Source organism: Microchirus variegatus (assembly GCF_963457635.1).
Source record: "Microchirus variegatus genome assembly, chromosome: 21".
NCBI lineage: Eukaryota > Metazoa > Chordata > Actinopteri > Pleuronectiformes > Soleidae > Microchirus > Microchirus variegatus.
Genome location: NC_139822.1, coordinates 1,974,102 through 2,046,190, shown reverse-complemented (window position 1 = coordinate 2,046,190; position 72,089 = coordinate 1,974,102). Strand labels below are relative to the sequence as shown.

The 72,089-nt window shown below is 38.5% G+C and overlaps 6 protein-coding genes across 6 annotated transcripts; 5 read left to right on the top strand and 1 right to left on the bottom strand.

Moving 5' to 3' along the window:
• Nucleotides 1-3,440: 3,440 nt before the first annotated feature.
• Nucleotides 3,441-5,824, top strand: LOC310942355 (ornithine decarboxylase 1-like; the record flags this gene model as incomplete). Its single annotated transcript, XM_083907733.1, has 9 exons — nt 3,441-3,579; nt 3,769-3,906; nt 4,020-4,193; nt 4,324-4,496; nt 4,608-4,824; nt 4,909-4,992; nt 5,138-5,297; nt 5,394-5,509; nt 5,606-5,824. The coding sequence occupies exons 2-9, from the start codon at nt 3,805-3,807 to the stop codon at nt 5,822-5,824; spliced, it is 1,245 nt and encodes a 414-aa protein (XP_083763859.1). The 5' UTR covers nt 3,441-3,579; nt 3,769-3,804.
• Nucleotides 5,825-13,004: 7,180 nt separating this feature from the next.
• Nucleotides 13,005-27,202, bottom strand: LOC310942395 (ornithine decarboxylase 1-like; the record flags this gene model as incomplete). Its single annotated transcript, XM_083907775.1, has 11 exons — nt 13,005-13,050; nt 13,153-13,367; nt 13,459-13,574; nt 15,047-15,209; nt 15,363-15,446; nt 16,178-16,394; nt 18,727-18,899; nt 19,012-19,185; nt 19,308-19,404; nt 26,235-26,379; nt 27,139-27,202. The coding sequence occupies 11 exons, from the start codon at nt 27,200-27,202 to the stop codon at nt 13,005-13,007; spliced, it is 1,494 nt and encodes a 497-aa protein (XP_083763901.1).
• A 281-nt stretch (nt 27,203-27,483) lies between these two features.
• On the top strand, nt 27,484-32,880 carry LOC310942394 (ornithine decarboxylase 1-like; the record flags this gene model as incomplete). The annotated part of the gene is made up of 9 exons (XM_083907774.1): nt 27,484-27,585; nt 28,718-28,891; nt 28,976-29,148; nt 30,347-30,563; nt 30,946-31,029; nt 31,198-31,360; nt 31,928-32,055; nt 32,451-32,665; nt 32,775-32,880. 9 exons carry the CDS (start codon nt 27,484-27,486, stop codon nt 32,878-32,880), a joined length of 1,362 nt encoding a protein of 453 aa, XP_083763900.1.
• A 1,940-nt stretch (nt 32,881-34,820) lies between these two features.
• LOC310942393 (uncharacterized protein) lies at nt 34,821-45,377 on the top strand (the record flags this gene model as incomplete). Its single annotated transcript, XM_083907773.1, has 14 exons — nt 34,821-35,040; nt 35,523-35,678; nt 36,683-37,390; nt 38,304-38,423; nt 39,540-39,659; nt 39,790-39,909; nt 40,952-41,071; nt 41,957-42,076; nt 42,372-42,497; nt 42,664-42,783; nt 43,120-43,245; nt 44,191-44,310; nt 44,992-45,084; nt 45,331-45,377. 14 exons carry the CDS (start codon nt 34,821-34,823, stop codon nt 45,375-45,377), a joined length of 2,316 nt encoding a protein of 771 aa, XP_083763899.1.
• Nucleotides 45,378-46,573: 1,196 nt separating this feature from the next.
• On the top strand, nt 46,574-63,126 carry wdr35 (WD repeat domain 35). Its single transcript, XM_083907496.1, has 27 exons — nt 46,574-46,790; nt 46,877-46,994; nt 47,646-47,717; nt 48,234-48,326; nt 49,055-49,183; nt 49,330-49,463; nt 49,639-49,804; nt 49,911-50,056; nt 50,589-50,714; nt 51,770-51,977; nt 52,335-52,424; nt 53,560-53,704; nt 54,587-54,656; nt 54,897-54,950; nt 55,066-55,175; nt 55,699-55,915; nt 56,038-56,118; nt 56,265-56,401; nt 56,847-57,050; nt 57,264-57,410; nt 58,050-58,182; nt 58,580-58,690; nt 59,699-59,863; nt 60,686-60,826; nt 60,920-61,076; nt 61,894-62,134; nt 62,928-63,126. Exons 1-27 carry the CDS (start codon nt 46,767-46,769, stop codon nt 63,076-63,078), a joined length of 3,570 nt encoding a protein of 1,189 aa, XP_083763622.1. The 5' UTR covers nt 46,574-46,766; the 3' UTR covers nt 63,079-63,126.
• A 5,678-nt stretch (nt 63,127-68,804) lies between these two features.
• Nucleotides 68,805-70,088, top strand: LOC310942392 (delayed-rectifier potassium channel regulatory subunit KCNS3-like; the record flags this gene model as incomplete). Its single annotated transcript, XM_083907772.1, has 1 exon — nt 68,805-70,088. One exon carries the CDS (start codon nt 68,805-68,807, stop codon nt 70,086-70,088), a length of 1,284 nt encoding a protein of 427 aa, XP_083763898.1.
• Between the last annotated feature and the right edge of the window lie 2,001 nt (nt 70,089-72,089).

The window sequence follows — 72,089 nt, the reverse complement described above, 5'->3', positions numbered from 1 at the left end:
CGTGCCATTACTCCAGGACTTTTGTTTTGAAATAGATCCTAATGCTCGCAAATAAAAGCCACTATTGATAAAGTTATACTGTTATTTTTGAATAGTTACTCTGTTTTGTCACATAACAATAACTACTACTACTACCAAGTTTTTCCTTGTGCGTTTATATTTTTGTTGAGTGTAACAGTTACTTACGTTGAATAGCCATTTAAACTTCTTTTTATATGATCAGGCCAAACACTTAGGTAAACTTTTAAATAGGGTCATTTGTGTGATTTCAGTGATCAATAAGATTTGAATGCAATGACAACATAAAGACTAATCAATAAAATATAATAATAGAGTATAACATTTCTTAAGAAACACGTTCCACAAGTAAATAAAAAAAAGAACATATTGTAATAATATAAAAACGAAATATTATGTGTGCACATATATAGTGGTCATATTTTCACACCATTACAGCATTTACGTCAAGGGTGCTTATGTAAACAACAGGTGCATTTGCATCGTGTCTGACTTGACATATGTTGTGACATATGTTCCCGTTCTCTTTGAAGTCGTCTTACAATCTCCTTTTAATCTCATCAGGAGACTGAACAGAGCTGCTGTTGAAACCAGGCTACACGGAAAAACCTGCAGACTGTCGCCCGTCTGCCAGCTATGCTGAGCACCTCTGTGATTAACACTCTTTCATCACAGCTGGCCATGACAAAGTCACACAACCTCTGACCATCATCATCACAAATGGGACACTTGTTAGGTGCTGCAGAATCAGAATTACCCTTAGTTTTCTTTTTCTTTGACTTATTTTGGGAGTCATTGACAGGGAAAAATGTACCAAATGTGTTTGGTTTAGTGTAGGCCCCCCCCCCCCTCCTCAGGTCTCTGATCCTGTTTATGTTGGAGATACATCCATCATTTATGTCACATTGAGGCAGCAGGAAAGACACCTTTATGACCTTTACGGTCAACATTGACCATAATCGTCTCGTGTTTACTGCTCTGTCGTGACATAACTTTATTGGCCAGAATTATCTCTATTACTTCAGGGTCTCTGCAGGTTTCAACAAGTCAAATGTAAGACTTTAAGACTTTTTTAAGACCATAATGAATACAATTTAAGACCCATTTCAAATCCATAATGGCAAAAAAGTACAAAAGACATGAAGGAAAATTGGAGCCACAAATTGTTGAACTTGCAATTGGGCTTAGCTGTGGGCTTTTTCGTTAAGTTTTCTCCGCTGCTATGCTAAGCTGTAACACACCGTGGTGCGCACACAGCACGCTAGCTAGTGGTGCTCAATAAATTCTCCCCGGGCAGCACAGGTGGCCTACTTTAGTTCCGTGTTGTAGTTATTGTTGTTATCGCATCCTCAGATTTAAGACCCTTTGTGAGATTTTAGGAGAATTTAAGACATTTCAAATGAACTACTTTTTACTTCTACTCGAGTACATTTTCAGATGACTACTTTTACATCTACTTGAGTAATATTTAATCAAAGTATTGGCTGTCTGCATGATTTCTTTGTCATATGGCGCAAAACAATCCATACGATGCTCACTTTTAACAAACTGACACAAATCTAAGAACTTGTTTTAATTTTAAAATAACCATTAACACCAAAATGAGTTGATTCATTTAGTATATACATTATCTTTTACAAAGTAAATGGTGAATTAGTGATCCAGTGTGGGTTAATCGTTCTTCCCAGCATGTGGATGACATGACAAGACTAAACCGGTTCATTCGTGGATGGGCGGCCGGTTTCAGCTGGCTGCGTTGCCTTGGTTACGAGCTATCTATAAATACTGACGACGCTGCGCCAGCTCTCTTTACTCCATTTTCAAACGCATCAGCGGGTCTTCAACGGCAGTGGCTGACTTCTTTCTTCCGGGCTTTTTTTGTCTAATGGGCAAACTCTTTGTAAATGCTTTTTAAGGTGAGCGAAAATTGTTTTCCTTCGTTGTCATACAAATAGTTGCATTATACTTCGATATTTGCTGTGTAATATTAACAACCGGTACCTTAAAAGCCGGCTCAGTAAGGGCGTCATAAGAAAGGAACAATGGGACGGACGGAAATTGAGGGCTGTTACGTTTTTATTGCTATCTAACTTAGCTTCAAAAGCGCGTGTAAGTGATATCCAACAGTACAACGTGGCTGGGCATGGCAGACGACTTTGTCAGCTAATAGTTAGCTTGTGTGTGTAATAAAAATGAATTGACGTGTCGCCGCGAAGGAATTTGTGAAAACCCGCAGATTTTCAGTGTAGTAACATGAGGTTTTTTTGTTCGTTTAAGGTTTGTTTGAGAGCATTTTTTTTGACAAACCACATCGACACGAAACGGCCCGTTAGCCTCATGGCAGACCGGGCTCGAGCAGGAACCGGCATAATGACGTCAGCGTCATGTCGTGGTCGCTGATTGGTTCCTTTACGTGACGTTGTTTTTAAGTCATAGGCGTATACTTAATGTGATTGGATTAAAGCACGACTGGGCGGGATTTGAGCGCATCGTCATTTCATTGATTTTTTTTGTGACAGGAAAATGGAGCGTTTTAAAACACTGATGCGTACTGATATATGTATGCTTTTTAAATTTGAGTACGATATGTAGTTACGTTTTGTGCAAAATAAAAATATTCTAAATAGTATTTGTCACATTTATACTATAAACCTCTCACTATGGAAAGGACATGAGGAAGTACAATGGCACAGGATCATTACACAGATGTATAGAAATCGGTGAGATGTATAAATTACAATGATGTGTGATGCTGAAAAAGGTTTTCCAGAATACCCTGGTGTTCCATTGTAACAATGGTGGTTTGAAGAACATGCAAATGTGCTCATGACTACACTGTTACAACAGTTTTAGTCAAATGATCTGTGCATTTGTTCAAAGTGTGACGCCAACAAAAGTAGTTGTCTATCAACCCGATTTATGCACATTGGGTTTCACATAACAAAACCTAAATACATGTGAAGAATATCTGAGTCTAAGTTTTTACGCATAATGGAGGTGGAAATATTGGTGTGTTGATAAAAGGCAATTATGGCCAAGTAGAAATCCAGCCTCTAATGTTGGGACAGAAGATAAAAGAAGATAAAAGGCCACAATTCTTGACTCGATGCAAGTAGAAATATTATTTTGACAACATATGAGAATACTATTTTCATCACTCAATTTGTACGCTTCATTTGCATCATCAAGTTGCACCATCTTATACTATTGTGGTGACCCTGGTTGTAGGACCACTGACTGCTTATCTCAAAGAACTAACTCTCAGTATTTCCCAATAAGAGCAGTGGATGGAAACAGACATAAATGTGTGTTCTCTTTTACCATATTTAGGAAAATTTCATCAAAGAAATGTGATGCATTTTAACTGAAAGCTAATACATGACTAACTGTTGTAAACGTCTCTTGTCTGCAGAATCATAACTCTTGGAAATCACACACTGGCTTCTCAGCAGGCCCTGGCCTCGAGTCTTATTTGAAGGGGTTTCAATTCACTGGTGAACCACCTTGGCTTCTCTGCACCTGAGCAACAGCAGTGCTAAATCCCAGTTCTTTCATATTCAAGTAAGTATCATTGCAGATTGTGTGCTTGTCGCAGTATTGTGTTGTAGTGTACAGATGACACAAACAAAAAAGTGTTTTTGCATTAGTTGTGTTGCGCTATGCGAGAACAAAATAGGCTTCAGAAATCAAGGACACAAAAGACACTGTTCTCAAAGCTGAATGTAATCTCAGTGTGCCTCCCTCTAACAGTTTACTGGTGAGTAATCAAAAGGACCTGTTGTGACCATGAACACTGCGACTCCCACCGAGTTTGAATTCCCATTCCTGGAGGAGGGTTTCACCGCCCGGGATATTGTGGAGCAGAAGATTAATGAATCATCTCAGACCGTAAGGTTCCATTGTTAAAGGGTTGTTTGCAAATTATATCACAATGTACATTTTATTCCGTAGTAAAAATGTCTGCAATAAGTGAGATTTTATTCTTTGCTTCACTTTCACAGGATGAAAGGGATGCCTTCTATGTCTGTGACTTGGGAGATGTGTTGAAGAAACACCTGCGCTGGGTGAGGGCCCTGCCTCGTATCACTCCTTACTACGCTGTCAAATGTAACGACAGTCGGGCAGTCATTGGGACACTGGCGTCCCTGGGAACTGGCTTTGACTGTGCGAGCAAGGTGTGTTTTGAAATCATGTCCACAGCATAAATGTAAAACAAAAAGTCTCTTGATGGTTCGCTTTAGTTGACAACTTGTCTTGTAAAAACTAATATTTTCTTTGCCGACTGTTGGTATTGTCCCCCTGTAGACAGAGATTCAGCTGGTTCAGTCTCTGGGAGTGGATCCAAGCCGAATCATCTATGCCAACCCCTGCAAGCAAGTTTCTCAGATCAAATATGCTTCTGCTCATGGGGTCCAGATGATGACCTTTGATAGTGAAGTGGAACTCATGAAAGTGGCCCGCTGTCATGACAATGCCAAGTAAGATTTTAGATCTGTGTCATAAAAACTTGCCATTTTATTTTAAATCCTCTGCCACACTCTGAATTGTTGTCCTTTTTAGTCATAACTCTACTTGGGTCTTGTACACAGGCTGGTGCTACGAATTGCCACTGATGACTCAAAGTCCATCTGTCGCCTGAGTGTGAAGTTTGGGGCCCAACTCAAATCCTGTCGAGGTCTTTTGGAGCGAGCTAAAGAGCTTGGGCTGGATGTGGTTGGCGTCAGCTTCCATGTTGGCAGTGGTTGTACTGATGCGAAGACCTACAAGCAGGCGATTGCTGATGCTCGCTGTGTCTTTCATATGGGGGTGAGTTGTGAATACAAAACCTACGCAGCTAATTTATGAGTTTTAGCAGCAAAGTAAACTAAGATTTAATCTTGTGACATCTAGGATGAGCTTGGCTTCAAAATGGATCTCTTGGACATTGGTGGTGGATTCCCTGGCACAGATGAAGCTGAACTTAAATTTGAAGAGGTAAGATTGAATACTTTGTTTTAACTAATTACATGAGCTGGTTTGTCGAGGTGTAAAAAATGTTTTTTTTCTCTCTCAATAAAGTAAAACTAGGAGGTTTTGGACTTGGGATCACTAACAGCTGAAAACGTCTTATTCTCGCTAGATCACAGCTGTTATCAACCCTGCCCTGGACAAGTATTTCCCTGACACTGGTGTCAAGGTCATTGCTGAGCCAGGACGCTTTTATGTAGCTTCTGCGTACACACTGGTTGTCAACATCATTGCCAAGAAGGTCATCATGGACGAGGAGTCAGTCTCTGATGGTAACAGACTGGATTTAATATAATTTTTATGAGTTGCTTATGATTTTATTCCAAACTCAAATTTCTCACTCTTAAAATTATTTTTGCTTTCTTCAGATGAAGACGACGGGGCCATTGACAGGACTCTGATGTACTACGTCAATGACGGAGTATATGGCTCTTTCAACTGTATACTCTATGACCATGCTCAGTGTTTCCCAATACTGCATAAGGTAATTGGAACAGCAAGACCTTGGATCATGCATATAATCAATCAAAAGTGGAATAAATTGTCACGACAGACGCCTGCTCTCTTTCGCCCTCCTCAGAAGCCAAAGCCAGATGAAGCCATGTACCCATGCAGTATCTGGGGGCCAACCTGTGATGGTCTGGATCGCATTGTTGAGCAGTGTTTCCTGCCCGATCTGCAGGTGGGCGACTGGCTGGTCTTCGAAAACATGGGTGCCTACACCGTAGCTGCCTCCTCCACTTTCAATGGATTCCAAAGACCTGACATTAACTACGTCATGTCCCGTCCTGCCTGGTGAGCGACGTCACAGAAGCCAAAAGTAGTCAAATCGTTTTCTGTGCATGTCATGGTAGAGGATCTAACTTTGATCGGCATTGTTTTTTTCCAGGCAACATGTGCAGCAGATTAATCTCCAGGGAATACCAGCTCCTGTGGAAGAGTCTCGCCTGTTGGAAGTGACGGCTTGCTGTGGCCAAGAGAGCAGCTTGGAGATGCTCACCAAGCCTTGTCAGGCCCGTGTGCTTTAAATGCAGCCATTTCTCTAGATGTAGCGTCACTAATTTTCAATGTGGAGAATGTTCTCTTTGGGGAGATTTTTTCCTTCCTTTAGCCCCCAAAGTACGAACATTTAAGGCCAGTTACTTGACAGGAGGAGTGGGGTGGGGGGGCATGTTGCTGCTCAAAATGTCTGTTTTCTGTATGGAAGCTGGAGATGGAACCTTTAAATGAATTGAAGCTAAATCACACCCCAACAGTCTCTGTGGGTTCTAGGCAGTATGCAGGGCACAGCGTTTAATGTAACAACTAGCTGCAGTTATTGAAGAACCAGTCTTTGCTTAATTGGATGAGCAAAAGTAAACTGTTACTTTGCTAAATAAACAATAAAACCACTTTACCGAAGTTTGCTTTTCACCATGAATGTATAAATGGTCAGAGGTGAAGAGATGCTATTCGATATTGACAATTTGTGGCAGATTACTCAATAGCTCTAGTCACAGTCCAGGCTAGTAACTCAGAGGTGATTGGAGGGGTAATTTAACTCCTTATGCAGCTGCTATATTAATATTTATCTTGATCTCCACTTCTGTACAGAACTCCAAAGTGTTGGTCTTTAAGATTTTCAAACAGCAAACACCGTTTTATTGTTTTTGTTACCACTTAACATGTTAAGTGTCTATTCTCTAAATGCTTCTCTGCCCTTTCTGGCCAGACTTACTTCACAAGTAAAATGTGATATACTCCCAGGATAATATCATGTGCTTGCATCTTGCTGAGGACTCTGGCTGCCGTGGCTACAGCAAATGTAACAACTTGTGAGCAATGCAATCTGTATATTTTAAGTTTTCTGCTTCCAGTCATAGCATCATCATCCATGTCTTGGTCAATGAGCACTTCAAGTGCTACCAAAAACCAAAGTCTTCAAGATTAACACTGAAAACATAGGGACTCAAGAAGCAGACTGCATACCTTTCTCTCCCTCCTCCTTATTTTATTATCTTCTTACTTTTTGTAACTTGCATGAGGCAAGGAATCTATTTGATAATAATTTATGTTTAACAATACATTTGAAGTAGACGCATGAGATGGGATGGTGATTTCATTGAGCTTTCCTGTGGAAACGTTTTAGGAGTTTTGTATTCTTTTTTTTTTTAAATAAAACATTAGGTTCAAAGCCAAGACAATTGTGTGTTTTGTCCAAATGGGGGCCGCATGAAATCAAAAGGCCTTCAAATGCTGCTATGGATCTTTATACAGCGAATCACTTTAGGATCCAAGAACACCATCTAGTGGTTGGCAAGCATTACTGACAGACGGCTGTATAAAATACTGTGTTTACAGGGTTGTGTTCTTGCACCTCTGCTTTTCATTCTTCGCAACGAGTGCAGGTCCACACAACACCACACTGCCATCTAGTGTATAAGATCCCAGGGTCTCTGAAATACCCCTGTAAAGCTCTCCATTTAAAAGGGCTGAAGCGGCCAAAGCATTGTTTTCAGCCACACTCATTAATGGCAGCTATCCTCTCATGAAGCAAGGTTCTTGGTAGAGGCAGAGAGACACACTCTGGAAACATGGTGATCTTGTACAAAATACATACTCTTAGATTATACTGTATATCCTGTGTTCATAGGCAAATCAGGTCAAAGGAAATGAATGAATGAAATCCACAGCTGCGATGAGATGGTGACTCTCTCCTCCCATGTGTACCCCAACGCACTGTGTGTAGCAGCTATGGATATAATGTACAAAGTTCCTTCAGTAACTTCTTCTGGAACAAAGTCTGGTCCTGACTTCAGATTTCACAGTTGACTTGCCCCAGCATGCTGAGGGTTAGAGAATAAGATTTTTTCCTGCTTCCTCAGTAGATTTCCATAGAATTGGGCTTCAATGGAAATCTATAAGACAGTTAATCCATAGTCATATTCTATTCCCTAAAAGGTATACTATTCTTTTAATCTTGAATAAAATGATTACACACGATTCTAAACAATCATCACATGATAATATTAAGATCAAGAGAGAGAGGTACGTACAGAGCTCCTTTGTTGTTGAATTAATCATAGTAGTACCTTAAGAACCCCTCCTCCAATCCCATTTGGGAAGAACAAAAAAACAAACAAAAAAAACCAAACAAAAGAAAAATAAGAAAAAACATCATTTGTTTATGTTTTCCAAGACTCATTAAACATCTGTGTTCTTTATTATTATTAAGATAACTTACCATTTAATTTGCTGCCTTTTCATGACGACATCCACTTTGCAGATTTTAGAGAGGTTTTTCTTTTAAAAAAAAACAATTAATACAAGCTTTGTGATTTTTGGTATAGCTTTGACTGTGATCACCTCACGAATGGCCTCTGCTTCCCATCATTTAGTGGCACCATGTCAAGAAACTGACAAAAAAGCCTTCTCTGTCTAGGTACCTAAACATTTTTTATATTAATATGATTTAATTCATCCAGCATAAGGTCAGATTTATATTAATTGTAAAATTAGTACCTTATATGTATATCCAGTTGCCTGGTCATGGACATATCCGTGGACTCATCCACCTCAAGGCCAATAGCAGTAAGCAGTAAGCAGCTAAAGACAGGCAGTGGTTTTGTGGGTTTGGGTGATGAAAAATACACCTGACCTCACACCCCAATGTGTTCACGTATTGATCATAAGATGTCGCCATTGCACTTGGTGATACAGTTGAAAGCTCTTTATCAGGGGTGTCAAACTCAAATTCACAGTGAGCCAAAATGTAAAAACTTGGGACAAAGTCGTGGGCCAACATTGATATTTCTTCACAAACTCTCCCTCATTGAAGGGTCGGGCTGATTTTGCGATCTCTGCTGCCACAATAAAACTAGCCTTTACAGCAGTTTCACTTTGTGATGTGGCTTTTTTGAACATAGTCTGTAACTTGTTTTCAGTAATGTCCAGGGGCCTCATTTATAAAACTGTGCGTAGGACCGACGTCAAAATTGGCGTACGCAAGAAGCACAGAAAGTGCTTACGCACAAAAATATCCTGATTTATAAAACTGTGCGCACGCACGTTCTACGCCGATTTCCCTTTATAAATCACAATCCACTCTAAATGTGGCGCACCTGTGTGCGGGTCATACCACGCCCATATTTGCCGATAAATATTCAGAGAAACGCCCCTCATAAATATTGATTCATGACTGAAATCATGCAGAAATCGGAGAGAAAGGCCAAATAACGTAATTTCACGAGGTGGAAGTACTTGTTGGGGAGGTGGAGAAGAGGAAGGCTTTATTGTTTGGTGTTCTAGAGTGGCAGCATGTGGCGGATAATTTCAATGCTGTTTCCTCAGAAGGTCGGAGTGTGGCCGAGGTGAAAAAAAAGTGATCAGACATTAAAGTAGACGCCAAAAAGTGTGCCACGGGCGGGGGAACGGGCCAACCGGCGCTCACCCCGCTGGATGAAAAACTGGCGGGGATCATCGGGGAATCCCTCCTGAGTGGAGAGGTGACGGAGGTTTAGGGGGACACCCATGCAGGTGTCGCGCCAATGTAGGTATCCCCGACAGAAAGTGTTGCCGCGGAGGCGGAGAAACAGTGGTGCGCTTGCTTTCACCCAAGTAAATTAAAACAATTGCATTGTTTAATGATGTATTTTATGTATACTTCACATACTACTCTATAACCTCTGGCAAAGATATGGGGGGAAACACATTATTTCAGACTGTTTACCTGTCTGCCATAATTTGTATCCCCCCATATTTTCGGCTAGAATAGAAGAAAGCTGTTCATAATACCAGAGGTTATAGAGTAGTATGTGAAGTATACATAAAATAAATCATTAAACAATGCAATTTTTAGTTTTAATTTACTTGGGTGAAAGCAAGCGCACCACTGTTTCTCCGCCTCCGCCTCCGTGGCCAGGGTGAACACTTTCTGTCGGGGATACCTACATTGGCACAACACCTGTCGCCAGAAACCCGAGTGTTGTGAGCACTTGGAGCGGGACTGGCACGGCGTGGTTTCTGCGGGTGCTCCTCTCTAAGGCTGGGCCCAATGCCGCACACAGATCCAAGAGGACAGCTCGTGGGAGTCGGAAACGGCTCATCAGCCACTCATCACTGTTGGCCAGTGGATCTAGCTCGTCTCGGAAGTTCCGCTCCCTCCGTATCCTTCCGTTTGCCACATCCTCTAACAGTGCCAAAGCATTGTGCGCCATGACGCATTGTGAGTACCTGCCTTTATATGCCCATCGATTAGGTATCTGCTACACGTGTGAGAATTACCCTGATATCAGTGAATACATAATTTGCCCTACTGTTGTCTTACTATTGTCCTAAATCATATGTTTCCCGTGTGCACTCCAGGGAGTTAGTTTGTTTGTTCGTTGTAGAAATGTAATTGTTTCTATCCATTTCTTGCAAATAAACTGTTCATATATGAGAGGTAATATAACTTATAATTTATTTTACACGATCAGTTTCACACATTTCTCCCGTTTCTTTCTTCTGCCATCAGTGGCGCAGTTTCGCTTTACCCCAGGTATGTGCGTACGCATGGGTCAGAGTTGGCGTGGAGGACCGCACATTTTCCCGTCAAGTTCTCTTTTTATAAATCCCATGGTTTGCGTAGAGAGTGGCGTACGCCTTCTTTTGTGCGTACGCAACGTTTATAAATGAGGCCCCTGGTCCTTGTATTTGTCGTGATGTTCTGTATCATAGTGGCGTCTAATGTTGTACTCCTTGGTTATAGCCGTGTTGGCTCCACATACAAGACAAACAGGTCTGTCTTTTACATATGTAAACAGATATTCAGCCAGCATGGTATAAGTTAGCAGCAGGTTTGATACTCGCTGAATATTCGTTTTCGAAAGACATTTTCTCATTCTGATTGCTGTAGTAGTTGTCAATGGTCAGAGGTGGAATGTGACGAAAAAAAAACATTTACTCAAGTTACTGTATTGAATACTTTTTTTGTGTATTTTGTATTTTTTAAGAACAATTTAAGTACGTATTGACTCAAGTATTGTACTTAGTTACCTTATAAAAAAAAATGACGTAATATCCTGTGTCGAGCTCCAAAATAGTTTTGGATTTCTGACCCCTTGTCATATTTCTACTACCCTCACACCCCACGCAAAAGTAACTCAGTAACTTTTACTTAAAGTACATTTCAAATGAACTACTTTTTACTTCTACTTGAGTACATTTTCAGATGACTACTTTTATTTCTGCTTGAGTAATATTTCATCAAAGTATTGGTACTTTTACTAGAGTACAATATTTTAGTACTTTTTCCACCTCTGTCAATGGTAGGCGGCTACTTATGTTGAAACAGTATGATATTAAATGTTTAAAATATTCACCAAAACTCAACAAATATATATTTTCTCATTCTGATTGCTGTAGTAGTTGCCAACGGTAGGCTGCTATCCATCTTTAAGCATAAATCAGGTGGTGCATACATCAGGTGGTGAAATCTCAAACCTGCATTACAAGTGGTGATAAAACTTCACCTGTAGTAAGTATAGCTGCCTACCATTGGCAACTACTACAGCAATCAGAATGAGAATATATCTATTTATTGATTTTTGGTGAATAATTTTAAATATTTAATTTCATACATGACAGATATCAGCAAAAAACACCTCTAGTAACCTGAGTAATTACCCGTAGGAAGTATGTACTCCTATAGTGGGAGCTGAAGAAGATTTTTCAGTTATGGTAATGCATGATAAGGAACGTAAAGGCTAACATAATACAGACACTGTGCAACCTCATAGGCACACCAATATATATATATATATATATTGTTTTTAGTTGACATAGTCTGTTGACTGAGTATGCAAGCAGGATTTGTCTGTCTCTGTCACTCCCACCAGAGACTCTGTAAGCTGCACAGCAAACAACACTGTCTCCGGGGCCTGTCTGCACGGAAACGGGTGTCGGTCAAAATATATATATATATTTTTTTTTTTAAGTCATATTGATGTTCCTTCCACTTGGAAACAGCATTTTGGCAGACTTGAGAATCTCAAATTGCCGTCCTTGCTTTTCATTGTTGTCGTCGTCCTTCTCTTGCGTACTTTATCAATAGAAAGTATAACTCAGCCTGAAAAGATGCTGGACATCACTAAAAACACATCTTGTCCTCAGAGACTTCAAACACGTGGGTGAAGTGTTGAAGATTAACAGTGAAATAAATTGTAAAAATAAAGGGAGAGACAACAAAATCTATATTCACAGACACTATTTTTACTTGCGTGAACAGATGAGTGAGCGTTCCATATCTGAAATGTTATTTTTGACTAGGAAGAATCGAATTACAGATATCTGTAATACATATCCAGTCTAGCGATTAAATGTTAAAAAGGCTACACTTTTTAAGGATTTTTAGATATTTTAAATGTAGTTTTGACGAGTACAATCAAAGTTATAGATATCTTGAAATAACATTTCCACTAGTAAGAATGTTATTGCGGATATCTTTAATTACCATTCTGACTAGTGAGAATAACATTTTGACTAGAAGAAATGTTATTATGGCTATCTAAAATATAATTACAGATAGGAGTGTGGTTCGATTAAATGTTAAAACAGCTTCCCATAGACTGACTCTCTGCCTGCAGCAAATACAGCTCAACTACAACTACTACTCAAATACAGACAACAGAGTAAAGCGCTCTGCTCTTCCAAACACCTAGTGCCAAAACAACTTTGTAGTTATTCAATGTTAGGGTATGATCTGAACACAGCATATTTTAATGAAAAGAGAAAAAAATGAGCGAGTGAAAGCGAGAGACAGTGTATACTTTGGGGCATTTCTTAATAAATAAATCACCAATTAGAAATGGTGATGCATGAAAAAAACATCTCCATCTTATTATTCAAACCAGAATTGTAATCTATCTAACCCGTTCAAACACTTTGTGAGTGATTAGCAAATAATGTGACTTGTGTGCATCTTTAGTCCATCTCCATCTTGGCCACAGCAGGCTGACTTTTCACACAGGTGAGACTCCTCCACAGGAGTTGGCAGGCACGAGAGGCCTGGAGAAGACAGAGCAGATCAAAGTTAGATTCCTCAAAACGAGAAGTTAAATCTAGCCTCAGTTACTCTCGAGATGCTTGAAAAGAAACCAAATCACTAACCAGGCAGGACGAGACATGACGAAGTGAATGTCAGGTCTTTGGAATCCGTTAAATGAGCAGGAGACAGCTATGGTGTAGTGACCCATGTTTTTAAAGACCAGCCAGTCGCCCACCTGCAGATCGGGCAGGAAACACTGCTCAGCAATGCGATCCGCACCATCACAGGTTTGGCCCCAGATACTGCACGGGTACATGGTTTCATCTGGCTTTGGCCTCTGAGGAGGGCGAACGAGAGAAGACGGTTGTCGTGAAAAATAGTTTCACCTTTCCTTTATCAAAATGTGCGATTTGACGATTTTTGATTACCTTGTGCAGTGTTGGCAAAAACGTAAAATTGTGCAAGGGTACGAATTTGAAAGATCCATACACTCCTTCGTTGATGTAGTACATCAGAGTCTTGTTGTTCATCACTTTGTCGTTCTCTGTGAAGAAAGCATCATTTTAGAGCCGCAACTAATGTTTTTTTTTTTTAAGTTTTTAAGTTATTTACAGTCTTTTATATTTTATATATATTTATATTGTCTTATAATATGGGTTCTTTACAATGTAAAGTTTATTTTTTACTAAGTTTGTATAGGGTTTTTTTTAAAGTTATTTACAGTATTTTATTGTTCTTTACATTTATATTTTCACATACTTTATTTATCTCTCCGTTCCCACAACAATATAAAGAGGAAATTAGAATTTTTCTGGCATATTTACGAATGGTAATTAATCGTGATTCATTGTGATTAATCCACAGCTACCCTTTGATTAATCTGATTAAAAATGTTAATCTTTTGACAGCCCTATTAAAAAGGTGACCAGTGTTTGTGAAACCTGGAAATGACGACATTCTCGAACGTCAAATGTTTCCGTTTTAATGATTTCTTTGTTATGTGGAGCAAAGAAACAAAGAAAATATTCACATTTAAAGGTGAAGTAAGTAGTTTATAGTGCCATCTAGAGGAGAGGCTGAAATTTACAACAAAGAACTGCTCCTCTGCTCACACCCTCCCTTCCCTGAGCGATACGGTATCCGCAGCTGGTCAAATGTCGTCCTCGACGTCTTTCTCCGTGTCAGCAGATGAGGTTCGTGAGGCGAGGGAGAGGGCGAGCTACCGCGGCCGTAGCAGACGAATCGGAGAGAGAGGAGGCGGGACTTCAGCTACAAGTAAAGAGACGCTTGATTTGTTCTCTCGCGTTTGTCTATACAGGCTCCCGTAGAAACACGGCGTCGTGGCAATGCAATAGCGGCCCCGCGACCGTGTTATTTTGAAACACTACGAAAATGAAACAAAGGATATTATACAGCGACTAGACAATGCAGGAGCACATAATATGTATACAAAAGTGGATTTTGGGTCATATAAACCCATAAATACTACACAGTGTCCCTTTAAGAAGCGAAAACAATCTGTAATCTTGTTTTAATCATGAAAAAGGCTTCAAACCGATTATGAAAATGCTCAGACTCACTGCTGCAAAAACAAATGTACAGTTTTAGTTGACGACGCTGACAAAAAAAATTTTGTGATGTTGAACAGTTGTTGAGATTGGGAACCAACTTCCAGACAAAGCAAGATTTATAGTCCATCCAATGTTTTCATTTCATGGAAAATTTTTCAGCTGATCTCCAGCCGAGTCTTTCAGCTGGCAAATTTACATGGTATACCTGAGATGTTGACTTTACTGAAATTATTTTCCTCTTAAATAACCTGAACTGGTTGACGATTATTTATTTATATAACACTTTTTGTTCGCGTGAAACTTGATAAAGGCCTCCAAGTAACTAAAGCGATTAGTCTGTATTTGTGTGACCTTTTGTCTCTATTTTTGTCACATTTTTCAAATCGCCAAAATGCCAATTTTGAACAGGAAAAAAAGTTATTAACAAATAATACGATTGTTTTACCATCAGAGTCTGACGCCTCGTCCACGATGACCTTCTTGGCAATGATGTTGACAACCAGTGTGAAAGCAGAAGTTACATAAAAGCGTCCTGGCTCAGCAATGATCTTAACACCAGTGTCGGCAGGGAAATACTTGTCCAGAGCAGGGTTGATAATAGCTGTGATCTGGAGAGAATAAAAAGTGTCAATTTATAAATTAGACTAAAAGTTTGTCTTGCGCTAGAAATCGAATAATGCTTCAGCTAGTAGGTAAGGCAGTAAAGCCTCAATGTATAGATATAAAAATGTGTAGGCAAAATATTTGAAAGGTCATTTTACCTCTTCAAATTTGAGTTTAACATCATCTGTACCAGGGAATCCACCACCAATGTCCAAGAGATCCATTTTGAAGCCAAGTTCAGCCTAGATATCAAAAAATGAAGTCCTTGTTTACTTTGCTTCATAAAGAAAGATATTTTATCTCTTATAATGGAGTTAAAAAAAACAGTTCAAAAAAACATGTATCTGTCAAAACACATCATACTTGAACAACGTTTGGTACATGTATGCAGGATCAGACACGAGCAATTTAAATATACCATGGTTCAGTCCCATTTTACAATTTCAGATAAGTTTATAGCAGCAACATCGTAAAAGAAGTTGGTAAAGTTCTACACAGATCCAGAAAGTCGCCTGGATCCAGTGAAACAAAATTATCCATCATCCATCCATCCATTATCTACCGATTTATCCTCCACCAGAGGGTCGCGGGGGGTGCTGTGCCTATCTCAGCAGACATTGGGTGATAGGCGGGGTCACACCCTGGACAGTTCGCCAGTCCATCACAGGGCCACATATAGAGACAAACAACCATTCACTCACACTCTCACACCTACGGTCAATTTAGAGTCACCAATTGACCTAATCCCCATATCACATGTTTTTGGATTGTGGGAGGAAGCTGGAGAACCTGGAGAAAACCCACGCAAAACACGGGGAGAACATGCAAACTCCTTGCAGAAAGGCCCTTGTTCCGAAGTTGTTCCAAACGGGGCTCAAACCCAGGAATCAGGGTCTTCTTGCTGCAAAGGCAAGAGTGCTAACCGAAACAAAATGATATTAAAAACAATTTTTCACAGCAATATATATCTTACCCCCAAAAGAAAAACAAAGTGAGCATCTGCGATTGCCTTTAAGTATGTCATAGAATCACTGCAGATACTGCCAGCGTGGAAGCTGACACCGATCACATCCAGCTTCAGCTCTTTAGCTCGCTCCAGAAGACCTCGACAGGATTTGAGTTGGGCCCCGAACTTAATACTGAGACTAATCTCTGCCTTTGAGTCATCAGTGGCGATTCGTAGCACCAGCCTGTGCACAAGACAGCAATGATGGTATATTATTATTAGAATTATTAGTTAGTAGTATATTAATATTATATGACTATTAGTAATCAACAAGTTTCTATTAATGATCATCAAGTTTCATGTCAACAGGTAATCAGTTGACACTGACAAATGACATACAATGTACTAACTGCAAATAGACTATAAGTTGTGCTATATAGATTCTAACTCTAACCCCATACAAAGGTTCCTGTTCTATTTTTACAGTGTTTACAGTATTTGGGTAGCCTTCTTGAACCCATATGAAGTGAAAGTCAGGAGTTTCATGATATACCTTAACCAGCTCCAAACAGTAAATGCTGATTAACCTCTTCTTCCCTGAGGAGTCCCTGCTCGAAAATGACATGCCCAAACTAAACAGAGTAACTCTCTGCAGTTACAAGCTCTATGTAATTATCTTGGTATCAACAATTTTGCCAGAGTAAATGCACATGGAATCCATGGAATTCTCTCGCCTAAAAAAATATTCAATTTTAAAGCAAATATCACCTTTAAAATATGCAGCAGGAGCTTAAAAACACATGGAAGTCATGTAACAACATGTGGACATGAGCTGTGCAAAGTCTGATGCTGCTGAAGTGAAGCAGAGTAAAATTAGGCGTTCTGTCGTTTGGCACAGTTTAGCACCATCTGTGCCATTTGAGATTTCTTAGGTACCAAATTCTTAAAACTGGCAGCCTTCACAAAAATGACAGTTCTATACAGAATTTTGAGCCTTTATTCTGGGGAAAAAAATATGAACTGAGTCAAAAAGATTATTTTGCTAGAACTAAGAACAATTAACTGACAAAAAAGAAAAACATGGCTGTCCATTAGAATAGCCATGTTTTTTCTTTTCTTGAGAGTTATAATAATTATATTATTTTATTTTACCAGGTAAAATGTTTGAAAACCAGGCCTGAACATATGTTATGCTCAAAGAAGTAATTCTCCGAACTGAAATTATGATAATTTATTATTAACAGTATGGAAAGGGGGGATATAGTTTGTCGAGAGGATTTTTTGAGTATTTATTCTCCTCATCTCACACACAGTTGTATCTATAAAGTCTTTTGCCACACTATCACCAAGAGTCTATTGGAAGTATGAGGCAGCACACAAATGTGTCTCCTCATCTAAATCAAGAGTAATGGTGCTTTTCCACTAGACAGTTCGAGGTCACTTTGACAATTATTTTTTTTGCTTTTCCATTAGGGATTGTACCTGGTACCTGACGCTTTTTTTGGCACCCTCTGGCAAGGTTCGAAGTGAGCTGAGCTGATACTGAAATGTGACGTCAACAGACCGCCGTGCTATGACGACCCTGAGTGCGCCAAAAGAGATGTCTAATCAACATTATTTGGTGTCTGACCAATGACGGTGGGCAGCCTTGGCCAAAAATGGCAGTGCTAAGTGCCAAGTTGCAGGCATCCACTAACATGGCGACCATTTGAAGAAGTAGTTTTGTGTGCTTGATCCAAAAAACACAGAAACGCAGTTGGATTTTGCGGCGATGAAATATAAGACCACTGACTGTAAGTTGTCCCATTAACCAGCTTCTCTTTGTGAGATGGTGCAGAATTTCGCACCATCTCGCAAAGACATTTGCCTAAATTTACTGCCATTTTTAAATGCCCATATCAATATTCTTTGTCGTTTTCCTGACCGATGGCACGATTGACTCTATAATGCCGCCATGCTTTCTGGAGGTATTGCTTCGTTTCGTCCCACGACGCGCACAATGACGGACTAAATGAACGCAAAATACTGACGAAAAGCGCAGTTCATCTCGGTCTCTGAGTATAAATGGACATTAAGCCTTCTCCAAACTCTACAGAGTTTTCAGAGCAGGTCAGACTAATTTTTGATCTCAAGCTTCCTGTTTTGTTTTGATTTGAGGACTATTTAAGTATTTCGGTCTGAAAAGCAGCTCAAAGATATCTCAAGTACTAGTATTAACAAATGTATATGCATAAAAAATAAAGATGTTCAAATGCAAATTCAGTTTTTTATTATTTTCTTTGTATTGCTTATGTTTTCACACTTTACCGAAATGGTTTAATCATTTTACAGTTAATAGTATTAGAAGCTATATCCTACTTCCTCTAAATGTAATCTAATAATTACTGTGATGCAAAATACAGCACCACTGTCAATATTAGTGTAGGACCATAATAACTAATTGTTACTGTGATTTAGATTACATTAAGAATACTGTGACATGTATTACAACAAGCTACTTGTCAGTTGCTGTCAGCAAGGTACTGTATATTTCACAGTAATCTTTTTAGAGTATTATGGGTGATGAAGTATCTTACTTGGCATTGTCATGACAACGGGCCACTTTGATAAGTTCCTCCTCACTATCAAAGGTCATCATCTGGACACCTTGAGCTGAAGCATACTTGATGTGAGAAACTTGCTTGCAGGGGTTGGCATAGATTATTCTGCTTGGTTCTACTCCCAGAGACTGAACCAGCTGAATCTCTGACTACAGAGAGGGAACAAAATAGTCAGAAACGAAGAAAGGAGGAAAACAGAGTAAAACGGTAAACACAAGTTTCCAATAACATGTCAGCGATGAATATTTCACAAAAACGCACCTTGCTCGCACAGTCAAAGCCAGTTCCCAGAGAGTCCAGTGTCTTAATCACTTCCAGAGTGTTGTTACATTTGACAGCGTAGTAAGGAGTGACACGAGGCAGGGCCCTCACCCATTGTAGGTGTTGCTTCAACACATCTCCCAAGTCACAGACATAGAAGGCATCCCTGTCATCCTGCAATGTAGAAAATTAAAGAGACAAAAACAGTCAACAATAGCAGTCTCTTTCATGACAGAATTAAAACATTTAGCTGCACCAGGTATGACCACTATTCAAAGTGCCATAAGTCTCATTACCGTCATAGATGATTCATTGATCCTCTTGTCAACCATATCCTGGGAAGATAATCCTTCCTCCAGGAGACTGAATTCAATTTCAGTGGGAGTGGTCATCCTGTTGGTAAATTGGAAGAAAGAGATTGAGGCAAACTGTGATTACAATCATTACTTGATTTGACAGAAAACAACAACAACAACAAACTGTTCTCTAACAAATCTTTCTATATTCAAGAACCTGTACCTTTAAAATATGCAGTAGGAGCTTAAAAATGCATGGAGGTCATGTAACAACGTGGATATATGAGCTGTGCAAAGTCTGATGCTGCTGAAGTGAAGCAGAGTAAAATTACAGAGGTTTCAGAAAAGAGATGTCTAGGCATTCTCTCGTTTGGCAGTTTGGCACCATCTGTGCCATTTGAGATTTCTTAGGTACCAAATTATTAAAGCTCCCATAGAGTGGTCCTCTCGCACATATATGTGAGTTATGGAGGTCTACTTACATACATTAACTTGTTTTTATGGTCAAAAACAGATCATACAAAGCTGTAGGAATAGTTATAGATCTTGAAAAAGCCATTTACACAATTGATCATAACATAAACTAAAGAGGTATGGGATCAGGGGTAAACAGTTAATTAAGAGACAGGAAACAGTTTGTGACGTTGTGAGAGTTAACATCATCATATTGCTTGTGGCGTCCACCCAGGGGTCTGGCCCTCAAAAATCAGAAATATTAAAATTCATTGATATGGTTGATTTTCAAGTAGCACAAATAATGTATAAAGTGACAAACAACTTACTCCCTGGCAATATCCAGAAATTGTTTTGTGAAAGAGATAGAGGTGAAAGCAAATATCCAAGAATGACCCAATTCAACAAGAGGTTCAAACATAATATGCTTTTCATCTGGTACAGATATTTTTATTTTTTGTTCTTGTTGCTTTGTCCATTACTTTTAGATCATGATAACTGTGTTACCGCTTCATTGTTGTTGTTGTTGTTAAATCCCCTCCCAATTCCATTGTTTACCAGCCTAACGGACAATACTCACACCATCAGTGCAAATGTTGTTGTTCAATGTTAGCCCTCAAAAGGCTGGTAAAGAATTGGTAAGAAAAAAAGCAAATGTACCGCAAATTATAAAACAACAATAAACCAATAGTGGGATAAAAAAAAAAATACATTTTAAATAGCTCTCAAGTGTACAATCAGAGGTTAACAGGTTCAATTAAAGATACATGAAGTTGACTCTATTAAGACATTTAAACTCCCTGAACATCCATAGCTTTCACATGTTATTTATCTCTACTCAGGACTGTATGGTTATGGAAAAGTGGACTTTGATTGATGGCTCTAATCTTTAAACCTGTCAACGCAGGATGACTTGACTGTTGACTTCTTGACAGAGGTGTCTGACACCAAAAATCCACCCACCCAAAGCAAGTCAATAAATTTAAACTAGCGTGCATGTGCAAGCTACCCTGCTAAATATCAGATTTTATAGACACCAGGGCTGCAACTAAGGAAGTTATTGATTGGTCCATAAAATGTTGAAAAATATGGATCACTTTCTCTTAAACCTGGAAATTATGTTATTGAATTGTTTTGTCAACAAAACAAAATTATTCAGTTTTAATTATTTGTTTGTTAAAGGTTGTAAAAACTAGAAAATATTCACAAACCGATTATCAAAATAGTTGCAGATGAATCGCTTAATCAAGTAATTGACAATGAAACAAATATTCCCATTTTGTGATTTCATAGAGACTTTTCTGACCAATCTGTCTTCGGTGTAATACACCTCTGTAGTTTGTGAACTGAATTGAATTGACAGTATATGCCAAAAGATTTTAAAAATTAGCATTAACCTTAAACGCTTACACTTGTGAGTGCAGGTAGCAGTAGCAGTCATGCCACGATGAAAATAAAATGAAATGAGTCTCCTGTTGCTGGTAAAACAAGAACATTTGACAAAGAATACTAACTATTATCTGCTGAGTCAGGAGTAGGTTATTCAAGCAATTATAAAAAAGATCTCAAACCTTTCAATGTTGAAGTTTCTCTCTATAAAGAACTTTAAAGTCAATGAACACTTATCCTCCTCGGGTTCCCTCTGAATGATCTCTGCTCAGGACTGTAGGAGTTGTTTGAGATGGGTGGTATAGAGCTGTTTATTTTTACCCCCAGTGCTCACATGCCGCAGTCGCACCCTTGGTAAATTGCAACATCCACATATTCAGGCTTTACTTAAATGTAATAAATGTGTTGTTTTTTTGTCTTCTGATGTGTTGTTGAGTCAAAGTTGTGCGTCATTTTATATCAAACTTTTAATAGTGACATAACGTAGCAATAATTGTGCAGAAGTCACAACTGTGACATATTTCCAAATTTCACAAATTCAATCTGATTTTAAAGATTTTGAGGACTTTTTGCTCAGGTGTGTTTATATAGCTGTTGTGTATATATATATATATGTATATATATATATATATGTATATATATATATATACATATAAATATATGTATGTGTATATATATATGTATGTATATATATATATATATACATACATATATTTATATAATATATATATATATAAGATTGTCCTTGCTGTGCTGAAATAAAGACGTACTCCATATTGCACATCTTTATAGCCTGTATGTTAAAAACATAGTAATGGAAAAAAAGCAGCCTAAATGCTCTGTCTTCTAAGTGTTAATGATCATTATCTAACATTGTAAACAACATCGTGTGCAAGTCTGATGCTAGACAATGGGGCCAATTAAATGGCGAATTGATGATCCTCAAACAAGGCTTTGGTAAATGTTAGGACAGTAAACAATGAACGCACTGAACCAACCAGTTAGGTTAGCCCTCACAGAGCTCACAAAAGTAAATGTATACCTCAAATCGTATGATGATTCACTTAATGCATCAGTTTCAGAGGTTTACAGATTCAGTTAAAGATACATTAAGTTGACTCTATTAAGAACTTTAAAGTTCCCGAACATTATTTATTACGATTATTATTATGACTATGAATAGTATTATTATTAGTAGTATTAGTAATAATAATAATAATAATAATAATAACAATAATAAAAATAAATAATGTTCACGTGTTACGTGATGCCTTCCTGCGAAACTAGGTTTATTTGTTGGTTTAATCCCTGTAAAGGTAAGAGATTATTCTTAATTTAATCACATTAACCACATCTGTATTTACCACTACAACCGTGTAAAAGTGAGTGAAATATTGATGAATGAGTAAAAATTTACTTTTTTAAAATTTTGCTTCAACCTTTTCCAGCCAACCAGATGAGACTGATAGAGTGTGATTGTGATGGAGAATGAGTTACAAGTATTACTAAATTAGTGAAGATATTGAGTTATAGACAAATAAGAATAGGTAATATAAATATTATAATGGTATTTTTTTTTTTTTTTCTTAAATCTATTTTTTATTCGTCTAGAATTTAACAGATTTTCATTGGTTAAATCATGATTTTTCACAACACTCTAAAGGTGGGCTCACGCTTTGCATGCTGCGCACGTCACAGGTTCTCCAGCCTTTGCCACCTTGGCAACCCTGATACTTTTCATAATTTTTAAGGAAATGCAATAAAAAGGTAAATCAATTGCAATCAAGTTATGAGTGACAGTAAAAAATTAGGTAACGCTTTCTTTTACAGTCCCCTAATTACCTGGTATTTAGCTGGTAAATTCATGGTACCACTAAAGTGTTGCTAGGTAATTACCAAGGGTAATAAGATAAGTAAATACAGTGAAACCGTTGCCAAAATACTGGGTAATGCACGGTAATGTACTCGGTAAGTAAAGTAAAACTGTACTGTAAAAGAAAGCCAAGCTTGTTTCCATGTAATTACACACATTTTTAGGGTTAGGTTTGTTAGATTACCCCTTGGGTAAATAGCTAGTAATTAGGGGACTGTAGGTACCTGCTTATTACCAGTTTATAACCCAATAATACACTTACATTTACCATAGTTTTGCCATAGTTTAGCTGTACATACCTTCTTATTAACAGCAGTAATAACACGCTATAATTAACTATATAGTTACCAGGTAAATGCCCAGTATTTTGGCAACAGTTTCACTGTATTTACTTTCTTATTACCATTGGTAATTACCTAGTAACACTTTGGTGTTACCATGAATTTACCAGGTAAATACCTGGTAATTAGGGGACTGTAAAAGAAAGCGTTACCAAAAATTACTATTGTTTATTTCTCTGAATCAACCCACCTCCAAATGTTTATCTTTTTGATTAACATAAAACTAATTTCCAGAACAGCCTTCTTCCACCTTCCAACATCTATCTATAAATAGGGCCCAATGAAATCCGTTTTAATTTTTTAGAATTCTTTTTTTTGCATTATAATTTTTTTTAGAAGATTTCTTCCTGCTAAAAGGGAGCTTGAGCATAAATGAAAATAAAAGCACATAAGCACACAAGACATTAGTTTATTGCTGATGGATTGAGTGTCAATACAGTTACAAAACACTACCTTGTCAAATAGTTGCCTGTGTGTTTAATGATGTGGGCTTCTCACCTTCAAGGCCATCTATAACCTCTCTCCCCCATACCTCTCTGACCTCCTTCACATCAACACCGCTTCCCGGACACTAAGATCTGGCTCATCTATCCGCCTCATTGTGCCTCCTGCCCGTCTGACCACCATGGGGGCCAGAGCCTTCAGCCGATCTGCCCCCCGCCTCTGGAACTCCCTCCCCCCCGGCATCAGGAACATTGTTTCATTTGCCATCTTCAAATCCCACCTGAAAACCCACCTTTTTAAACAGGCCTACTCCCTCTGAATCTCTAACTCTCTACCCGTTGCTCTTACCTTTTGTTATTTTTATTTTGTTGTTGTACGGCGACCTTGAGTGTCTTGAAAGGCGCCTTAAATATTATGCATTATTATTATTATTATTACTTGTGACAATTTTAGGCCTACTTGTTCAAAATAAAAAATAAAAATAAGTTACTTGCAAAAGCAGTGGTTGAACTGTCTTTCTTGAAAGCTACTACATTACCAAAAAAAAAAAACCTACAAAAAAGAAGAAAAAAACCTGAAGAAAATCAAATTGGACCAACAGATTTTTTTATATTGTTGCTACTTAAAAAGTTGTGCGGATTATTACTGTAATTACCTAGACAACAAATAAAAGTACTTTATAATAATATGGTAAAGCCAGTTGGAGTAACTTAATTTTTATGAGTTATCAACTTAAAAACATGTCTGACCGTTATTAAGTAAGCAGTAGTTAATATAAGCTTTGACTGAAAAGGAAAAGCTAATTCGCCCAAAGTAATATAGTTTGTTGGTTCAATGTAATTTCAAATTAAGTTGTCACAACTAAGAAAGACTAATGGAGACTGTTGCGTTGATTTTCTTTGTTGAGTCTAAACATTTCTTTTTAGAGTGCATGCACTGAATCATTAGATAGAATTGTTCACAGATTAGTTCAGTACTTGCATACCTGGAGCGCAGACTGACACATCTGACACAGTCACTGAACTGCAATACGGCAGAAGTGGTTGTGATGTTTGCCACTCGCGATCGCAGCTTTCTGCAGTTACTTTAACAATAAAAGAAGTGTACAGTTCATCTGGTGTTTCAATATATGAACAAAGACTGACATGTTTCTGACTAAAACATGCTTCTGACAGTATTGACTGATATCATAAAAACAGTTTTTATATTTTATAATATTTGCATGAAATCCTCAAGGAACTAACAATAGACACTGCAGGAGAAACAATGATGGGTTATAATACTGATGAACAATAAATGGAAACTACACTCTTAGAAATAAGGGTTCCAAAAGGGTTCTTCTACAAGGGCTGAGGTTCTATCTGGAAAGAAAAGAGTTAATTCTTAAGTATTAATTATTCATAATATGCTGAAATGTGTTTTCAATGTGTAAATATGACCTTTCCCATGTACAAGAGTAACTGGTTTATGTTGGAGCAAACACTCCTCCACACCTATTATTTTTTTCCTTGAATAACACTTCACAAATCTCCTGAAGAACAGGAATAAAACCAACATAATTACCATAATTCAGTTGGGGGAACTTTCTACCTCTAAACATCTTCGATCTCAACAGAATCTGCAGTAAAGCTGTGTGTGGGTGAGTCGTCTGGAAATATTGTGGTGTGTAGTCGGTGTTACATATCATTAGGCTAATTGATCTTTAAAGCTGAGACAGACACGACTTTATGATGTTAAATTTCATTTAAAGCAGCACAATGCAGGATTTAAAATCATTTTGATGCTACATCAACTCATAACAAGGTAAATGTCACATCAGAGCCTGAGCAGGTCTACATGTATCTGCACTATGGAACTTTAGGTTTTGGGTTCGTGTGACGACAGGAACCACAGGAACATTGTACTTTCAGCATACATCATCGTTGTCTTTCAACTCGAAGGATGTGGGTTTCATTCCCGGCTCCGTCAGTCTACATGCCGATGTGTCCCTGGGCTAGCAACTGAAGTTATTAGTATTAGACACTTCAACACAGCAAATATGTCACTATAAGTCTGTTGGTTCACAATGCCCTACAATTAAGTTTTACGACGGATGTCTGCAGATTTTATCTGTGCAGTCTTCTCAGATGGATCATCGGTTGACCACAAAGTGGATGTTTTTAGGTTAGACATTTGTCCTTTGAGTTGCCCCCTAGAGGAGACTCGAGGTTGAATGGCTAACCAAGGGCATAGGATGATGATAGAAGGAGGAGCACTTAGCCTTTATTAAGTGTGGTTTTGCTCACGGAAAAGTTAGAGCTTTTTGGAAATTTGGCCGATGCTCTCCCAGGTGATCTGCAGCGCCCAAAACAGAACAGAATAAAGATCTCTTTGTTTGGTGAAAAGTCTTGTGTCACAGAGTCTCATTCTACATCATCATCTCATCACCTGGTGTTCTGAAGAAGAACGACGAACGGGGGGGTCTTCGGATGAGCCCGCTCTCGCTCCCAGCCGGCGTATAAAAAGGTGAGTGTTTTCTCACATTTGGGAGCCAGTGTGGGTTTGTTGATTTGGCTGTTGGTTTGCGGCGGTCCTGCGGGCACACTGTAAAGAATCATTTTGTGTGGGCACAGGCTGCGGTGTGATGATGGTGCAGTGAGTTCCGTCTAAATTTGTTTTGTTTTGTTTTTATGTTGAGGAATAAAGAAGAGAATAAAGACCAAGAAGAGTTAAGAGAATAAAGATAAAGTGATGAAATAAAGAAGTTAAAGAGAATAATGAGTAAGAAAATGAGTAAAAGTGAAGAAGAGAATAGGAAATTAGGCTAGTAATTTGGGAAGAAAGAGCTAATGAGTAACTAACAGTAAGTTGAAGAAACAGTGCAAGATTTTGAAGAAAAGGGCCCCAATCTTCTTAAACCGTAAGGCATGGTATTCACCTATACTTTTGTGAAAATTGAGCGCTAATTCGGTAGGGAAATCTAAACGTTAGGGAAATCTAAGTGATAAAAGTAGAATGACTGCTGTTGATCCAGACTATTTTAGTACTTCTAGAGGAATTAAGTACCTATAACTTAATTAAGTATGTGCACGGGTTTATTTAAAGCTCACATAGAGTGGTCCTGTTGCACATATATGGTAATTATGGAGGTCTACTTGCATACATAAAATTAAACCTCCTAGTTGCTGTAAACGAGTCAATAGAAATCTCTCCTTACTGAAGCCTTCAGGGCTTCATAAATTGTCTAGGTCCGCTTTAATCAAAGAAGTGAAACTGCAGATGAATAGAAATGTTGAAAGTTGAGAGTAATAGCGTGCACGCATGGTAAAGAAGTCTATTAAAGGATAGATACTTGAGAAGGAGCCTGGCCAGGCAAGGAAATTCAGTATGGCTGTGTCGCCATGGTACAGTGCCATCTTGCCAAAAGAACACATCAAGGAAGCATGTAAAAACTGTGGCTTATTATATAATTTAATTTTTGTGTGTGGATAAGGCCTAAATAGTAAAAGTTTTCCAGTTCAAGTGCAGTTGTATGTAATCACACTCATCCGTGCAATAGGACAGAATGATGCATCAATTTTTTTCACAGGGCTACGTTTTTCTACCATCGTCATAGAATGGCAATCATATATTGACATCATAGCTGAATGTAAACTCAATTTGAAATCTCGCTCCCACAGAAAGAACTTCTTGGACCATGAACACTGCCACTCCCACTGAGTTTGACTTCACTCTCCTGGAGGAGGGTTTCTCTGCAAGGGACACTGTTGAGCAGAAGATCAGTGAATCTTTTCTAACGGTAAGAGAAACTTGATATATAACTAGAACTAACACCTTGGTGGTTAGGGAATTGGTAACAAATACAAGCACACACATGCACATACACTCTTAGAAATAAAAGTGCTAAGTAGAACCATATAAGGTTCTTCAGCTTGTCCTCATAGGAGAACCCTCTTTGGCTCCCGGTAGAACCTTTTTATAAAAGTGCTACCTGAAACCCTTTTGGAGGGTTCCACCAAGAAACCTCTTAAAACCCTTTATTAAGGAAAGGGGTTTTAGAGGGTTCTCTGGATCGAAATGGTTCTTACCCTTGAAAAACCATTTCTTCGTTCTGTGAGCAATTCGATTCAGTTGTCATCAGCACACACTGATGCATCTCTTGTGTATGTGTTCCAAGAGGAATTTGTTGCCAATCTGAAAAAAATGCTGCAATGATAGGTCATTATGTTTTAACAAGATAAATATTATATTACACCAGATACAGACTACATTATAACTAGATAGACAACGTTGCACGTTGTGCAAACGTGTTACATAAGGTAGGCTGATGTTAATGTACCTGAGGCAGCTTAGACCCAACCAGCATAAAGACGGCAATGGACCAACACCATAAGCACCATCAGCTCTATAGATCCAAGATTATCAAGTGAACACCTACCTCCCAGATTGCCTGTGTTAAGGATGTGTTTGGGCTCTGCCAGGTCTTGTTGAAGTAGAATCCACTGCACTCTCACAAGTCTCAAAGAAACCTCCCAGATTATATAATCTTCTCATTCTGCCTATGCCTGCATGTACACAACATGGAGCTGGCATAGATCATGTAAAGATGTTGACAGTTATCACTCAGAATTCCTCAGGGGGTAATACATGAACCCTGGGATTGTTACATTGAGGAGCAATACTGAAGTTGACCATGGATTTAGCAGAAAGCTATCATTTGCAAGCCAGCATAGTAAACTTGAGGAGAATTCCTTTTGAGTTGAACTTGTGCCTTGAATCATTTCACTGTTTCTCCCCAATTGATTTCACCACAACCAAAGAAAAATATAGCACTCATAAGATGCTATATTATGAGTGAATGTCTGTGCTCAAGGTTGGAACATAGCCTACTGCTTTTGTGAAACACGTCTCTTTCATCTACTCCATCACAGGATGACAGTGATGCCTTCTACATCTGTGACTTGGGAGATGTGTTGAAGAAACACCAGCGCTGGGTGAAGGCTCTGCCACGTGTCACTCCTTACTACGCTGTCAAATGTAACAACACTCGGGAAGTCGTGATGACACTGGCATCTCTGGGAACTGGCTTTGACTGTGCGAGCAAGGTGAAATTTTGTCCACAGCACAAGATAAAAAACAACAACAACACAATTACACTTTTTCGATGTTTCTCTTTGGTTGACTTCTAGACAGAGATTCAGCTGGTTCAGTCTCTGGGAGTGGATCCAAGCAGAATCATCTATGCCAACCCCTGCAAGCAAGTCTCTCATATCAAGTATGCGTCAGCTCAGGCGGTCCAGATGATGACCTTTGATAGTAAAGAGGAACTTGTGAAAGTGGCTCATTATCATGACAACGCCAAGTAAGTCTATTTATCATCCAAAATATGCTCATTAGGGTTTGAGCACTGAGATGCCTAGAACCCTATTGAAACTGAAGTTCTTATTATTATTTTCCCGTGACGTAAATCATTTTTTTGAGGCTGAACATTCCACAAAACTCAGACCTGGTGAAAATTTATGTCTGAAAGTGGTTCGGGGAATGTGCGTAAAAAAAAAAAAAGGATGTGGGCGGGGCTTATGAACATTACACTTCACACTTCTTTATGCTGCTTTTACTGGGATTGTTATATCCACCTAATATGTGATATATAATACAGGGTGTACCCCGCATGTCACCCAATGTCAGCTGAGATAGGCACAGCACCCCCCGCGACCCTCTGGTGGAGGATAAAGCGGTAGATAATGGATGGATGGATGGATGGATGGATGAAAATAACTAGTACTAGTTGTGGTTGTGGTTGTGGTACTAGTTATTCTTGTTTAAAGCGGACCTAGACTGGAAGTTCCACATTAACGCTGTTTTTTAGTGTGTATCTGCGTCATTACCTTGTTTACGAAGCCCTGAAGGTTCAAAACAAACAGTTCAGTCACTGCTGAGAATGGTGTGTTTTATTGTAATCTCAGGCTCAGCTAGATCTCTGAAAAAACCCTTCTGGTTACGTAAACATCGGTTCTCCTGAACAGCAGATCCTCCTGCTCCGGGCACATCCGATTGCGTACATTGAACCGCAGAAGACTCTGGGTCTGACTCCAGGTCAAAGTCATAAAATTGACTGCGGCGGGGAGTGGTGAAGAAGCTATTTTTAAACATTGTTAAAATAATGTTTTGATAATGAGTAGCAGTGCATCCACCGTTCCAGAGGGGGGAGCTGCGCTTCTGAGAGCTGGTGTGCTAATTATGTCACTTCCGGGTACTGGCCAATCACTAGACGGTTGGGAAGGCTCTACGCTGGCTGGCCAATCACAACACAGTCTGTCTTCTGGGGGTGAGATTTATGTCTGAAATATCGCGGCTCAGCACAGCGTCAGAAAAGAGGGATTTCTATTGGCTCGTTTACAGCAACTAGGAGGTTTTTGAGCATAAAAACAAGTTAATGTATGTAAGTAGACCTCCATAACTAACATATATGTGCAACAGGACCACTCTACTCTAAAAAAAATGTTTTTCCTCAGAATTCTTGTCCTTTTCAGTAATAACTTAATTTCTGTCTTACACAGACTGGTGCTGCGAATCACCACTGATGACTCCAAGTCAATATATCGCCTAAGTGTGAAGTTTGGGGCCCAACTCAAATCCTGTCGAGGTCTTCTGGAGCGAGCTAAAGAGCTGGGGCTGGATGTGATTGGTGTCAGCTTCCATGTTGGCAGTGGTTGTACTGATGCAAAGCCCTACATGCAGGCGATTGCTGACGCTCACTGTGTTTTTCAAATGGGGGTGAGTTGTGACTGAAATACAAATGCAGATGATTTATGAACATTTTCATCAAAGACCTATGTGACATCCATAAAACTTGTTGTCCAAATTGTGTAACCTCTGTTGCACACGCACACACTGGCTAGGCCAGCTAGGCCAGCCTAAAAAGTGAAAGATACATCTGTGGGGATACGTCAGTGATGTATCAATATATAATAAACATTTTTCGATATTGAAATTGAAGAAAAATTACTATAAATAAATTACTATAAAAACAAATATTTTTATTGGATTATTTCCTTGTGGTGACAGATAATTTACTTTGTTTTACTTTACTTATTTTTACCTGATTTATAATGAAAAAATATTAATATTGATGCAGCCTGAATCTTGTGACATCTAGGATGAGCTCGGCTTCAAAATGGATCTCTTGGACATTGGTGGTGGATTCCCTGGCACAGAAGATGCTGAACTTAAATTTGAAGAGGTAAGATTGAATACTTTATGTTTTAACTAATTATATAAGCTGGTTTGTCAAGGGCTGAACAATTAAGTAAAATTAGGGGTTTTTGCACTTAGTTGGCTGATCACTCACACTAGCAAAAGATTCAACTTTTCCAGTCTGAATAATGTGAAAACGTGTTATTCTCTATAGATCACAGATGTTATCAACCCTGCTCTGGACAAGTACTTCCCAGCTGGCACTGGTGTCAAGATCATTGCTGAGCCAGGACGCTTTTACGTAGCTTCTGCTTACACACTGGTGGTCAACATTATTGGCAAGAAGGTCATTGTGAATGAAGAGTCAGCATCTGATGGTAAAAATGATTTGGATCAACCATAATCAATCATTTTTGGTGGACGTGCAATGTCACAAAAAAAACAGGCTGATGAGCTCCATTCACTAACTAAGTAAAAAACAACATTCTGTTGCTGCAATGTTACTGCATCATCTAATAGCCCTTGGTCTATTAAAATGTCTATCATGGCAACAGCAACACAGACACTTAAACCCACGTTGTGTGTGATTCGGTATGAAAATATATGTCATAGAAGAAAAAATGCACTGCACAAAAGACTCCTTCCTTAAGGTGTTTAGGGCCAAGGACATCAGTTTTGTCTATATTAAGGGTAAATGTTATGTGTCATCCAATACTTAATGTCTGTAAGACATTGATTACTGTCATACAACATCATGGACATGCACAACTCAGGTCTAAAAGTACCAGTATAGATACAAGACCATTGTCTGACGTCAACAGAAAGTTGTTGGTGACTTTCAAAATTGCTGTTCTTGGTTTCTTCTATTAAAGATGAATAATAGGACGGTCTGGTTATGAACAACTATTTTACCATGATGATACCAACTGTTTATTCTTTTTCAGAGAAAGATGGAGGAATTGATGAAAGGATCCCTGACAGGGCTCTGGTGTACTATGTCAATGATGCAGTGTCCAAATCTTTTTCAAGTACAGAACTTGTCCCTGCTCCGTTTCCACCAACACTACTTAAGGTAAATTCAAATTCAGACCTGAAATTGCAAGAAGTTACCCACCATAGTTGTTTTTCAAAGACCCAAAATGTTAAACAAAACACACCAAGCACAAATTCATCCATCCATTCTTTTTGTACTGCGTTGTCCTTGGCTATAAATCTTAAAAATAAGCCTTTTATACTGTATGTGTGTATAGCTTGTGTAAGGATGAACTGTATAGCTATCATTTGCAGCTATCATTTACAATTCTCGACTGTGGCTCAGTAGATAAGATAGATGAGAGACCTCTATATGAATGTGTGAGTGAATATGTATGAATGGGTGAAAACTGTAATCTGTATGGAAAAAAAACAAAAAGTTTACTGTCTCTAATGTTCGTATTCCCAACCCTCTCTTTCCTCTCCCCCCAATAGAAACCACAGCCACATGAAGCCACTTACCCCTGCAGTATCTGGGGTCAAACTTCTCGTCGTCATGATATTATTGTCGATCATTGTTACCTGCCTGACCTGCAGGTCGGCGACTGGCTGATCTTCGAAGACATGGGTGCCTACACCATTTCAATCTTTTCTGACTTCAGTGGCTTCATGAATCCGAATATTCTCTATGTCATATCTCGCCCTGCCTGGTGAGTGATGTCAATGGACTGCTTTTTGTGTGTCTCATGAAAAACGTACAGGTTTAAATGCATGTTGTGCTCCTGGACAATGTAACTTTATCTGCATATTCTTCTGTAGGCAACATGTGAAACACGTCCAATCCCAGGGCATTCCAGCTCCTGTGGAGGAATCTCACCTGTTTCAAGAGACAATGTGCTGTGGCCAAGAGACAAGCAAGGAGTAAAATTACCAGATATTTCTTGTTAAATCTGCTGTCGATTTAACTAATTTAGTAAGTCAAGTTTGCCCTTGTTGTTTATTTCATCGATCCATTTAAAGAGGGACTAAAGAAAAAGATGCAAAATCACAGATTCAATGATGAAAAAAAAAAAAAAAAAAATGTAAACACTTGTAAACTTGTACGAAGTTTGAGTAAAATTTACAATCAGGCAAAAAAAACAAATTTACAAAAGCAGAAAGAAATGTCCACTTTTAGAAAACCACTCAGTATCTCTGAATGATTCAATATTGAGTCAAAACATAGAATCATACAGAAGCCAAGAATGACCATAATCACTGCAATTTCTTTTTCATTCTGTCTGAATCAATTCAGTGATACCCAGACCCAGTGTTGGGGGTAACAGGTTACAAAGTAACGGATTACAGTAACAATATTACTTTTTTGTAAAGTAAAGTAACGCATTACACTAAAAATATCGGTAATCACACTACTTTGCTTGTCTATAATAACGCGCTTTTCTGCGTTACCCATGCCGTGTTTGCCTGTGTGTAAAGTTCTGATCCGTTTAAGTGATGTGTGTGCACGCGTATTGCTTGTGTGTGTGTTTGCATGGGCATTGTTGTCATGGAGATCGATTTGAGTGACGTCGCTGCTGGTGCGAAGGAGGGAAATGGAGGTGGATATGGAGACGCCGGAGAACAGGCTTTTAGCCGGCAGGGTCATTATTTATGTGTCATTATGTATGTGGGGATAAAACTGCGCATAGAGAAATTATCCAGTCTACGTTGGATCATATGGTTTTACATGCTATTATGTATACATTATACAATAAACACTATGTGGGCAGGCTAAGTGATGTTTGTTCATATATCTACACAGCAAATAAAGATACGGGAAAGTAGAGTAATAAGTAGTGAAGTTACTTTTCAAATTCAGTAACTAGTAAAGTAACCTCATTACAATTTACAGAAGTAACTAGTAACTAATTACTTTTTTGAGTAACTACCCCAACACTGCCCAAACCTATTTTGAATCATGCAGCGTCTCTTCTCAGTGATGCCAGAAGCACTGGTGTACTTTTTATTTAAGCCATAAGAGGGCACCATAGTACAAAGAACAGGTACTTGTATAATGTGAACTGTTGTCTGATAATGGTATCCTTTCACTCGAATTTCCCCAGTTCAATAGATGTTTTTTTGATAGCTTTTGTATTTCTATTTGTCTATTATAATTATAATTATAATAATTATTGTTATTATTTGGAGCACAGCTATCAGTAATTCTCAAATTGTTGTTGTTGTTGAAGAGTTTGCAGATTTAACAATTTCATTTGTCATCATATTTTTTTTTTTACAAAAGTCAGACTACATTAAATGCAAATTATTATTATTATTTTAACCTGAAATAGTTCTGAACTTACTTTTTAATCAAAAACTATATCATAAAAAATGTACATGTACATGAGAAATATGTTCTTGCAGAAAAAAACGCAGAAAACCTATGCTTTAAATAATAGAACATATTCACACTAATATATCGGTGTCGGGTCGGTGTTCGGACCCAAGCCTTCCAATGGCAAACGCTCGGTCCCCTCTGAGCTTGAGCCGAGCTTTAGGCACTGACAGGAGCAGGTGGTCAGCTGACCTGAGAGATTGGCCATGTATTGGTGCAGAATGAAATTATCAAGTCCTCGAAATCAAAGGTATATTATCTGTGCATTGACTGGGCCTGTAGTTGTCCACGCCCCGTGGGCCAGAGACTATATCATAGACTATAAGTATGCTTCATTCAGCTGTAGCTGTAGTGAGACCACAGAGAAGGAGGGAAACCTGTGTGCAGGCAACATGACTTCATTAATGCTGGGACTTTTCTGCTGCATTGGAATCCTGACACCAGGGACTCTGGGGAGTTTCTCACAGATTCGGTCAAGGGGCCCCTCTATAATGACTCCTGCGGCCACCGCAAGGCACTACCAGCATTTTGAAGATGATAAATCTGTTGAACAGACATCTGACGAAGTTCCAAGTGCTGAAGTTTTTCACCAGCTTCATCTAAGTGATGATCACAGTGCTCAAGGTGTCCAGCAGCAGCAGCAGCAGCAGCAGCAGCTGCACATTGCCACCAACGTCCAGGCACAAGACAGCAGGAGAAGTGACAGTAGAGGTGTGTATGTTGCATGTTCTTAATGCTGCAGTAGCTTTCAAAATTCAGCCTTCTGTGCAATTCTCCTGGCATATAGACACATTCTATATGAAACCTTTGACTATAATGTGTAATCAAGGTTTGGAAATTGCATGCTCTCACTCATGTTGCACTAGGCATGTGCAGGAAAATAGAAAGTATTTTTTTTTTTAATCTGACAAATTGATAATACAATGAATATTCAAGTACATGTATGTGTGTATATATATATACTGTGTGTGTACAGCAGCTGCACATTGCCACCAAGTACAGTACAGTTTGCAAATACTGTATGTTTGTATGGGTGGGTTGCTGCATGTAAAGTATGTCTGACACACACACACAAGTTCACCCAGCTGCATTCTGTATATACAATATACCATAGTCCACTCACCTATCATTTGTCATGTGACCACTGTTAAAATGCTTTTTTTCCTCTGATTTTTTCAATTCTCGTGACAAAGCTGGCGGCAGAAATTCCAAGTTTTATCGCCATCAGCCGACCCAGCAATCACGACCAAGGCTGTCCTCACAGCTGCAACACAGTGCTGCACCATTCACATCATGGCAGGCCGCTGCAGACTCAAGTGTGTCCCCTGTGTTCAGCAGGACTGCCGCAGGTATATTTTCATTTGACTCCTGAAATGAAAGCTATTAAATTGTGGATTATCTCATTTAATATAAATGTATTGAAAATCAGTTATTCCTGAACGTAATGTCGTGGCACAGCTACGTTATATATTTTTAAAATGCATATATGATTAATTTATGATCTATCTCAATGAACTCTAATTATAATATACTGTAACAACAGTATAAGAGCAGTTTTGTACTTGCTCTTGACCATGGTTAATGCCATTTCTGTAACACACACAATAATTTATGGTAAAACAGACATTTTTTGTGTCGCATCAGTTCATTCCAAATTCCAGTGATCACAGAATTTGACAGACAGAAAAAACAACAGAGCTGGTGGTGGAAACTTTTGCACAGTACTGTATATATGTATGTATATGTATATGCATATCTATATATAATGTGTGTGTGTGTGTGTGTGTGTGTGTGTGTGTGTGTGTGTGTGTGTGTGTGTGTGTGTATATATAAATGTGCATTTATGAAGTAATGGCACATAGTATCATAAAATAGTATAATATCTGGATTTACTTTATTATAATGCACAGTTTGATGTTGAGTCTTCAACACGAAAACATTAAAGGCGCCATATCTAAGAATGTGGCCAAAAACAGTTACTACACTCAAATTCAAAATTACGAGGTCTTTTAGATTTCGATCTCTCCGCCATTGTAGCTCAGACGTCGCTGGCAACCCGTGGTTGCTCGGCAGCTGAGACTCTACTGACTGCAATGATATGTAGGCGGCGGTAGGTGGCGCCACAAAACATGATTTCAAAACATAAACATGATTTTCAGTCTGCAAAATATTTTTTTTTAATGCTAATATTTTGGCTGTACTGTTGTTGTTGGTGAGTTCAGTTTGTTATATGAACATTATTCCCGAGTCTCGGTGACATATTAGGAGGATTTATGGCCAGTTTAAACCTTTAAAAATACACTTCAAATACAAATCAGTTCAACAACTTGAAAATGTATATTCTTTTATACAGCAACACGATCCAACTGCAGGAACAAGCCTATAGACCTCGTCTTTATCATAGACAGTTCCCGCAGTGTGCGTCCTGCCGAGTTTGTGAAGGCCAAGGAGTTCCTGGAAGATATGGTGGACAGCTTGGAAATCGGACCTGATGCTACACGAGTTGGCCTCGTCAATTATGCCAGCACAGTGCAGATTGAGTTCCTGCTCAATACGTATTTTCACAAATCTGCCCTAAAGCGTGCACTGGCTCGTGTTGAGCCCCTCGCTTCGGGCACCATGACAGGCTTGGCCATCAAGACTGCTATGGAAAAGGCATTCACCGCAGAGGCTGGGGCCAGAGTTAGTTCCAAAAACATTGCAAAAGTGGCCTTCATATTGACAGACGGGAGACCCCAGGACAAGGTGGATGAAGTGGCAGCTGCAGCTCGCGCATCTGGGATAGAGATCTACGCGGTGGGAGTAGACAGAGCTGATTTGATGTCCCTCCGCCTTATGGCCAGCCAACCACATGATGACCATGTCTTCTACGTGGAGACCTATGGTGTTATCGAGAAGCTCACTTTCAAATTTAGGGAAACCTTGTGTGGTAAGGATGATGCTGATGACGGGAGTACAGACACTCCATTAAATGCTGGAAATGGTCATTATGCACTAGGCCTAGATGACAGGAAAGACCAAAATGGAATAAATACTGAAAATGACGATAAAGGAAATAATGGTACGTCAACCCCATCTTTTAAATTTACACGTGATTGTATGGGCAGCACCATAGAGGGAATATCCATCCTAAAGTCAACAGTCCTCTTCTTTGGTCTCAAAGAAAAAAGGCAAAGTAACTATACCACCACTTTCCATTTGCATTTCTATAAAATGGTGTTTACTAACTGGTGAAATGCTGAAATGCGTGGAAAATATGAATGCCACTGGCATTAAAGAGTCAAAGTTACTGTACTAACCAACATTAAGACGTGCTGAACCAAAGCACTGTCTTCATACTTGAATACTTTAAGATGGCTGAAACCTAAAATGATGCTGCCTGTACTCTTCACTGGGAGCGTGCTGCTCGTACCATTCTGCTCTGTATCTTATGCCCCAAATTCCCTGCTGGCATAGCATATCTGAAAAATGTGCTTAGCTTCCCACATTCATAATTTGGGCTTTTGTCATCAATAACAGCCACTTATTCTGCAGTCCGTAGCTGAGTTTTCTCGGTCTATTTACACCACTGTATTTTAAAGTTGGTGATAATGGTGTTTTCTCAAGTGCTAATTGATATAAAACGTTTGAGAGCCACTGCTCCAGATCAGTCAAAAAAGGAGTGCAAAAGGCTGCCTGCATTGAAACATTGCTTGCCTTTAACTTTGTGTTCACATGGATCTACATGGAATTTTCTGTTGCAAAATTACGTGCATGAGTATCATCTGCGATAACATAATTTCTTCCTTGTGCAAATAGAGCACCAATATAAAACCACTATAACATCAGTATACTTGAAGCACAAACTAATTTGCATGTGTCTGTATGTAAAATACACAAATAATACTACTAATAATAATAATATTCCAATCACAAAAACACTGATTGATTTAGCTACTTGTAAGCTAATCAACTGTTGGAATGTTTTTTTGCAGGTGTGGATGCATGTGCACAGGGACACAATTGCCAGCATATTTGTGTCAGCAGTGGAAACTCATATTATTGCAAGTGTCGCTCGGGCTATGTTTTAAATCCAGACAAGAAAACATGCTCACGTAAGTACTTTTTTTTATTTTTGTGGAAATTAAATATATTTTGACAGATTTTCTTAAAGTTATAGTCCAGGTGTAGTTATGTAAGGTACATGACTGATATGCCTGAGTTGGTCCACTGCGTTGAGATCCAACATAAGGCAGACATGGTTTCTCTGACTGAAAATATGGCTGCCCTCAACCTAGTCTACCATATTTTAGCCTTTAACACCTAAGACTCTAAATGTCTGCCTGGATTTTTTTTTTTTTTGCCTATTTTAACAATAAAAGGGCAAGAAAATGTGTGTCCAAAAACAGGCCACCTCTCTGGTGACGAGTGAAATTACCGTAATAACCAGATGTTGGCTTTGCCTTGCAACTTCTCAGCATTCAGAGACCGTTGGATTTTTTTCCGATAACACAAACCGTCGTGTAATTACGGTTATACAAAGTGCGCTTGTGCAAATTGTGTCGTCTGCGATACGCTCCGTGTTAAAGCGTTAACAATTATGTTCACTGCTTTATCTCAGCACTAGACAGAAGAAACTGAAGTTTGAGCAAACAATTTCTAACATGGAAGTCAAAAAATAACATAGATACATAGTCACACGTGCAGATTCTATTAGGTGAGGGTTTAGTTAAGTGGCAAAAATCTATTTTTTTCCTTGGGTCCCTGATGGCAGCCATGTTTTCATTGAGGGTTAGTGGCCATTTCACAGGTGCTGGTCGCGTGCAAGGCAACCTGAATTATCCCTTTATAGCCTTTATTCGTCATGTTTGTGTCCATACTATGTCCTCACTAAAACAATGCTTGTGTCACTATGCTGCTAAACTTGCCCCACATCTCAGCTAGGCCTGCAGAGTGTCCTGAGAGGACAGCTCTGGGTTCATATCATAACCATTCTCTAACATTAGTTTCACCTCACTCGTGTTTCAGAGAATGCAGATAATGCCATAACACAGTGAGAGTTGTGTGGAGCTGATAGACTTAATCAGCATTGTGTGACACCTGACAGTGGTTTTTATGTAACTTACACATTACTACTTTAAGAGAGTAATTATATTTGTTCGTTGCCCTGAGAAGACGAGGCAGGAAACTGTGCAAGTCAGATGTGGGGAGATGTGAGTGTCTCTTTTCAGGTTCACATGCATGTGCCCAGGGTCATGACTGCCAACACATTTGTGTCAACAACGGTGACTCATACACCTGCAGGTGTAAAGTGGGATATGTGTTGAATGCAGACCAGAGAACATGTTCAAGTAAGAACATTCTTTCTTTCCTTTGTTTGCTACTGTTTATCCTGTTGTGGGGAGAGCTGGAGTCAATCCTAGTTGTTATCGAGCCATAATAGATTGGAATGAGTTTGATAGCAATGGGGTGTTTTTCCAGGTTCTGAGCCATGTGCCGATGGACATGACTGCCAGCACATTTGTCTAAACAGTCATGACTCGTACATCTGCAAGTGTCGAGTCGGATATGTGTTGAATACAGACCAGAAAACGTGCTCACGTAAGAACAAATATTTGTGGTGGTTTGCAGATGCTGTTTTGTTTGATGTCGTGTATGAAAAAAATATATTTGTATGGCTTCAACTTACAGCTGTAAGCATGGGTCAGTCACATTTTTGCTGAAATAAACAGCAGATGCATTACTGTTTATGAACCGTACCAATTGCCAATAAAAACACCTTGTCATGACTTCCATAATGGCAGAGCTAACGTCAGTGTAGTGCAGTGTTTCCCAGACTTTCTACATTGGGACCAAAATCCAGCAAATTTGTTTGGGGACCCTGAAGATTTCTCCCGTGACCCATATGTGGCTCCTGACCCAGTGTTTGGGAACCAATGATGTAGTGTTTTTGGTCAGGTTTAGATGCAGATTTTTGCCAGCACTTTCATTTGTGCTTATTCATACTTTAAAGCTCACATAGAGTGGTCCTGTTGCACATATATGTTAGTTATGGCGGTCTACTTACATACATTAACTTGTTTTTATGGTCAAAAACCTCCTAGTTGCTGTGAATAGGCCGATAGAAATCTCTCCTTACTGACGCTGTCCTCAGCCGCGATGTTTCAGACTGAAATCTCACACCCAGAAGACAGACTGTGTTGTGATTGGCTAGCCAGCGTAGAGCCTTCCCAACTGTCTTGTGATTGGCCAATACCCGGAAGTGACATAATTAGCACACCAGCTCTCAGAAGTGCAGCTCCCCCCTCTGGAACGGTGGATGCACTGCTACTTATTAATGTTTAAAAATAGCTTCTTCACGACTCCCCGCCGCAGTCCTTTTATGACTTTGACCCAGAGTCAGAAGACACTGTCGCTCGTTAATTGGAACTTCTGGTCTAGGTCCGCTTTAAATCTGTCAAGGAAGTAATGCTGTAGATGCTAGCTGTATTTATCTAAAGCTGGACTTACCCATACCCATGACTTACATGAGATGGCTGTGTGGTCATGATTTCAATAGTTAATGGAATGGTAGCACATGCAGACTGGTCATGTTAGTGAGTCATTTGGAGAGTCAATTTCAACGATGAGTGTCTCGTTTCAGGTTCATATTCATGTTCCCATATAAATGACTGCCAACATATTTGTGTCAATTATAACGACTCATACATCTGCAAATGTCGAGATGGACATGTGTTGAATGAAGACCAGAAAACATGCTCACGTAAGAACCTTCAATTTCACCTAATGTATACTGTGCTTGTTATGCATGTCTTTGTGCAAGTTGTCCAGTGTTCCACACATTTTATTGTGTAATCAAGGATAATGTAAGCCACCACTGGTCCCCAAAGTCCATTGCGGCACCCCTGACAAATAAATGCTACAGAGATTAATCAGAGGATTATAAATTAGAAAATAACTTCAAAAACAAACATGTAGTTTGTAGTTTGGAGGCTGAGAAACTATCATGATCCAAATCACTTTATAAGGCTTGACAAGAGCAGACCTAGTATTACATCTGTCCTGAGTGAGTCTGATCAAGTTGACAGTGCTCAAAGTACAGATTTGAAAGGACCCACTGCATCCTGAATGCATCAAGAGATCCAACCACAAGAACCACTGTTGATTATACATGAAAAATTGTGTTTCATGTCTACACACACACAAATCCATCCTCGGAACACATTAAAGGCTTCCGCCTGAGCTGGCGTCCTCTGAGCCTGCTGCATTTTCATGTTGAACTCAATTAAGTATTTTTACACTTCTCAGCTCCCATACATTGATTTATTTGTAGACACTTCCACATTAACATTGAGCAACACACACAAATTATATTATCTGGTGGCATAAATCGAAAATGCTATAGAATTAATACCCAGTCTGAAGTGAGCCCGATCGACCTCATAAAACCGAAGCCCAAAACATGAATTGGAATTGGAATTCACCCTTAATGTTGGTAGACCCGGAGGTAGGTTTCAAAGGCCGTAATTAGAAAGAGTTTGGCTCCAGAAGCGTTCCTTGACACCTGGTTGTGGAAGAGCCATAGACATTGTTCTACAGTCCAGTTGTTATAACATGTGGACATTTAATGTCCATATCTCTGTTACAGATTTTGATCCATGTGCCCATGGACATGACTGCCAGCACATTTGCATTAACAACGACGACTCGTACATGTGCAAGTGTCGAGCAGGATATGTGTTGAAGGCAGACAAGAAAACATGCTCACGTAAGATCTTGGACCCTTTTAACATATTTTCCAGGGATCTTATTGGCTTGAACTGAAAGATTTAAAATTAAGCATTGGAGGAATTAGTATGGTAAGATTTGCTCATTCTGATCTGAAATTTGAATAGCCATGGTCCACAATGGCTTAAGGATTATTGACTGATATAGCCAGTCAGTCAGATATGGAAGTGATCCACTTTTTTTTAAGGAATATGACCACCCTCCAAATCATGACGGGATGTTTTCTATACGTTTTTAATAGTCATTTAACTGAGATGTGAGCTTTTCTTCTTCAGCTTCTGCTTCAGGTGCTTGTGCCCAGGGACACGACTGCCAGCACATATGTGTCAACAGTGGGAACTCGTACATGTGCAAGTGTCCAGCGGGTTATGTGTTAAATCCAGATAAGAACACATGTTCACGTAAGAACTTAAGACTTTTCTCGTAGATATGCCGATGCGTTCAGCATTTGCCTCAAAATTCATCATCATAGGTGCTCGATCATGGTATTCCACCATTGTTTCTTTCATTTCCAAAAGGTTTCTCTGAATGATTAACACAGTTAGACGTGGGAATGTCTCTTTTCAGGTTCGGATATATGTGGCCGAGGACATGATTGCCAACATATTTGTGTCGACAGCGATGAGTCTTACATCTGCAAGTGTCGAGCAGGATATGTGTTGAAGGCAGACAAGAAGACATGCTCACGTAAGATCTTGGACCCTTTTAACAGATTTTCCAGGGATCTTATTGGCTTGAACTGAAAGATTGAGAAATTAGTATGGTAAGATTTACTCATTCTGATCTGAAATGTAAATAACCATGGCCCATAATAGCTTAAGGATTCTTGACTGATATAGCCAGTCAGTCAGATATGGAAGTGTCCTTTTGAATGGAGCAGGAAAAAGAAAAAGATTTGTGATTGGAATATAAGAGACTGGGTAATTTGGAATGTAATGGGATCCACTTTTTTTAAGGAATATGACCAAAAACGTTAAAGGACATTTTCTATATGTATTCTAGATGTGAGCTTCTCTTCTCCAGTTCCTGCTTCAGATGCATGTGCCCGGGGACATGACTGCCAGCACATATGTGTCAACAGTGGGAACTCCTACATTTGCAAGTGTCGAGTGGGATACGTCCTGAATGTGGATCGCAAAACATGCTCACGTAAGAAAAGCTCTCAAATTATTCCTCAAAATACTTCTTAGAATCATTCTCAAAAGTACTGAAAAAGCAATGCAGGATAAGATATGAGAACAATCTTAAAATCAATAAGAAAAAGCTTATAAAGAAGCACAGATCCCAGACTTAAACAGAACCCAAATACTTAAGACAATAAATAAAGAAACACTAATTAGATAATATGCAAATATATTAGATAGGTCTCCACAGATAAAATGTCAACATGAAAATGAACCTGGAATTTGAGAGTGAATGTTGTAAAATTGAAGTGAACATTTTAAACTTTAAAAAAAATATATGGTAGTTTGTATAAAAGCCAGAGTAATTGCATTAAAACAAGTGCAACATACAATAATTTCAATTAGTAATAACTCTTTCAATTACAATAGGGTTCTTGCACAGTCATGCTCGAACCCTAATTATGATACAAAGGTAATGGCAATAATTTAATTCATATTATGCAAAATCAACTTTTTAATCATTTTAATACTTATATTTAGGACCCTGGGGGCCCTATGAGTAGCTATTATTGCTACGTCACAATGAGACATTCCTGGAATTGTTGTCTCGCGGAGCTCCGTTTTTTCCCTAAAAAAACGCAGGGGCAAAAGTATCCGGAAGAGCAGAAGTACACAAAGTGTTCTATTCTTGTTCTGCACAGAGCAGCACAGAGTTCTACACAAACTTCCAGCCTCAGAGGATTTACGCGATCCAGTAAGGTTTTAATTCAGTGCACCAAAATAGACTTAGATTTTTTAAATATACAGTATGTAATTAGTTTTGATTGTATGCTATATCACAACGAAATCAGCACACATAGGTACAAGAATACAACCAATCTAAAACATTCTGTTTCTGTTCAAATGAAGCTCTTTGGAAATCATAATGTTTGTGACATGGTCAGTTAGATGTGGAAGTGTCTCTTTTCAGGCTCAAATTCGTGTGCTCAGGGACACAAGTGTCAACATATTTGCATCAACAACGGTGATTCCTACGGCTGCAAATGTCGAGCAGGACATGTGCTGAATGCAGACCAGAGAACTTGCTCACGTAAGAATTGTCTTTCTTTTTAAATAATAATTTGAAAAAAAAAACATACACAGAGATGTTTTTGTACTGAAACCTAGGTAGCCTGTGATGTAAATGTTTCCACAGCCCAGCATGTATGACCAAAACCCTGCACTTTAAAGTATTATTGTCTATTAGTCTATTCCAGACAAATACTGTATCAGCAAAGGCTCGTTGAATTCTCTTTTCCTATACGATTATTGAAAAAGGGTATTAAGTCATAGATTAATAAACCAATCAAAAAAATAAATGTACCAATAAAATATATTTTATTATGTAATCAATTATAATTAACACCGAAGTCCCCCATACATATAAACAATATCCTTTGATTTGCCTAAGGCCCCCAAAGTCCCCTGGAATGCCCCTGTTTCTAGATTGTGATTTAAAAGTTATAATTACATGACAGATTTTACAATATTTTCTTTCAAACATGATTAAACAAACTCAGCTATATTGTTAAATCAATTTTGACATATATAGGATTTGCCAGCTTCAAAAAATTGCACTAAGCCGGTGAAACTGTCGAAACCATCACCTGAGCTGTTTTATTTGTTTCCCACTGAGCAGCCGAGTGAATTATCATTATAAACACTAAACATGGTCAGACATGACATGGATGTTTTCAACTGTCTCTGTACATTTTCTCTTTCTCTCTTTCAGAGGAAATGAGAGGTGAAATAAGTCAAGATGCCTGCATGTGTGAAGCTCAGATGGCCTTCCAGAGAAAAGTACAGTGGACCATTCAGGAGCTGAGTAGAAAACATATCCTTTTTGCATCTCACATGATGAGGCTTGGGTTATGGTGTCCTCGAGAACCTGTGCTACTTTACTTTTCTGATAGGCTTAAATTCTGGAAAATAAGAAATGAAAAATAAGAATATTCTAATGTTTTCTATCCGCGCTGATTTACAGTTGATATTTCCATATCATCTCCAATAATACATGGTGGCATTGTGGCACGAGAAATATTGTTTCCCTTGACTGTTTGTTTACTTGAAGAACTTTCCGACAAAGTGAAGCTGATTGAAGATGAAGAGCAGTATTAAGAACAGCGATGCTGTCAGAAGACCTCACTTTTTCAGACTTTCAAAATCTCTTCAATGTTTCTTTTAATCTATTAAGTGTGTTAAATTTAGTATTGATTTGCCATGTACTAGTAAAATACTTTCTGTTTATTATGATGATTATACACCTGCATTTCTGCATTGTTATTACCACTGACATGTCAGGTGTAACGTGTAAATGTCTACATATACCTGTGTATTTGTAAGATAAGCAACAGTTACTCCTATCAGTGTTTATGCACTGTAAAATACCATTTTTTTAATTTAAAAATCCCACTATCGTCACTAAGGGATTTGTGTGTAGTTAGAACACAGACTTCATCCATACTTGTTGCGGTTCATCTGACACACTGCACATTATTTTGCAGAGAAAGGACCAAAAATAAAATTTGATCCAGTGGCAGTATTTTTTCAGGGTCTCGTGGGGAATAAAGCAGCATAGGGAGTTCAGATTGTGCAAAAATTGTGCAAAACTAAGTCATGGAACAAAGTCAAAGACTAGAATCATTTAATTGTGTAACCAATTTAAGTATTTCACTTTATTGTAATGTTCATGTACTGCATTTCCCATTCTCATGTTTTGATGATTTGTATTTGTATGTTTTCTCTACAGAGGCTGCATGTGGCAAATAAATAATAAAATAAATATTTGTACACTATATCCAATTTGTCTCATGCATTGTGTATTGTATCTATCTATCTATCTATCTATCTATCTATCTATCTATCTATCTATCTATCTATCTATCTATCTATCTATCTATCTATCTATCTATCTATCTATCTATCTATCTATCTATCCAATAATCAATAACTTAGATTAATTGCTACCTAATTTGATAGATGATAAATAGTTTGAGTATTTTTTTTAAATTACATTTATTGAAGTTAAATGTAAAATATAAAAGACACACACACACACACACACACACACACACACACACGGAGCGAAGCGGCATCCCTGGATTGCGAAGAGAAAAAAAACTACAACTACCAGAGGGCACGCCGGAACTTCCGGTTTATGGTTACCACGGGAGACGGAGGGAAGCTACAGTTTGGAACGGCGAATTCGAACTTTCCGTTTCCAACAACCTTCAGTTTTATTAGTTATTCACTTTCAATTCGTGGTGTAATGATTGAGTTAGTCTGCATTTAATGTTTGCCGCCGTGGTCACGTGCTATCTGTGTTCGCGTTTGGCTCTTCGCTAACCAGCAGAAGCTAACGTTAGCTAACAGTTAGTACGCTAGGCTGATCATGTTAGCTTATTATGTTCAGTCAGTGCCTTTTTATGTTTGTTAATATGACAGCGCGCTGATAAATGTCACCTGATAGAGGTATAGCTAGAGGTTTGTAAAGATACCACCACCATCATGTTTATTTACCTCAGCAAGAAGGTGAGTGCCTCCTGTGCTCAGCTATCAACATGACCACCTGTCAGTGCGTTTACTGATGTGTGGCCACAACTTCTTATGTCTTATAGATTGCTATCCCCAACAATATTCATCTAAAATGTGTCTCATGGAACAAAGATCAAGGTTTCATTGCCTGTGGAGGGGACGACGGACTTCTAAGAGTACTGAAGCTTGAAACTCAGACAGGTAAAGTCAGGGGGTAAAGTATCTGCTCGCCTTACAAACACCTACACCTGACCTTCACGTCATATTTCTAACCACAAACATAATCTATAGAATTCAAATGCACTATGTGTAAACAACTAAATATCAGTGTTTCACATTTAAAGTCTCTAAAATTACAGTCAAATAATAAGGAATACAAATAAACTTTGGTTCAGACTGTGAATCAAACTTGTTAAATATTGACATGGGCAAGACCTTGCATTGTTTGCTGTGTGTCCTTGTTTATTTTTTACATATTAATTTACGTTTATTTATGTACATTTGGTATTGTCTTTTTATGCATCGATTAAAAAATGATCAGTGCCATTACAATGCAAATAAATTTCGTTATGATGAATGATGTGCTGTTCAATTAGTATGTGTTGATGTTGATTTTGTCACAGTCCAAGCTCTTTCTAAATACCCATGTGAGCGAGGGCTTCTACAGTGTGTAAATAATCTGTCATTTGCTTTTTGGCTCGATTCGAGTACCCAAGTGTCCAGTAACTGTAAGAAATGCTCTCACCTTGCCCACTCCATTTCAAGGAAGCAACAAAACTCTTTCACAATTTCCTCCTTGAGAATGATTAATTGCAAATTATTGCTTCATCTCTTTTTCGTCGTCTTTTTCAGATGATTCCAAACTGAAAGGCCTTGCTGCACCCAGTAATCTATCAATGAATCAGACTCTAGAGGGACACAGCGGTAAGTTCTCATCTTTCTTGGGCTGCAACTAACATTCATTTTCATTACCAATATATCTGGTGATCCGTTTCTCAATTAACCGATTCAGTGTTTGGAACATTTAAAATGTAAGAACTTGGTAAAAGCTGTTGATCTGTGATTCCTTATCCTCAAAAAGATGACATCGTCAAACTAAAAATATATGTTTTATGGCTTCTTTGTAAAAACAAACTCTTGAAATATGTGTTGACAATTCTTTTCTTCCATCCTTTCTGTCTCATTGTTTATTATTTATTCTTATAGTTTTTACAGATGTATAAACAGATATATAGAACATGTATGTGACCGCTATAAACCCAAAACAATGAATCAATCATAAATAACATTTAATAAACAACTAATTTAGTAATAAATATATAATTGATTAGTTGTTGCAGCCAAACCACTGATTATAGTTGCATCCTATATAAATGATTGGTGTCAACAACTGAACCACAACAGAAAAACATTTGTGAAACGTATTATTATTACTTGCAGGTGCAGTGCAGGTGGTAACATGGAACGAACAGTATGAAAAGCTGACGACCAGTGACCAGAATGGACTCATCATTGTATGGATGCTCTACAAAGGTAATTATATTGCTTTTTTTTTTTTTTTTATTCAATCAAGTGAAAAAAGTGACTTACAAAATCAATCATAACATACAGCTGGACAACCAAGACATCAGAAAATGATACCAACATCAGAAAATGAATGCAAATAAAGTAGATAAAGCACAAGGCAGCAACACGTAGGGGTTCATTTATTGTTTCATTAAAGGAAGTGAACCTAGCAGCTACTTTTAAAGTATTAAAAGGGACAAGAATTTAGAGTTTAATTAAGATTAAGATTAAGATTAAGATTAAGATTAAGATTAAGAACCCTTTAAGTCCCGCAAGGGGAAATTCAATTCTGCAGTGAGTTAGTGAACACACACAGCACACAGTGAGGTGGAGAACATGCTAACCCAGCGCAGTGAGCTGCCATGCCAGTGAGCGGCGCTCGGGGAGCAGTGAGGGGGTTAAGTGCCTTGCTCAACAGCACTTCAGCTGCGGACTGGTCGGGGATTGATTAATTTGAACGTAAAGATTTTTCCAGCACCAATGAACATTATAGAAAAGGCTTAAACAGCCCATTTTTGTTTGGGCTGATCTTGTTTGAAAGATACCACTTTAAACTGGAAGATTGTGGCTTTGCAAAGTGAAGGTTGACATCCCACCAAGCTGTATAAAGTACAGTGATGGTTCCTGAAAGCAGACTTGATGATGCACTGTAGGGTGATATAGGGGGCAAACTATTATTTGTGTTTGTGCCTAAGGTGCATGGTACGAGGAGATGATCAACAACAGGAACAAGTCTGTGGTGAGGAGCATGAGCTGGAACGCGGATGGTCAAAAGATCTGCATTGTGTATGAAGATGGAGCCGTCATTGTTGGATCTGTAGATGGTAAGAAGCGGCACCGTTACAAAAATAAATAAACAGCAGTATATCACAATAGTCTTCAAGACTGATGTAGCTTCAAATCGTCAAGGCTACTTTTGACAAGTACTGCTGGGAAAAGTGAGAAACTCAAAAATGTCTTGTTTTTATAGGTAATAGGATTTGGGGAAAGGAGCTTAAGGGAAATCAGCTTGCACATGTGGCATGGTCACCGGACAGCAAGATCCTCCTCTTTGGCATGGCTAATGGGGAAGTGCAAATCTATGACAATCAAGGGAACTTCATAGTAAGTGCATGATTTGTGTGAAGTGAAATAGAAATGTCAGGAAGGGCTGCAATTGACATTTTTTTTCCCATAGTCGATTAATCTATTGATTATTTCCTCCATTAATCAAGTGAATTAACCTTTAATTAATTGGTTATATAGTAGCATATGATGGACAATGTGTGTTGTGTTTCAGATGAAAATGACCATAAGCTGCCTCAGTAATGCACTCGGAGCTGTCAGTATAGCAGGTATTCACTGGTATGCAGGCACTGGGGGTTACGTTGAGCCGGACTGTCCATGTCTCTCTATCTGCTTTGACAATGGAAGGTGCCAGATCATGCGCTATGAAAATGATGAAAGTAAGGAGTCACGATCATTCTTACTGCAGTTATACTTCCTCCGTGTTACACTTTCAGTTGATTGTTTGCCAGGAATCCTAAGCTGTGCCACTGTCTTGCTCTGCAGACCCAGTGTGCCTTGACACTCTGATGAATGTGGTCAGTATCCAGTGGAATCACTGTGGCAGTGTTCTGGCAGTGGCTGGTTCTCTTAGAGCCGCAAATACAGAGAAAGAATTCAACGTTGTGCAGTTCTACACACCATTTGGAGAGGTGAGGCTGAAGAATGTGTTATTAGTATGGGACCAACCAGAAAAATATATCCATTACATTACATGTCATTTAGCTGATTCTTTTATCCAAAGCGACTTACATTGATCAATTATCACAGCTGAGAAAGACAAGTAGCATTTAGGGCTGAACTGCCCTGGCCTGGATTTGAACCCCAGTCCCCAACCAGTGGACTATAGCACTGAGCTATACCTGATGCAGAGATTATAAAGCAGTGCTTCTCCAATAGTGGGGCAGGCCCCCCTTGGTACAATGCCAGGAACATGCCGTTTTTGCCGTACTAGAATAATGTGTAATGGCACATACACATCCACAAATTGATACACTTTATTTTCTGTTACAGACTAAAAAAGAATGGTAATAAAGTTATTATTTGTTGTAAGTTGATCTATATTTTGTTTTCTTTAATGTTAATAAGCATATGATGTTATGCAGAGGTGTACTTATAAAACTGTTTTCTGAGCAAACAAACAGTAAAGTTTTCAACTAACAATGCCTTGTGGTGTTTAAACAGCATCTGAGAACTCTCAAAGTTCCTGGGAAGCAGATGACAGGAGTCGCTTGGGAGGGAGGAGGGCTACGCATCGGCCTAGCTGTGGACTCCTACATCTACTTTGCAAATATAAGACCAGATTACAAGGTAAATGCCAACACCTTTGGTTTTCTTTAAACATTTTTGAAACGTACCATTCTTTGTAGTCCTCTTGCACAAAACAAATGGACATCTCGATGAAAAGCATTAACTATAACTCAACAGTGGTGAATTTCCATTATTGGGATACTTTTAAGTTAGGAAAAATATATATCATATATATATCATATATTATATAATATATATAATATCCATTAGTGACTTGACAATTACATTTAGACTGCCAACATGCAGTCCCAGTGATTTATATTGAAGTGCCACAAGGGGGAGTCTTTCCAATCATACCAGGACCTCATAATGTAAATGCACTTTAAATTATAATAATTTAAAGTTATTGTTTGTCCCTTTTAATTGTTTCTCACATTGCCAAAAAACAAACTATATATGTATTTGAATTATTGCATTAATATTAGGTTTAGGATAACCATGATGTGAAAATTGTCCCATTCCTAAACAAATCTGGTATGCGGTTTATGTTAAAATACTGATTTGCCACATGATTGCTGTTCTTTGTCAAATATGTGCGGCATGTCTTTTTGGAGCACTTTAGACACCTGCCTTTTTTGACCACCACAATTACATTTAAAGGGTTAGCATAGATTTAGTTGGGTAGTAATAGTTGTTGTTGTTGGCATTTGGTTTACAAGGTAAATACTACAATACTTTAAACATTGCATATGACTCTACAGCAAAGAAAATACCTCTGTGGGGAAAATATTCATACTTCACCTTCAAAATCACAACCAAATGAAAATGAAGGCTGCGTGTGTTGATTTTTTTTAATTGCCAATTAATCAATTATTTACTTTATTTCATCCCCAAATTTTTTTTAATATCAATTGGTGTTTCCTGGATCTCAAAATGACAGCAATAATAAAAAAAATAAAAAAAAGTCAAACCTCAAAGTACATCAATTGATTGGTAAAGTTGATGGGGATGAATGTTATATTCAATTATCGATTGTGAGCTGTTGTGTTCGTAGTGTAAAGAGTAAATATCTATTGGATGTGATTGTCACCAGCTTTTTCACTGTTTTCTAACAGTGGGGCTACTGTTGCAGCACAGTAGTGTATGCCTACACAAAGCCAGAGCGTCAGGAGTACTGTGTGGTTTTCTGGGACACCAAAAACAACGAGAAGTTTGTCAAATATGTCAAGAGCTTGATGTCCATCACAACCTCAGGGGACTTCTGCATCCTGGCCAGCAAGGCAGATGACACCCAGCCTCAGGTACAAAAAACAAACGTACTAGGTAAGCAAAGGGAAGAGGGAAGCAAATTCAACTAGACCTTTAATAATCTTAAGAACCTGTCCAGGCCCAAGCATGTAGAACAATCCCATGTGTTCCATGCATACACATCTAGGAGCAATGAGGGTAAAACTTAAAGAAATGCATCAGGGAAGATACACAATAGATATAGAGTGAGCTAAGGTTATCTCTCTGTTGTTTTGCCCCCTGTTTTTTCCAAATTGATTGCTACACAGGATGATGCTGAGGTAGAGTCTGGGAATCATGCAATGGTAATGTATAAATATATATATATAAATTAAAACTACACTCCCAAAAATGAGGAACAGTTTATTTGATCTAGAATGACTTACCTGACAGATAATGTTGCCCTACTGTGTGTTTTCCAGTATGTCCTGATTCTTTGCAACTCCATTGGGACTCCACTGGACTCAAAATACATTGACATTGGTGAGTCAATACAAACAGAGATTACATTGATGAGTGGACGAGGTCACTCATTGTCAGAGAATGATTTGGAACCTACAAATGGTTTTGGGTAAACTTTTTGGGTGTCCCCAAATAAGAACCTGTGAGTGAGTGGGTTATTGATATCATGATCGATCTCTGAACATGTTTACAGTTAATTTAATTTATGTCATGCACTTTGCAGCAGCGATGACGCACTCTTATGCACAGCTGAAGGATACGGTTCTTCTGACCTTCAGCAGAACATCGTTCACCCCTCCAGTTTCAAACATTCTCTCCATTTACATAACAATGTGCGAGATACAGGTGCACCTTGGTTTAATTGATTTTATGCCCAAAAAATTCAAACACATTTAATGCAACTACTTTGTGCTTTTTGCTTAACTTTCACTGAGATTATGTGCTGTGTTAGACATGCCCTAACGCACTTTAGACCATGCACAATAGATCTTCGTAATGGGGCCTTAGATTTCACATGAACTCTGCCTTAACACTGCCTTAACACTTAATATTTCTCAGTAAACGGCTGATTAACCCATCCAAAATATGTGACAGAAATGGCATTAAAATGGGACCAAACATTATATCATGCACAAATTTGCTTTTGTCATGATTCCTCATATTTAAAGGCTGGAAACGTTCATTCTGAACACATCTTTAAGAATATGCTATGTGCATTAGGGAGGCCTACACGCTTGCTGTTGTGGCACAGCAGTGGCTTGATAAAAGTTTACCATAAAACTGTCTCTTCATGATAATGTGATAATTCACAGTGTACATACATAGAGGTGACATCACAGTGACATCTTTCATGGGCCCATTGCATCCTATAGCACACAGACAGTGTGTAAAGAGCATATTTATGTCTCACATATATGCAGAATTCTTTTTCTGCGATAGACATAGTCAAATGTTTGCTGAGGAGCTCACGCCAAGACACTTCAAAGTCCGCAGGTCAGAAAGACTCAGTGGACTGAATGGGTTGATATCCAAATTCATAAGTTATAAGAAAATGCAGTGCGTGTTCAGGATTGTTATTTTTTTGGGTATTATTTAAAAATTGTCTTCACATTATCCTCATTTGTGGAGTTAATCTGTTACTTGTCTCTTTGGTCAGATCCATTATTCGTCACCATGACCAAGACACACGTCATTGCTGCATCCAAAGAGGCTTTTTACCTGTGGCAGTACAGAGTGGCAAAGAAACTCACTGCCCTGGAGATCAACCAAGTAACCAGAACAAAGAAGGAGGGAAGAGAGAGGTGGGTTTACTTTACAGTGGAGCCACCTCTTTACTTGATGGCAAGAAGATTGTATTTAATTAAGCCAGGCACAAGGGAATGGGACCATTGAATGTCTGTGGTTATCAACAAAATCGACAGTGCAGTTCAGCTTGCAATATTGTAAAATGGAACAGATCGGGCTTTTGATTTCATAGTGAATGGTGATATCTGCATTAGCTATGTAAATAGAGAAGAAGAATAAAGATCAATCACTGGACAACTCTTAAGAAGTGTGGAAGTGTGCCAAAAACTGGGATGGTTACGATTACTTTGGTATCCTTCTCAATGTTTGACCATGTAAAGAAAATAGTTGCGTAATCTATGGAACTAAATGGTACTGTTGGGCGAAAACGGGAATATAGTCAACGTTGCCTGAGCTGTATGTGACAGTTTCCGGTCAGTGAGAAGCAGCATAAAACAGGCAGGGTCACTTACTGAAAATAGGACACAAAGGCTTGTAATACCTTTACCTGCTTAAGTCGATGATATCTTAAGAATAATATGGTTGAGGCCTTAACTCGCTGTTAGCCAGCCTTTTTCAGAGTGGACTGTGTTCGAGTAAATACAGCCACACTTCAAAAAACTTACCCTTTAAGCAGACTGTGGAAAGTTGCAGGGAGGCTAGATTCTGGACGAAACCTTGGAAGCTCTGCCTCGCTGTTACAGTGCAAACTGCTGGTACTGACAGTTCCCTGAAAAGGATTCATTCATAAGAATAAAATGCCACCGAGGTGCCAGACAGGTTGGGATGAGCCATTGTTCTGCCAGGACTACCCTGGCATAGAAACCACGTCACCTTACTGGAAAGTGCAACTGTCTGTCTATTTTTTTTTTATTGGTTTTCACTTCCTTCCCTTTCAGGGTCTATCACATTGACATCAGTACATCTGGAGCCAGTGACAGTGGTCCAGACTTTGCAAAAGCTTTCACAGTAAGTGACAGAACATTGAGGCATTTTAGGGCATAAGATGGTGGAAGTTTATTCACAGTATTTTAAGTATATGAAATAAAGTCTATCTCGCTGAAGCATTACTTTTGAATGATTAGCCTGTACAAATAAAAATAAACTAACTAATGTACATTAGAATCATTATCCACTCAAATGAATATATTTTAATAGAAAAAATGTTGAAGTAGTTTGTAATTGTCATGTTTTTTTTGGTAATTTCAGGCAACTCGAGATCCCATCTGTTGTATTACAGCAACAGACAAGACCTTAATTGTGGTATGTATATTTCTTATTTCTTTCTCTTTTTTTTTTTTACTCTACAATTTTAAATCATGCAAACAGTTAAAATAAAAAATGGCATGTTTGCATGTGCATATGTCTGTGCTTACAGGGTCGTGAGTCTGGCATCATCCACAGATACAGTCTCCCAAATGTTGACCTTGTGCAGAAATACACTTTGAACAACAGAGCCCACTATCTGTCCATGAACTGCAATTCCAGGTAAACACAACCCAGTTGTCAGGATCTTATTTTCACATTCTATGTTTCTGCAAAGCACAAATGCATGTGAGTCGAATCTACCCGGCACATTGCCGTCATATATAACATGTATCCACTGGACACGTAAATCCTCTGAGGCTGGAAGTTTGTGTAGAACTCTGTGCTGCACTGTGGAGCCAAGAATACAATATGTCGTACGTACACTCTTTCGCTCCTCTGTTCCCTTGCCTGCACTCTCGCCTTTTTAGGGACAAAGCGGAGACAACAATTCCAACTCTGATGTCAGATACGGTGCAGAAGTCAACATTGCGTGTTATAGCTCCTGTACTGTGGCAGATCACAAAAACATGACTGTCATCTTTTTTCACACTTTGACTACTGATAGGGCCTCCAGTCCCAAATATAAATATTAAAATGATTAAAAAGTTGGTTTTGCATAATATATGTCCCATTTAAAACCCACCGTTTAATACTGTTAAAACACACCAGGATGTCCCCAATATAATTATTATTTTTTCTTTAGTCGTCTAGCGATAATCGACATCGCAGGCGTGCTGACGCTGTTGGACCTGGAAGTTCGTTCCTTTGCAGCCGACAGTGGGAACCAGGTGTCTGCAGGAGATCCATCGAAGTTTGAGCGCAAGGATGTCTGGGACATGAAATGGGCCAATGACAATCCTGATCTGTTTGCCATGATGGAGAAAACTAGGATGTATGTCTTCAGGAACCTAGACCCAGAGGTAGTGCTTGTTCCTTGTGTCAAGGACAAATATTGTATAAATCATATTTACATATGTAACATGCTATACATGGTTGTATTATTACTAAATACTGTTAAAAATATTAAATATCAAAAATGCAGGAGCCCATCCAAACATCTGGATACATTTGCAACTTTGAAGACCTGGAAATCAAATCTGTCTTGCTTGACGAAATCATGAAGGTAAAACTTATTTTTTACATCAATCAAGAAAGTTTGGATTATTTGCACATTTATAAATAAAAAAGTATAAACAAGTTGCTTAAAAGTATCATAAAGTACCGACAGTATATGTTTGAAACCCTCAGCTGTCGGTGGTTGTGTTACAGGACCCAGAGAGACCTAACAAAGACAACCTCATCAACTTTGAAATCCGTTCCTTGAGAGACAGTCGCGCACTGATTGAAAAGGTTGGGATTGAAGAAGCCTCTCAGTTTATTGAAGACAATCCTCATCCAAGACTCTGGTAAATGCAAAATGGGGACCTTAACTTTTGACTTGATTGACAACTTAATCAATAGAAAGCGTCTGTGTCTACATTACTTCATTGTGACTACATACATGAGTGTAATTTGCCTTTTCGCTTCACAGTTGTTTCTGTGAACATAATTTCTCAGACAGAATAAGCAGAATTTATGTTATTATGAATGTGGCATTGTTAAAATAACTAATGTAAAGCGGCAAGTGTGATTCTTTAATGCATTATTTTACAGTTTGGACAATATAGAGCTGTTTTTAGAAAATGATTTACAGCTTAAAATAAAAGGCTTAAACTTTCCACATAGCTTAACTAATTTAGCTGTATTCTACTTTAAGTGAACCACCAGCGAGTATAAGAACTTTCACATTAATTTATGCCATTGATAATAACTAATTTCCCTCTCTTTTTCCCTCTCTGATATAAATCTCAGGCGTCTTTTGGCTGAAGCAGCTCTGCAGAAGCTTGATTTGAAGACAGCGGAGCAGGCCTTCGTCCGCTGTAAAGACTACCAGGGCATTGAGTTTGTCAAGCGTCTGGGCAACCTGCAGAGCGAGCCCATGAAGCAGGCAGAGGTGGCAGCTTACTTCAGCAGGTTTGAGGAAGCCGAGCGGATGTACCTGGATATGGATCGCAGGTATGTTAATCGTTAGTGCCCGTTTTAGTTAAGAGAGGGTACCTGCTGTATGTCCCTGTTGGCAGCCATATTTTTATTCATACTATGCCTGTCTTATGCTGGTTCTCAGTGCAGGGGTTCTACTCAACTTGGGCAGCACTTACTGCGTCAGTACTTCATGTAACTTTTAGCTATAATGGAATGGTGAACATTTTGCATGTTTTTTCTCCATAGGGACCTTGCCATCAGCCTCAGGATCAAGCTGGGAGACTGGTTCAGGGTTCTACAGCTTCTTAAGACCGGGTCTGGGGACAGTGATGACGCTCTGTTGGAACAGGCATACAATGCAATAGGAGACTACTTTGCTGACAGACAGAAGTGGTATTGTGAATTTTTATTATATTTGAGCACATAGTTATTATATAATAACTAATATATAATAACATAGTTATTATATAATATATAATAACTATATTATTTGTTTGCAGTGAAATTATTGTTATAAATTGGTAATAATATGATTTCACCCAATTTTTACACACTGGAGCAGTATTTCATCACAGTACAGAGGGACAAGGGGAGAGTGTAACATGGAGGTTGGATTTTGGTCTGTGTCCTGATAGTTTAGCTAACTTGAACTTTTGTGTTTTAGTAACAAAGCAGGAGATGGTTCATGTCCCTCCTCATGCTCGCTTATGTCACAGATGATAGTTTGGCTAACTTAAGCTGCACTCCACTCTTTAGCTGCGCTAGAGCCAAGGAACCATTTCTTGGGAACTGTGGAAATTAGTCAGAAACAATGACTGTGGTGGAAACTGAACATGCTCCCTCATGGGGTTAAGAGTTATACTACAGATTTAGGCTAAGCAATAGATGAACAAAAAACAACAACCTTAAAAGCAGATTATCAGTCATTTTTCTGCCAAATGTTACCAGTTATCAGCTCTAGTGTTGTGATTATTGATCATGATTCAATGTAAAAACTCTATTAGGTATACTGATTCATTTTTCTGCATCCAGGGTCAATGCGGTGCAGTACTACCTTCAGGGCCGTAATCAAGAGCGGCTGGCAGAATGCTACTACATGTTAGAGGACTACGACGGCCTGGAGAGGCTGACCACTGTGCTGCCAGAGAATCATAAACTTCTACAAGTGAGCCAATAATGTCTAACTTTTACATGTTTTCGTTGCGGAGCGTCATTACAGATCTTTTATTGTATTCTTTTTTATTTATTAATTAAAAAAAATATGCTTTAATATACTATACGTCTTTTCTCAAACTTTAAAATAAATCACTATGACTGTATGTTTGCAAGCTATACTGTACTTCCTATTCATTCGTAATCCATTCATAACTATCACAATAAGTACATTTACCAGGATCAGTTTATTGTGTTTTATAGCGTTGTGTGTTGTCTCATCCCAATGGGAGTCAAGTGACTATAAAACCTGCCTGACCATCCCACAATACTGAATAAAGTACAGTGGGGACCGTGTTTGGACACGGTGGACGGACAGGTCACTAACTACAATATAACCTCTGTTGTAGGAGATTGGACAGATGTTTGCCACTGTGGGTATGTGTGAACAAGCCGTGAACGCTTACCTGAAGTGCAACCAGCCCAAGGCTGCCGTTGACGCGTGTGTCCATCTGAACCAGGTGAGAGAGAGAAAAAGAGAGAGTGGGAGGAGGTGAACTAATGGCGCCGGATTTTCTGTGTGAAACTCTAAATACATGCGACAGATTCCTCTTTTTCTTCTGATTCAGCACACAACTTGTACTTGTAGTGTTGGATTACAACAGTCATTGTGGCACCTGCTGTCCACCCACTCTTGTCCTCATCCTGAGTGATATTTGGCTTGGGTGTGTGAATGCTGCTCCCAAACTCCTACAGGCTTTTGGCATTTGGCTCTACACACACACACACACACAAAATTACACAGGGTGGGGAATTATGACATTATGTGTTTGACGTGAATACAGTTCTTGTCTAAGCTGCACTTTAAGAAAACACTTTTAAAGCACTTTGCTTCATCAAAAATAAACCATAGCAGTCTCTCTTTTAGGCACGTTCTGTTCTGTTAATACTCTGTTACTGACAATAAAATGAATGGGTTGTGTGTTAAATACTCACACTTCATCCCTTTGTCACAGATGGTTTGTGTCTCTTTATAATATAATTCAATCATATTATGATTGTGATGTCAAATTTAGACTCAAAACAAAGGTTATTATGACATGTTTACCAGTCCTCACTGCTCTATAGGGTTTTAGGAAGTTTAAAAAAAAGATATTTCAGATGTTCAGATGAGGTGAAGTATTGACTTTGCCATGTGTGCCACCACCAGCATGCAAATTTGGTGTGGGAGAGTGAGCAGTTTACAAAGTGACACAAACTTCCATTTACAGTCAGAAAAGGCTGTCTTATGGTGAGATAAAGCAGCTAACATTTTCTGAAGATATTGCAGATGTAAGCAGATGTTATTTTTATTTGGTTAGCCTATTGTTAATTGGTTAAATATTTTGTTCCTGATATGGCAGCTATATTTTTAGCAAAGGCAAGCGTACATGTTTTATGGCGCTTTCCAGTTGTAGTTGGAAATCGGATTTCCAACAACTGTGATGTTGTGATTATGTCGACGAGTAAACATTGTCTTTTTCCTTTAGTGGAACAAAGCAGTGGAACTGGCCAGGACTCACAACATGAAGGAGATAAAGTCTCTTCTGTCTAAATATGCCTCACATCTCCTGGAGAAGAATAAAACATTAGAGGCGGTGGAGCTGTACCGCAAAGCCCACCATTTTCTGGATGCAGCCAAACTCATGTTCAAGGTATGCTTTTGTATGCAGCTTGGTGTTAAAAGATGGCTCCTGCTTTCAAGTGTATAAGAGCTTTTTCCAAATCCAGGGACCACACATACCAGCCATTGGTATGTATGCTGTGCAGACAGAATTGGAATTAATGGAGTCAGAGCTCACCCTGCTGGTCAGATTATGTACTGACACCATTTAGAATTAACCCACAGCATCCTTATCTGCATTATTTTGAATTTGAATTTTTGAATTTTGAATGACTTTATTCCTCCCCGGGGGGGAAACACACATTTACAACAGCTCAATTAAGGCGACAAGAGATGCAGAAATGTGCAAGGGCATAATAGGTAGGAAGAAAGACAACGTAAAGATAAGAGTAAAAATAGGGTAAAAAATAAAATACAATTTGGTAAACAAATCACACTCTAAATATAAGTAAGACTCTAATAAAATACAGTAAGGTAAAAATATGCTCTAATATAAGTAAGGGAAGTAAAATGTAAGATAGAGTAAGAAATAGAATAAAATAAAATACAATATGCTCTAATATAAGTAAAAAGAAGTAAAATGTAAGATAAGAGTAAAAAATAGAATAAAAATAAAATACAATATGGTAAAAAAAAAATGTTTTAATTAAATTACACACTCTAATGTAGGGTAAGTAATTCAGTAGAGATAAGAATAAAAATAAGACAAGAGTGCACAATATCCAAGTAGTACACACAGTGTTTATTATATGTAAAATGGTGATTTGTAATAGGCCAGTGTATTTTCTATCAACTCTTTCAATTACTCTTTAAGAAACATGCCCTTCTGCTTGTCTGTGGCTTGTGTTAACAGATAGCACATGAGGAGTCGAAGAAAAAGAGCAGACCTCTGCGCGTGAAGAAGCTCTATGTGCTGGCAGCACGCCTGGTAGAAGATTACCATGAGCAGGTGAAGACGTCACAGCAGAGCAAAACCAAAGGGAAGAAGTCTGAGGTAAATGAACATTTTAGCATTGTCATTAGAGGTTAATTCATTGTGTCGATGCTTAAATGATTGACGTATTCCCCATTTATTTGTTATAACTAGGCAAAATTTGCACTTGCTGGGCTGCTGGAGGAGGACGCTACCTCCTCAGACAATCGCATTGTGGACAACGCATGGCGTGGAGCTGAAGCTTATCACTTCTTCCTGCTTGCACAAAGGCAACTCTATGGCGGCTACATGGAGAATGCCATGCGCACAGGTACCTAATCACACAGAGTAAATTGTGAAGACTGTATTAACAACCGCCCTGAGTGTTCAGATCACACGTGTTCACATCCAAGTTCCTGTGTGATCACACCCAAATGTATCTTTAGATCCAATCCATCCTCAGGTCGCATTAAAAACCACTTCTTCAGCTTATGTCCTCTGACTTGCTGAAGTCTCACTGTACTTTTTCTCTTCTCATGGGCCTGTATGTTGATTTATTTCTAGTCACTGCCACATTAACACTGATCAACACACAATTCCTGTTTACTAATGGTTCCAATCTAATTTAACAATTATATATTAGATATAGGCCTCTGCCTTGCTGTAAATAAGTATCTTCATATAATGTAAGTCGTGATTTGGCACCTTAAAAATAAGATTTATATGATTTTTACAGATGCGTGCATAGTGTATAGATTCACTGTATATTATATTGAATAAATCAGTGAATTACACCAAATATTATAAAGGAAATGTTATATATGTTAATAACAAAATACATGAAAATGATTTGACAATTTTTATAGTTAATTTCATTGTTTCTAATCCAAAAATAAATATCCTTCATTTAACATTAAATGGTCAAAGAAATAAACAAATTTATCGTCTGTAATAAGTGCATTTTAAGATCATCTTCATGTAATACAGATCATAAAAAGTAGCTATTTTATTTTAGAGTGTTAGACAGATCATATAATATATCTATGATGCAAAAAAAAAATAGTAAAAAAAAGTTGTTTCAGTGCATTTGAGCAAATTTCAAAGTATAATATAGAGTATTACTATACACTTGTTTGTCTCCATTAAAGCCATGCACCTGCGTGAGTATGAGGACATCATCCCAGCAGTGGAGATCTACTCTCTGCTCGCCATTTGCTCCGCAGCAAACCGAGCATTCGGCACATGCTCACAGGCTTTTATCAAACTGGAATCTCTGGAAAGACTAGAGCCCGAGCAGCGGCAGGCGTACGAGGATCTGGCCCTGGAGATTTTCACCAAGCACAGCCCGAAGGACAGTCGCATAGTGGAGAGGGAAGGATCTTCAGAGGGGTGAGGACTGATGAAATCACATCAGAGATGTTGCAGCTTCAAAAAATATCAAAATCACCCTTTAAAGCTTTTGATGAATGTTCTCTGACCAAGAAAACTCATGTTAGTTTATGAGTCAACATAACACAACACAGTAAACTGCACACAGAAGTATTGAGGGCATTTTAAATTGAATTAAAGCTAATATTTTACCGTTTTAGTAGCTATTCTTATAGAACAAGGACCCTTTTTTATGATTTACATAGCAGTAATTCTTATATAATGGGAAATGAGACATTTATTTTACATTTTGTTTTAGTACTTTAGTACACATTGTTATGTTTGTGTAACTGAGCCGTTACTGTGCAGCGAAAAACAAAAGAGACGTGGAGGATTTCAAAATAAGTTTCACTCTCTTTGGGTCGTTTTACTACTTTTGCCATAGGGCAAAATTAATAGTTTAGAGAAGTTATTTAAATTTAAAAACAGGCTTTAATACAATACAGTTAACAGGAAGTAGTCACACTTTGTACATTTGCAGAACAAATTTGATTTCCAGTACAAATCAGTGCCTTCCTGTTAGTATCTGTTGTTAGCATTCCTTGCTCTCCTCCCTGCATCACCTTATGAATATATTAGTGAGGGGGCGGGGCATTTACACCACCATGCTGTAAATATTTCAACTTGACCAACACAGAGTAGATCATGCAAATGTGTCACTTTGATCACTTTCACCATTTCTGCTGCCATACTATATTATGTTAATCAATATATATATATTATGTGTAATCAATGTTTTTTTTCCTGCTTTCAGGCCTGAAGGAAAGTTACCCACATGCATTGTGACAGGTCTGTTGATCCAGGAGTACCAGTTCTGGATGTGCAGTGTGTGTAAACACTGCGCCCTAGAGCAGGAGATAAGCAAATATAACTGCTGCCCACTGTGCCACAGTCCTATAGCGTGAAACACAATGCCTTATTGTTACATCAAATCACTTCATTCCAGACAAGAAAACCACATTTCAAAGAATTTTAATGTTCTTTTTCTCACATTTGTTTGTGATTTTGATGGAACATATGAACAAAGACATTATTTGTTGTGGTCTTGAATAGGCAGCCATGAAACAAGCACCTCAGTCAGAAGAGTAGACTGTCATACACAAAGATTTGGCTTGTGTTATATGACATGCGTTTTATGACACTTAGAAGTTAGATGTAGTGATGAGTTTTTTATTAAGTTTTTTATTCAATTAAATGAATACTTCTCCACAGAATAGGACAAGCTTCAGTGTAATATAAGTGGCTCATTGTAAGATAATGAAATCAATTTCTGTGATTATTTGCTTAAAGTTTTCCTTTAAGGTACATTAGAACAGACATTAATCATAAATTAAGTATGACAACACATTCATTGAATGAACACTAAAATAAACATAAATCATGATTTGTAAATATTGTATTCATTTTCTTCCACCATTAAATTCTACACTATGGCCTATTTTCACAAAATACAAGTATAGATGTACGCTATATGCTATTTTTATAACACAAAGTCCTCGACTGAATAAACATATGTGTCTAAAACTGTACTTTGATTGTAAATATGTGGTCAGTTTCTTTCACCAGCTCATCAAGTCCAATTTCAAAACCTGGAACTGAAGTGAAAGTGTCTGAGAAATGTCATGTAACCATCACAGTGCTTAAGCTGTTAAATTATCCTGCATAGTTCTGTTTAAATCTAATCGCATTTTATTTGCATAGCACCAAAACACATTATCTCAAGGCACTTTACATAGTAAGGTGGAGACCTGCCAATATTATAGAGAGAGGAGAAGAGAAATCCAACCGTTCACAAAGCCTTTAACAGCAATAAATATGTAACAGAACCACTTGTCGCCATCTTCTTAGGCTCCTAAGGGTGAAAGGTTCGGGGACAGTTTCAGGTGTTGGACAGACAGGGAAGAGAGAGAGGGAAGGGATCAGGGGCAGATGTTTAACAGTGTCTGTCAGAATAGTTGTAAAGGCAGTGGTAATAGTTTGTGTACTTTAATATATTCATTAAAACATTAATTGCATGAGAAGGATTCACACAACACTACTGGGGCCAGAAGGTTACATGAATGAACACGTGGTTATAGCTCATGCACTGAAGTGACTGTAGTGTGAGTTTACAGACTGCCTCTTATCTGCTCGTCTGTCTCTGATACAGTCTTCTGCTATCTGATGTCAGTAAAATAGCAGCAGGGAGAAGACAACAGAACATGCTGTACAGCTGAATAATAAATGCTCTTCCTCCATTTGTCTCCTCTTACTCAGTGTTGTTTAAATGATATATTTCTTGATGTTTCGAATGAAGTGATCGTATACAATAGCTGATATTTAGTTTCTCCATTCCCCAGTACTGTGTGTAGATTATTCATTATATTTACATCATTTCACTGCAGTTCCTTTCGTCCCAATGTCACGATCAGGTGGTACATGTTTTGTATTAATTTTAAATTTGTTTAATGATGACCACACTTATTATTCAGAATACATTCACCTGCTGTGAAACGTAGGTTGCTGAATGGTGCTGGTTTGTTTGCACCATTTTATTTTAGCATCATTCGTAATGATGGTTCTAGGAGAGCTCAATATTCTCACTGGTCTTCACTGTCTTTTGATGCACTCCAAACCACACGGGAAAGAAGTTATTGTATAACTTTTCTGCATTTCTATTTTTGAACTGTGTTCATATATTTGTATTTGTATTCTCATATCTTGTCCATGTGTTAGTCCAGATAATCCACAGCTGTGCAATACTTATAGGCTCACCCAATAAAATCTACATCTATATGATATTTAATTCAAATGTATTATCTTTATCTTTATTCCCCACAAAACATTAGACAAAACTTCACTTGCCTGTCTAATGGCGAAATGTACACATTTAAACTAACAGCAGTAGTCGTTTATCAGTCCTGAAGGGGGGGGGGGGGGGAATCTTTCTTTGCATTTAAACCATTCTCTACTAGAAACCTCCCTAGAATTTGGTAGCTTGCTCAGGAGTACCCCAGTCCCTTTTGACCTGGTGGGGACTCGAACCAGCAAACCCTCAGATTAAAAGCCGAGTTCCCTTTTTCCATTTGGGCTGTTGTTATGTTATTCTTGGTGCAGGGGAACCAGCAGGGGGCAGCACACATGCTAAACACAAAATTCCAAGGTTTCAGCTTCGATATTTGCATTTATAGAGACAATTTAGGCAAAAACAAAATCCTGGAAAACACTACGATTTTAGAATTTGATAAACTAGTGCAGTGCCCGTAAGAAGTATGTATTCCTATAGTGGGAGCTGAAGAAGATTTATCAGTTATGGTAATGGCATGATAAGGAACGTAAAGGCTAACATAATACAAACAAACTGGCTTGGCTGACAGTCACAACAGCTAACTACGCTAATGCTAATCGAAAATGAAAACATTTGCGTTATGCCTAATGAGCTTGCACACAATGCACAGTGTTTGTATTGTGTTAGCTCTACGCTAATGCTAATCGTAGCCTCGCTAGCTTACCTTTGGAAACGGGTTCGCCAAGTTAGCCCAGCCTCTTCGCCCCCCCTGCCTGCTCCAGACAGCGCAGCTGCTGCTGATGAGCCTGCTGCCTGCCTGTTCACAAAACAGCTAGCTACACTAATGCTATTTGAAAATTAAAAAAAAAATTGCGTTGTTCCTAACGAGGTTGCACAGTGTTTGTATTGTGTTAGCCCTACGCTAATGCTAATCGTAGCCGCAAATTAGTAGCATGCTAATGCTAAATAAATATGTGCTTTATGGATAGATAAAGCTATTCAAATGTATCTTTTTGTTTTAAAAATGAGAGAAAAGTGCATTAAAAATGAAAACAGTTCAGCAGATAAGATCATACTAACACTGCTCTACTGCAGCCAGTTTGTCACAGGAGAAACAGAGGCGTAGTCCTGTCCCTCCCTGCTGCTGCTGCTGCTGCTCAGACTCACACTCTTGGACAGGGACACCACACCACTGCACGCTGCTGTTGGCAGAGGGGAGCATCTCCACATGGCCAGGTGAGCTGCTTTTTTTCTGCACAGAAAATGCTTTGTTGCACTGTTTAATACAGGGCTACTTTGACGTTTCCCTAAGTTTGTGCGTCTTTGTTTTTTCGATTCTTCGCTGTGTTTAGAAACCCGGAACAAGTTCCACGGCTGTAGAAATGTGTCAAATCTAACCTGACCGTGTTATACTCTGCAATTTGAAACTCGGCCGTCTCCTTTCTTACAGAATGTAACATAATACAAGTAAACACTTCAACAAGCAGGAGCGACAGCAGCAGCTATGAGAGTGGTTTGTACAAAGTCATTGTTTACATGCTGCACCATGTCCTTGTTATAATGTCCAAATTTTAATAGTTTTTATGAGCTGAAACAATTAATGAACCCTTATCAGGCGCATTTTAAAATATCTAACTCATCAAGGAAATAGTAGAGATTGTGCCATAGATAGTGTGCAGTAGTGTGAATTATAACTGTGTTACTGTATGTGTGCAAACATTTGTACATCAAGATTAGAGGGACAAACGGGGAATTTCATTTAATTAATTCTTTCTACCTAAAACAATAATGAAACATTATGTCATTAACTTCATCCAACTTAACAAAAATAAATAAGATCATGCTTAATTGCTAAGGACAAAACCAGACCTGGTAACTGAAGACTCTGCCTCCCATTCTACTCTTACAGACTCTGCAAACCACAACTAAGCCTGCATTTTGTGAGAAGTGATATGTTGGGCTGATAAGGTGCAACTAGCTCTTTAACGTTTGATGAGGCCTGATCATTAAGTTATTTGTACGTGAGGAGAAGGATTTTAAATTCCTTTCTGGACTGTACAGGGAAGCAGAGAAAAGAAGCAAATATGTGATATGGTCACTGGTTCTAGCTCATGTCTACACTGTGCTGCTACAAGGGTCCATGTGTGGTGCAATTCAGAGATGGTCTTCCTTAAAGGGCTGGGAATAAGAAAAAAAAATCACTAGATATTTTTTTTTACATTATTCAATATTGATAAATATATATTAAAAATATAAAATCTATATTTCTGTGATATTTTAGCCTTTATTCGATATATGAGATGCAGCTGGAGTCACACAGGTTGTTTCCATGGACTCATGTAGAGTGTTTTTTTTGTTTTAGATAAATGTGACAACAGTAAATACACACTAAAATATATATTTATATATATATATATATATATATATATATATATATATTTTTAATGTTAAAGGTGCATTATGTAATAAATCTAAAGCAACTAGCCATAAAATCCTCCTAATATGTCACAGAGACTCAGGAATAATGTTCATATAACAAACTGAACTCACCAACAACAACAGTACAGACAAAATATTTGCATTAAAAAAAATATTTTGCAGACTGGAAATCACGTTTATGTTTTGAAATCATGTTTTTACATGTGGCGCCACCTACCGCCGTCTACCAATCATTGCAGTGAGTAGAGTCTCAGCTGCCAAGCAACCACGGGTTGCCAGTTACGTCAGAAAACGAAACCTAAGAGACCTCGGTATTTTGAATTTGAATGTAGTAACTGTTTTTGGCCACATTCTTACATATGGCGCCTTTAAATGGATGGATATTTATATTGTTGGTAAAAACGAAATTGACAATAAATAAGTTCAAATTCTTCTATAACATAAATTATTAGGGTTTTTAGGTGACTTTATAAAATACTAATTTTATTGATTCCATGTAAGTTTTTAATATTTATTTAATATTTAGTGTATTTCAATAATTTATTCAATATCACAATATGATGATATCTTATCTAATGCAGGTTATAGATATAATAATGATTGTGGTTATTTGAGTCACTACTGCCTATTTAACAGTCTATAAATTACCTTAAAGGGACACTTGCCTAAAAGTACAAGTATCTTACTAGAAAATGACTTTGGTAGAAGTAGAAGTCACATGTTGTAATATTATATTACTGAAGTAAAAGTCTGAACGTATATGACATTAACTGAACTTAAGTAACTTAAGTCATTTTCTGATATAAAATGTACTTCAGATTTCAAAGTAAAAGTATTAAAAATGTGAGCTCAATTCCTGGCTCTGCTTGTCTATAATGTGTCCTTGAGCAAGGCACTTAACCCCATGTTGCAGCGTGTGAATGCCAAAACTGTAGTGTGAAGCAGCTCATCAAGTATAGACATACTTTTTTGTACTGAAGTACAGTAACAAAGTATTTGTACTTTGCTACATTACAACACTGCTATTTAATCAACAATGCACACTGATGTTGAGTAGATACAGTATTTACATTAACAAGCAGCTGAACAGGTGTACCTAACAATGTGGCTGGTGAATATATTTTCATATTTATTTCCTATTTGTGATATCTTGTGAGAAAGAATATTTTGAAAAAAATGCATGGAGTCATTGCAATATAATGTCATTTTGCCATTCTATTACAGGCCGTAACAGAAACCTAAAATGCTACTTGATACTGGATGGCTGAGATGTGATGCTTCTCACTGTGATCAAATGACATACAGTACAAGAAAAAAAAAAAGTGCGGTGTGTTCTTATACTGGTGTGTTTCTGTGCAGGCAACAAAACCTCTGAGATTTTCCAGCTGCAGGGATAAGTGAGCATCAATGAGCAGTAGCTCCACCATGGTGTATGGACAGATCTTTGACCAGCACAGCTCTAACAACTGCTTCATTAACATCAACGTCGGAGGTTTCAAACAACGACTGGAGCACACGGTTCTGCAGCGCTTCCCACAGACGCGACTGGGACGCCTCCTGTGCTGCAGCTCCAGAGAAGCCATCCTGGAGCTCTGTGACGACTTCAGTCAATCTGAAATGGAGTACTACTTCGATCGCAGTCCTCGTTTTTTCTGCTACGTCCTTAACTTTTACTTCACAGGTAAAATCCACCTGGTGGACGGATTGTGTGTCTTTTCATTTTGCCAAGAGATTGAGTATTGGGGCATTAAGGAGCGTCATCTGGACTTCTGCTGCAGCGACAAATTCCATGAACTGATGCAGTGTGCTGAGGATAAGTGCTGGGATCAGCGGAGCAATGACATGGAGCTCGACAGCTTGAGCACTTCCATTGAGGACGTGTCAGTAATGGACGAGAGCATAGATATGTTTCAAGGCACCTGGTGTGCAGGCGTTCGCAAGCAAATCTGGGTCCGCCTTGAGAATCCAGGTCACTCCACTTCAGCCAAAGCGATGGCCATAACCTCACTCGGTGTGGTTTTGATCTCCATTGTAGTCATGTGCGTTCACAGCATGCCAGACTTCCAAAAGGTGGACGTGGAGAACCCGGTGCTGACTTTCTTTGAGAACTTCTGCGTCTTGTTCTTCACCGTGGAGTTCTTTCTTCGCTTGGCTGTTGCACCATCTGCGAGGAGGTTCTTGTGCAGTCCTCTCAATATCATTGACTTCGTGTCAGTCATGCCCTTCTATGTCACTGTCGTCTGTGACGTGCTGGATGAAGGTGAGAGCACAGAGCTGGAGCAGGTTGGCAAAGTGGTGCAGATCTTGAGGTTGATGCGAGTGTTTCGCATCCTCAAACTGGCTCGCCACTCAACTGGCCTTCGCTCTCTTGGGGCCACGCTGCTACACAGCTCCAGTGAAGTCGGGCAGCTGGTGCTTTTTCTGTCTGTGGGCATTTCCGTGTTCTCTACTCTCATTTACTTTGTCGAGAACGAGTCTAAAGAGTCAGAGCTGCAGACGGTCCCTATTTGCTGGTGGTGGGCCACCATCAGCATGACAACAGTGGGCTACGGAGACACCTTCCCTGTTACGCCCGCTGGGAAAGTGATAGGAGCACTGTGCATCATCTGCGGCCTGCTGATTGTAGCCCTGCCCATTACTAATATCTTCAACAAGTTCTCCAAGTTCTACCAGAAGCAAAAGCATAGAGACAGGCCAAGTGACAATTGAACCCTCTCAAACGAGTGCTCCAAAGAACCCGACTGCATTAAAATATTCTGAAATATAAACTCCATAAAGTCACGCATCACTCAAAGCCGAAGAAGAGTTGTGTAACAGTCACGTATACCTTCATTAGGCACTTAAAATGATAGTTTAGGGTTTTTTGAAGCATGATTGGATCAGGTTCCCATGCGTAGTCAACACCTTCTGCTGTGTTTCCATCATGGTACAGTTCGATTTGGAATAGTAAAGTCCTGGGTCAGGCTTGCATCTCAACTGAGAATAGTACCTTTACTCAGTGCCCGATGGACGTGTAGCGTGATGTTGTAACGGTGCGATGACAATGAACATGACACAACAGACAACAACACAATGGACAACTGGGGACGTCCAGACGATTTGTGGCTAACTGCGGCCCTTTGCCTCGGCTTCCATGGGATATTTAAGCCGACCGCAAGGCAGTGACGTATTTCTGTCTCCCAATCAGCTGACTGACATCGGTGGTGCCGGTCTAACATACTGTACTATTTCGCTCTGGTACATCGAGGGAAAGGTACCAAAGAAATAAACAGTTGGGGAAACACAGCTTTGCATATATCCCTGTGCTGAGAGGCACCTAAGCAGGCACATGAAGCTGCAAGTGGTGATACCAGGAAACAGATTTTAGCCGCTTAGCAAAGGCTCACCTAATGAAATCTGAGTGTCTGTTATTTAACATTTCAGAAACCTAGTTAACATCTATTTATTGTCTACCCAGATGAAGACAGATGGTGGAAATATAAGAATATGTGGCTCGAGTTCACTGAATAAGCACACAAAACATGATTTTATTCATCAGTTCATTAATTATTATTATTATAATAATTATTACTATTATTGTATTTAAAATAAGTTTTAAAACTTCATAATTATGACATGCTGCTCTGTGGTCATTTTTGTCTGTATTCCTACCATGGTGGCGCAGTCCTCACGACCTATTGATCCATGACAAACTGCTCTTGTACGTCTTTGCAGTGTTTTTTTGTTTTTTTTATATGCATTCAATCAAGTCTGGCTCTCTGCTTGCTGGGTCATCAGTGTAATGAGTTCGTAATCGATGTGCCCGTTTCAACAACAGTTAAAGTCAATACAAATACTCACAAGGTGCTGAATTCACAGTTTTATCTGATGGTTAAGATTGATCTGATCAATAAAACACGACAACAAGTTTATTTTGTCTGTGTTTTGTTTGTCTGTTAAATCATTTTAACAGGTCATCCCATCCATTACGGGTGAATCTATAACTTTCGCTCGAACTGAGGTTCAGATGTGTTAAAATGTAAAATTTACAGTGTTGACCATCATACCTATTAGAGTGTTTTTCTGTCATCAATACAAATAGACTATAAATGTGACAGTAATTTATGTTTTACCAAAAAATACCCAGTGCAAGTATTATGACAGAGGAATTATGTAGTTTCAAACCAAAAAATTGGGGTAAAAATCTGTTTTTTGGTTGCATGTTTCCATGTTACTCATTGTTACAAAAACAGCATTTTCCTCTTATTTACAGTGATTTACCATCGTGGTTTGACAGGATATAAACTGAAAAGCCACTTAACATTTGCCTGTCTATCTATCTATCTATCTATCTATCTATCTATCTATCTATCTATCTATCTATCTATCTATCTATCTATCTATCTATCTATCTATGTATCTATCTATCTATCTATCTATCTATCTATCTATCTATCTATCTATCTATCTATCTATCTATCTATCTATCTATCTATCTATCTATCTATCTATCTATCTATCTATCTCTAGCCTTTACGTTCCTTGTCATGCATTACCATAACTGAAAAATCTTACACAAGACATTCTTCCTACGGGCACTGCACTGGTCTAAATAACCAAAAAAAAAATGTGGATTTAGTAACGGAGGCAAAATTGCAAAGTTTTGATGGTTTACAAATCGACACAAACTTCAGTTTCCAGTCAGAAAAGTCTGTCTAATTGTGAAATAAA

Bases quoted from the DNA above. Each gene is read 5' to 3' on its own strand.
- wdr35 (XM_083907496.1), top strand. From the start codon at position 46,767: ATGTTTATTTACCTCAGCAAGAAG. The intron at 49,805-49,910 runs GTAAGGAGTCAC...CTTGCTCTGCAG, and splicing joins GCGCTATGAAAATGATGAAA to ACCCAGTGTGCCTTGACACT. The intron at 55,916-56,037 runs GTAGTGCTTGTT...TCAAAAATGCAG, and splicing joins TCAGGAACCTAGACCCAGAG to GAGCCCATCCAAACATCTGG.